Source organism: Colossoma macropomum, unplaced genomic scaffold, assembly GCF_904425465.1.
Source record: "Colossoma macropomum unplaced genomic scaffold, Colossoma_macropomum, whole genome shotgun sequence".
Lineage (NCBI taxonomy): Eukaryota > Metazoa > Chordata > Actinopteri > Characiformes > Serrasalmidae > Colossoma > Colossoma macropomum.
Genome location: NW_023494789.1, coordinates 45774242 through 45825084, shown reverse-complemented (window position 1 = coordinate 45825084; position 50843 = coordinate 45774242). Strand labels below are relative to the sequence as shown.

At 37.4% G+C, this 50843-nt stretch overlaps 3 protein-coding genes across 4 annotated transcripts in view; all 3 read right to left on the bottom strand.

Annotated features, from left to right (window-relative positions):
- Positions 1–961: 961 nt before the first annotated feature.
- On the bottom strand, positions 962–8896 carry gorasp2 (golgi reassembly stacking protein 2). Its single transcript, XM_036571489.1, has 10 exons — positions 8769–8896; positions 7756–7836; positions 7224–7427; positions 6556–6642; positions 6260–6390; positions 6040–6172; positions 4408–4531; positions 4004–4090; positions 3752–3883; positions 962–2049 (listed from the first exon to the last, which is right to left on the bottom strand). Exons 1-10 carry the CDS (start codon positions 8829–8831, stop codon positions 1739–1741), a joined length of 1353 nt encoding a protein of 450 aa, XP_036427382.1. The 5' UTR covers positions 8832–8896; the 3' UTR covers positions 962–1738.
- Positions 8897–14601: 5705 nt separating this feature from the next.
- On the bottom strand, positions 14602–46119 carry gad1b (glutamate decarboxylase 1b). Its single transcript, XM_036571485.1, has 17 exons — positions 45745–46119; positions 44224–44312; positions 42465–42527; positions 37701–37847; positions 36378–36620; positions 34712–34802; positions 23482–23594; positions 23030–23145; positions 22509–22588; positions 22094–22148; positions 20055–20171; positions 19053–19117; positions 18852–18930; positions 18522–18671; positions 17684–17791; positions 16228–16317; positions 14602–15407 (listed from the first exon to the last, which is right to left on the bottom strand). Exons 2-17 carry the CDS (start codon positions 44303–44305, stop codon positions 15234–15236), a joined length of 1773 nt encoding a protein of 590 aa, XP_036427378.1. The 5' UTR covers positions 44306–44312; positions 45745–46119; the 3' UTR covers positions 14602–15233.
- A 1653-nt stretch (positions 46120–47772) lies between these two features.
- Positions 47773–50843, bottom strand: part of erich2 (glutamate-rich 2) — a 6588-nt gene continuing 3517 nt past the window's right edge. The window contains exons 7-10 of one of the 2 annotated variants that reach the window (XM_036569635.1): positions 50417–50613; positions 49692–49749; positions 48419–48490; positions 47773–48034 (exon numbers count right to left, since the gene is read on the bottom strand). In XM_036569635.1, the coding sequence (XP_036425528.1) occupies positions 47814–48034; positions 48419–48490; positions 49692–49749; positions 50417–50613 (548 nt within the window). In that variant the 3' untranslated portion in view covers positions 47773–47813. The remainder of the gene's footprint in view (positions 48035–48418; positions 48491–49691; positions 49750–50416; positions 50614–50843) is intronic. The other variant, XM_036569636.1, reaches the window with a different exon arrangement.

Here is a 50843-nt window from a genome sequence, read left to right as displayed (position 1 = left end):
AGTTACAGGTGCAACTAATGATTACTTTATTAATCAGGTTAATCTTGATTATATTCCTGTTTCAGTGATAAACGTATTTATTTTTTTAACAAGTTAAAAAGAAAGCTTTCAATTGGTTAAAGTCTCCAAATAGTTTAAAAGTTTGTATTACTTAATTTATCATTTAATGACCATTTTATTCTCCAATTTACCACTGTTCTTGTTTTGTCAATTCTAGACTATATTAATTTATTCCAATTTTGTCACTGTTTATATAATTTGGAGTGGGACAAGTTGAACTAAATGACATCAAATGCATCGTTGAGTAAAGGTTTCTACATTAAACATTGCTATTTTCATGGTTTGCATATACTGCCTTTTGTGGGTCTTGCTTTCTTGAGTTCATCTCTCTTCGCTGCAGTCACTGTTTAAAGTTCTGTCTGTGGCACAAATCAGGGCAATATGATAATCATTGATGAATTAAGTCACAATATGCTTTTCTGAGCATATCGGGGATTTTAAGTCAGTACTTAAAAGAATACTGACTACACTAACTAGGCTCTCTTTGTAATCAAACATGCAGTTAATCCTGTTTAACTGGATTTAATGCAGTGCAGTGTGTCAAAATGTTAAATATGAATCATTTGTTCTTCTAGTTTTTAAACAGTATTTTTAATGCGACACTACTGGTTCTTTTCGGTCTGTTCCAACTTAGCAGATGTCAGAAAAAATGAATATTGTGAGACATGGTGTATCATGAAAATTTCCTGAAGCATCACAGTATTACATTTTTGCCATATTGCCCAACTCTAAAATGGATGATTTCTTCTTACGAAGCCATACTACCCTTTTTTGCATGATGCAAATGTGTTGACAGTATAAAAAACCTTTTGTTACACTGTAATTGAATCATTACTGCAGCCCTATTATAGTTCATACACACAACAATTTCACATTTTCAAGCATAACAGGCACATGGCACTACTGTAAAACCTCATGTACTTTATTGCTTGTGTGTGTTCTTTACAACCTTAAATTTGCACAAGCTCACGACTTTCCCCACAGTTTCCCTCACAGCTCTACAGCAGGTGCATGTATGTGTGTGCGTATCAGCAAATCTGATCAGCAGAGAGGTCTCACTGAGAGGGAGAGGATGCACACATACACACAACATACTCTCAAAGCCCACTCAATCTTCATGGAGAGGTGTGCAGTGAAAGTCAAAGAAAAAAACATGCAGCAAAAACAATCAAGAGGAGAAAAAAATAAAAGCATCAGATACAATCATTACATCTATTAGAAATAACAGAATTTAATTATATTTTTCTAACAAGTCCAAACTGATTACGTGAAAAAAAGAGCAGAAAACAAATGAAGGAACGCATAAAGAAAGCAATGAAAGAGGGAAAATGATGCAGGGGAAAGGAAGGAAAAAGTGAGGAAAAAATAGGAAAAAAACAAAAAAAGTAACGGCTCCATCGCTCTATTACAGCATTCATTTGTCTGTCCATCCTCATCCTCCCCATGAGCTGGCTCTCTGGACTCAGAGTGGCCACGCAGCAGTGTTGTGTGATTTATTTATATGTTTCTACCCACTGGATCATTTTTAGACTGAATAAATACATTTGAGAGAGACAGGGGAAAGAGATAGAAATGTACAGAAAGAAAGAGAGAGAGAGAGAGAGATAATATATATATAAAGAGAGAAAGACAGAGTGAAAGAGATCCATTTCTAGGATGCAGCCGAAATGCCTGGTTGTTATGATGACTCCGGGGTAGCTTGTGCGCTGACCTCTGTTGTGTCCTGCGAGGTCATCTCTGTGGCAATGAGCGTCTCCGTGGGTGGGCCAGTGACCGCGGGGGTAGGTGTGGCATCCAGAATGAGTGCTGGGGTCTGGTTGGCCGTCAGGGAGACGGTTGCTGGGGTGACGGGTGGGACGAGATCAGAGGGCAGAGACACTCCAGGCATTGTGGACAGAGTGGAAGGCAAAACACTGGGCATGGGTAGAGGAGCCATTCCAGGCAGGTTTAGAGGGGGGAGGGAAGCGAGAGGAGCCAGGGATGGCAGACCTGCACAGACAAACATATATGGATTAATGCATGGACAATATTCAGGAATTCAAACATGCCTGGAATGATGAACAGAGCTGTAAAAGTTTCTATAATGACTGAGAACGCTGTACAACATTTAAAATAAAATCATTTATAATAAGAATAATATCCAGAATTAACATGTAATAAAGTACAATTAAATTAATTTTAAGTGTATTTTTTGTGTATTATTTTCATTTAATAAATTCTTAAAATACTTCAAATATTGAATAAAACACCTAAAAATGCATTCATTATTAATTTTTAATATTTAAATCCACACTGGTTAATGCTGTTCAGACATTAACCCAGAGACACATTACCATAACACATTAACAGCACTATTTTATTTAAATTTTTATGAGACCATTCAAACCATCCAGAGTCCCACTATAAGGATCAGCTGCTTGCATGCTGCTATGACTGCATGACAGACTTTTCATTCAAATACAGCTTTTAAAAATTCCACTGGGTCCACTGAGGGCTCTTTAGAAAACAAAAGCTATTTTCTGCTACTGCAATTCTGTGACTTAGTTAATCTCCAAAGTACATCAAGTGTGAAGTACCGATTACTAGCAGAGCACCCCGCTGATGCCAGCAGTATCATTAATTCTGCATACTATGCTGGACAAGACCAACAATAAAAGTGGAAATCTACAGTTTTCCTTTGAACAAGATGTAATGTAGTGGTATGAGTTTGAGAGGCTGCTCGGGGTTGAAGCTATTCACTGAATATGATATATACAGTCTGGTTGGAACATGCAGCCACTGAACAGGCAGATCATGTTGAGGGTAATGTGCATTCCAACATGATGAAAATAATGTTACTGAATTGTTGAAAATAATAACACACATTTTGACGATTATGTCCATTCACACAGCTATAACACAATGTGCTGCTTGTCAAATAAAAAAAAATAAAAAAAATTGTGTCAAATTTGTGCAAAAAAGTCAAATAAGATTAACCATGATTTACTACATAAATATAATAATCACGATTCATTATTTTGACAGCTCTTAAAATAAAAATTAAAATGACAAAAAAAACCAAACTTTTGAATGGCAGTTTATCTACAGCAAGTACTGTAAGTGTGATAAGGTCTAAACCACCATGCAGCAAGCGGTACTCTATTCTATGAGCTAACCACACCTAATTCAGCTAATCAATTCCTTATGGAGCGTGTGCAGATGTGTTGGTTCAGGGTTGGCATTAAACTCTTCAGGGCTGAGCATACAGTCATGTGCAGATGTTTGAATAACCCCGGCCAAATAACACGTTCTGTTATTCGCTCTGGGAAAATAAGTTAACACATCCCCTACAGGAAACAAACTTACATATGCAAATTTTAGTGCATATTTTTTATTTCTTTGCTAAGATTAGCATATTCGGGAAAAAAAAACAAAAAAAAACGTACACTTCAAAATATGCCATAACTTTTACACAGCCCCCACTCATATGTTACATTAAGCACATAAACAGTAACTGTGCATTAAAATGTGCAGAAGTGTGTTCTCTATAGAAGATGCTGATTTTTACAGTAAAAATTAGTTAACAAGATATGTATTTTGACTAGAGGCACCAACATTTTGCATACAACTGTATATGAAAACCAATACAATAGAACTCAATGTCAAAACCACCAAGCTAACAGAAAAAAATAGACCGGAGTATGAGTAGTACCTGTAGTAGAGGGAGGCAGGCCTGCTAATGATACAGCACTGAGGTCTGGTAAGGGGATGTTGAGGTTGGGGAGGTTAGGAAGGTTAGGAAGGTTGGGCAGTGGAGGAAGGCCAGCAGGCAACGGCATTAGCCCTGAAACAAAAAACAAGGTTTACCTGAAGATTCCAAATGAGAATCCACTGTATCCACTGTGTGTGACCGCTTATTACAGTAAGTAGGGGATCTCAGAATGATGGGATGTGCGTTTGTTACCTGGTAGCGTAGTGCTGGGGTTGACCGAAGGTAGAGTGCCCAGGGCAGGAGTGACCTGAGTGGGCAGCAAGGGGACTGTGGGCACACCTGAAACAACACAGAAGCCATGCTCATATCAAAATGTGTGGTTATGATGAATCATGAGCAAAGTGAGCTTAGGCAAAAGGCCTTTGAAATATATCATAGTGGGTGTCATGCAATGTACATTTCAAAATGTAACTTAACGCTGCAACTAACAATTATTTCTATAATGAATTCTAATAACTAACTGTTATTCAATTTGAGAATTTCATCAGATTTTTTTTTTCTTTTATAATGCAATAAAGCAAAAGCAATCAGAATGACCACAATGTGTACATACAGTAACCATGTATGTGTGATTAAAAGCCCAGACGAGGCAGTACCTGTGTGTAGCTCAGCAGGTATGGATGGAGCAGCTGAGCTGAGTGATAGGCTGGAGAGGCTATCCTCAAGTCCAGTGGGTGCAGGCTGCGAGACTGGAGACGGGGTTACTGCAGAAAGCTGAACCTGAACCAAAAATCAATTTACAGTGAGTGTGGATCTGTAAAAACAAAGTTTTAGTCCCAAAGACAACTTTTTTGGTCTCAAAGAATGACCTACAGAATAAAGCTGGCTAAACATTTCCATTATTTAAATTCATAACAATGTCAGTACTGAGTTACGTATAGTCCACCAACCAAAAACTTCCAGCAAACAGCATCCTATGGCCAGAAAATTACCCGATGAAGGACCAGAGGATGACAAACACAAACTCCACAGCAACAGATGACCTATTGTCTGTAACTTTACATCTAACAAGATGATAATGCAACTGACACGTAATCCAATACGTAAAAAGTGACAAGACGATGATGGGAAACTGACGCACAACTAGACAAGACTAATTTACTGTTAAACACCTTGCTAAATATGCTGTGAAACTGTGGTTCACATTCTTTTAAGAAATGTGTCATTTACAAAAGTGAGAACGAGAGAAAAAGAGAGAGCGAGAGAGAGATAGAGAGAAGCTTGTTAAGAAGCTGCCTGTTAGTTTAGCTACCCCATGGCTCTTCTTCTCTTCTTTTTACCTTACGTTAAGTTTAGCTTGAGTGCATGTAACAGAAAATAAATACCAACATCACTCACTGCAGTAAACCAAGTAAGCTAAAGTCACCAGGTATTACCCTGAAGCAGCTAGCTCTACCCTGGAACTTTTAAAAGTACAAAGCTACTATGATCCTCGTCTACAGCCAGAAAACAGTATCACAAAACGGTAACAAATAACATTACACAATATGTACACAATGTTTTATTTACTTTCATTGTCAAAACATGGGGTTATTATGGGGCCTTAAAAAGCCATTAGGCTTAAGTAGAGTAAATTTTCCACTGTCTCTGCTGTGCATTTTCCAGAGTCTGATTTACTGTCTAAGAAAGTACTCGCATAATCAATAGCTGAATAAAATGACTCTGCTCTTTTTTATGTAGAGCATGTTTGCACGGCTTTAGAAATCAGAAATGCAGCCTGAGGTTTCTCCAGCAGGGGGCACAATACTAGCACAACAGTCGTCATGAATCTACACCAGAAGAAGTTAATGAATGCATGTTTGCAGTAACATCTATTAAATTGACAGGTGACAGTTTTCTAATGATGTTGATTAAAAAATTAATATATGGTTTTATTAAAGACTTTCATTAAACCTTCAAAAAAAAGCATATAAACTAAAAACCACAATTGAAAGTAGGTCAAAGCTGCAGTAGACAGCGTGTACTGGTTTGTTCGGAGGGGGAAATATAATTGATACCAATTCTTTAAATAGAAAATATCATGCTAATTATTTTTAGATTTTCTTAATGTCCAGTTCTAAGTGGACATTAAGCATACACAGTTTTTAGATAATCCAGCAGCACTGCTGTGTCCAATACACTTCTACCAGTGCAACACAGACAAACAAATTCTGCAGAGAAACAGATGGACTACAATCTGTAATCATCTGTTTACCTGATGAGATTATATATAAAAAATTATATAATACCTCAGTGAAGCCATCCTTCAGTGGGCTGGCTGGTTCACTGGGAGCGCGTCCAGGGAAGCTGATCTTCTTTCCCTCCTCAAAAGGCCGCGTAGGGATCCTGTGCAGGTAACCATAACCAATACCACAGCCCAAACTGGAAAGACACACAAAAAACACTGCAATGTACACACAACCAAACATGAACACAAGAACACCTAGAGTGTCGAAGTCAGACACCCACCTGCCCTCTCCTCCCCAGGCGCTGTTGGGAGTTATAACAACTTCTCTGCAGCTGTCAGTGTCTGTGTTGTAAACGTAGAGTTTCAGTCCTTTGCCCTCATGGGTTTCTATCAACGAGAACAAGTCCTCTGACTATAGGGAGAAAAGAGACACACTTCAGTTAGGCACAGTTAATACCTGTTACTTGTTTATTTGTAATGAGAAAATAAAATCTATATGCAACTTTCAAAGATAGCTTTTGGTTTTTCTCTATGCAACAGAGAAATACAATTTAAGAGGGAGAAAAAACTGAATTACCTCATTCATAACAGTGTCTGCCCCGATGATGTAGTCTGTGTACGGCCTCAGTCCTGCGAGGGCGGCTGGAGAATTCGGCTCAACTTCCTACAAGACAGAGAAAGACAGATAAAGAGAATGTAAACGTGGTCTAAGACAACAGAGCTGGTTTCAAGAATAGACAGGTTTTTTTTAAACCCTGTCTTTGTTGATTTGATGGCCTGACAAACTGGTTTTTAGTCCAATTAACTCATGCACCACTCTCTGAAATGCTCAACCCAAGATTACCATGCTTGCTTTAAACAATTTAAACCAAAAAATTGACACAATTTTCCTTCTTCATTATGTAGGTTATCAGACAAGACATGTTTGGTGTCTCTACTGTGCTATGAGCCTAACGTAGCTAACAAGTAATGGAAACGTATACCACCAATTAGCATCATCTTAACTGCGTGCCAAAATCATATTGGATAAAAAATATGTTGAGTGGTTGAGTAATCCCTAACAGACTTGCTTGTGTGGTTTTGAGACTTCAAATGGCAGCTACTGCTCTCCATTATTACCAAACATGTTCTGGCTGTTCGACTACATTTGGGGTAAGGGGGAAAATTGTGCAAAGTAGACTTTCTTCTGAAATATCCCTTCAAGGTGCTTCAAAGAAACAGAAAGATAATCTATCACATACTCACCAGTACATGCCAAACATTCTCATTGGCCCCCTCAAAGCTGCAGAAACGGATGCTGACTCCAAGAAGGCCTTGGCCGCCCCACATATTGCTCGGAGTAACTGTGGATTCCCGCAGCTCCAGGGTCTTACTGCTGTACACCAGCATCTTCACCGGCTTCTCCACGTTAGCCTTCAGCAAGTCTTTTAGGGTGTCATTGTCCTTGTTCTAAGATATAAATTCAAAAGTTAGTCAGTCAATTTCTCAGACCCAGATTAAGACTAATCCAAGACTAAAAAGATTCCAGTGGTGATTTATCATTAGTATTGAGATTTAACCCAAGACTATTTTTAATCCATATTCAGGAAACTGGCCCTTAAGCCCTTTTACATGTCCATTAAAAGGTGTAGCTCAACCAAATATGTAGATTCAGACTTTAACTCCTTCAAGCAGTATGTCTACCTCTTACTGCAAGAGCCAAAGAAAAGCTGAGGTTTTACTAAAGATTAGTGACTGATAGGGGCTTGACAGTTGGGTGTGAGTGCAGTCAACATACCAGTCTGGTATTATTGATGGACACAATGAAGTCAAAGAAAGGCTCCAGTCCCGCCCGGTGTCCAGGGGAGTTCTCCTGTACCTGCACCACAGACACACAACTCCAGTTAGACTAAAGACACATTCTGATTTAATTTACTCTGCAATTATGGAGCTGTAAGGAATATACAGCAGCTTCAAAATACATTTAATTCAAACAAAACAAATCATTTAAAATATCTCTACCACTTCTGATTAAACACATCCAATACCCAGACTGAAGATTTGCAGCTATGAGGTTACACACCCTTTACCAGAAGTATTTAAACAACTGCCCTGCAGGTCCGGGTTACTACTGATGTAACACCCTCCCCTACCTGGGAGTCAGGTGTGTAGCCAAACAGGTACATTAACGATTCAATTGACTACACATAATTACAAATACTAGAGATATATTTGGAATTGAGGATTAGATTTAAATACTTTAGCCCTCAGGACAAAAACTGGCTTGACCAAATTTAACCAATACCTCCAGCAAAGCCTAATCACGCTCTCTAAACTAAAGACTCGTTAATACATGGAAGCTAAATCTCGCCAAAACGAACATTTAACACACTTTTTAGTTCATGCCTAGCTTTACACGATTCCGAAGCAACAGCACTCTGAGTAATGCATCACATCAATCAGTGTCCGAGAGCACGGAGCTAAACTGTAGCGTTAGCAGCACATGACTCCAGACTCCATGTTCTGCTTTATTAAACCGAGACTACTTATTCCATTTATACAGTTTGTGAAGCGTCTAATTACACCATAACTCCGTTTTAAACCAAAACGCACAGATTTGTTTGGAAAAAGACTGCTTTTAGCCGCGTTAGCATCCAGGCCGCGGTGCTAAAGCTTCGGACTCGATTTCGTCGTTTAGCCGCCGCTGGTAAGCTCAAACGCGGCCGCAGGTTGCTCTGGCGCGGCCCGGTCGGCCAGCTACAGCTCCGGATTTACACACGTTAAAAAGCCCGTCAAGTGTTAAAATCCTACCCGGAGTACGTGGTAGCCCTCCGAGCCCCCACCGGGGATCTCCACGCTCTGAGAGCCCCCCATACCGAGAACCGTGAACTGTCCGACCCGAACCGGAGCGACACGTCGGTAGTAGCAATGCCTGAATCATTAACGAATCGGTTCATTAGCGCCGCTTCATTTCAATGGTTCGGTCGAACCGAATCACAAGTCCAGAGAATGTGCTACGAAGACGACTCGTAAGAAGAAGAATAGTGTTTATGATGGTTAATCTTTATGTTTTATATTATACAGTGTCTTTCTCAAACCTAAGTTGTGTTTACCACCGAATAAAGAGAAACAAAGCATATGTACACAAAGGTAGAGGAAAGAGAGCAATTTAGCAACGCTGAAAATATTTAGTTGAATTAAAAAAAAATAGTTGTTCAAAGTTTTATGTGTATATACATTTTAACAACAGATAATGTCCCAATGTAGCTTCATAAAATGTATAGCAATACCATATATTACATTAAATTATCTGAGATCAGCTTTGTCTTTATTCTGTGTTTAGCTTTATCTCATTGCTGGTTGCTGGAATAAAAAAATATGTTGGTGAAGCATTCTTCAATTCAATAATACAAAATCTATTGAGCATTTATCTATTCTATTTAATTTGTGAATCATTTATTCACCGAATCACATGTTCGATTCGTTGAATCAGACAGTTCGAAAGAACCGGTGCGTTACACTGAATCGACACTCAGCGTTAACACGTCGGTTGAGCTGCAAGTTGGCGCATGCGCAGTTCGCTCCGTGTGACGTGGCAGCATGGAGAAAATTAACCGGTTAATTTATTTATTTGTTCATTTATTTTTTAATCCCGATAATTTATTCCTGGCACAATATTATTATGGGGCTCTCGTTCGACTGGAGGAGATGGATGTATAACTGTGATTTCTAAAAACGTCATCGCTACTGTGGTTTATAGACACAAATGAAGTGCTGCCCCCTTCTGGTGGTAACGTTTTTGGAGAACAGCGGAAAGCTAATGATAACGGCATTCATACACCATTGAGACCATCGTGGCATCAACAGAAGAAGTATTCAGTATTTAGAAAAAAAATAAACCACAACTTACATACATAGACATTTCTGTACATGTAATTAATGTGTACATTTATAAATTGTACCATATAATTTTAGGACATTCTTACTGCATATTTATTTTTAAGTTTAAAAGAATCTGTATTTATGTATTTTTTTTTAATCGGAAAAAAATATATATTTTTTATAGGATATAAAGCTAATGCTTCTTTTACAAACCTTTTTCCAAAAAGTTTGGGTCTCTGTGCAAAATGTAAATAAAAACAGAATTAATGTGCAATGATGTGCAAATCACTTCAACTCTATATTTAATTGAAAATAGTACAAAGAGAACAAATTAAATGTTAAAACTGAGAGATTTTATTGCTTTTTGAAAAATATATTCCCATTTTGAAAAAGGTTGGAACAGGAGCAACAAAAGACTGGTAAAGTTGTGTAATGCTAAAACACCTGGTGGAACATCTTACAACTAATTAGGATAATTGGCAACAGATCAGTAAGATGATTAAGTATAAAAAGAGCATCCTAGAATGTCTGGGTCTTTCAGAAGTAAAGATGATTAGGGGTTCACCACTCGGTGAAAGACTGCGCAGACAAATAGTGCAACAATTCTAGAATAATGTTTCTCAACTTAAAAGAACTTGGGCATTCATCATCTGTAGAGCATAACATCACTAAAAGATTTGAAGAATCTGAAGAAATCTCTATATGCAAGGGACAAGGCCAAAAATCAATATTGGCTGGCCATGATCTTTGGGTCTTCAAGTGGCACTGCATTAAAAACAAACACAATTCTGCAGTGGAAATCACTGCATGGGCTCAGAAACACTTCTGAAAACCACTGTCTATGAAAACAGTTCAGTGCTGCATCCATAAATGTGAGTTAAAACTCTATTATGCAAAGAGGAAAGCATATATAAACAGGATCCAGAAACCCACTGCCTTCTCTGGGCCCGAGCTCATTTAAGGTGGACTGAGGTGAAGTGGAAAAGTGTCCTGTGGTCTGATGAATCAACATTTCTAATTCTTTTTGGAAATCATGGACACTGCATCTTCTGGGCTAAAGACCACCTGACTTGTTATCAGTGCACAGTTCAAAAGCTAGTATCTGTGATGGTATAGGGGTGCATAAGTGCACATTGCATGGGTGACTGGCACATCTGTGAAGGCACCATTGACCCTTAAAAAAAAGAAAGAAAGAAAGAAAGAAAGAAAGAAAGAAAGATAGAAAGACAATAATAATAAACAAACAACAATAAATAAATAAACTTAAAGACAAACTGCACTCTATTACTTTTCAAAATTCATTTAATAATAAAAGATCGCTTCATATCTTTGTACTGTGATAAAAGGAAACTGTTTTATCTGGTCTGCAAAGGAATTTTTCATGTGTTTACTTATGCATTTCTCTGACATTATGAATGTTTTACCAAAAAAAACAAGTAATTGTCCCTTGGTTGTCTGGTAAGACCTGGATTACTATTAGTAACAGAACCATATGCTGCTAGAGTTCTAGAAGTTGTTCAGTATTATGTACAGAATTTGATCTAATTTGGTCATGTTACGTTAAGCCAGATTTGTATTTGTCTGACAAGAAAAATGTGATAAAACTGGCATGTAGAGGCCTGCTTTCATCTGATTCCTACTAATCATGCAGGACAGATAGATCCTCAACAATAAGTATGTAATTCCATGTACATCTGTTTGCTGGAGGCATTCAGTCAATAAAATGATTGTTCTATTCTGGTCACAGAACAATGGATCTGTTTTGTCTCTTGGTCTCTTGGCATCACCTTGAGTTGACCTTTTGCAGTCTACCTAGGTCAGTTTTTTTCCCAGCTCCAGTTTTGTGGTCCACCTGCACTGCACAGCATCATGCTTTATTTATTTTTTGTTTTTTCATAATATTTGTTCCCATACAGAAGAAGCACAGATTTATTTATTTATTTATTTAAATGATAATCAGTTTTGTTCAGCTTCATGTTTACTGCTAAATTACATCATAAGTTGATTATCAAGTCCTTCTGTGGCTAAATCAGGTGTATGTATTGTATCATTTACCACAACGGAAGAAGACAAAGCTTATTCACAAATTACTGTGTATTATTAACAGGCTGAAGTTGGCCCCAGCTACACCGCACATGAAGTGAACTTACTCCAACAGTTCGCTCTAACTCAGACTTACTCAACCTTGTCTGTCACCATCACAACATCATTGAAAAGAAAATAAAAGAATGAGAAAAAATAATTTCTTGCTGGTTTGATCTTCAGGAAGTTCAGATGATGCGATTTCCTGTTAAATATGTGACCTCCAGAATATTCTAGATGCATCATTGGAGTGAATGTGGTCAGGTAACAGGGCTGAGTGAATGTTGAGAGACACAACTCAAATGTTCATTTGGCATGACTGTACACACTTTTAGTTGGTTCTTCAAGCATTCTTTAGTAAGGTATAGAACCATGCGTTCTATATAAAAACATTTACTTGTAGAAATGGTTCTTTGCATGGTGAAATGGTTCTTCAGATTGATGGAGAATGTGTTGTATACAGTTCTATGTAGCACCAAAAATGGTTCTTCTGTTGTTACAATGTCAAGCGTATAACAATGGAAGGATAATTTTTAGTGTTATATAGAACCCTTTTCAAAATGGTCCTATACAGAATCACATACAACACATTATCCAGCAATCTGAAGAGCCATTTCATCATGTTTATAAAAGAACATTCTATTATGTGTTGCCTCAACAACATCCCCAAAACATCCCCAGAATGTTTAGGGAAAATCATTTTACCTTTGTTAACATATCACATCACAGGAACATTTTATAAAAAATATTCTGCCTTCTCAGGCCTCGATAACATCCAGAAAACATTTTTGGAATGTTGTGGTGAGAATATTCTTTGATTGTTTTCATGTAACGCTGAGCAAATGTTTTATAAAAGAACATTCTTTAATGTGTTACCTCAACAACATGCCCAAAACATCCCCAGAAAGTTTAGGGCAAAACGTTTTACCTTTGTTAAAATATGACATTACAGGAACGTTTTATAAAAAACATTCTGCCATCTCAGGCCACCATTTCCAAATGTTGCACTGAGAATGTTCTTCCTTTGTTATCATGTAACATAATCTGTGGTCCTGACAACATCCTCAAAACGTCCTCTGAATGTTGCAGTTAAAAACGTTATGTCTTAGTCAACATTTAAGGAATATTATTTGAAATGAGAAACATCCTTAAAGTGTTCTTTGAACATTAGATCAAAAGGTTTTCCTTAAAACTTTATTAGCACTTGTAGGTAACGTTAGCCAAAGTAGTGGGAATGTTCCCTGCTAGCTGGGAAAGCATAAAACGTGTGTTTTTAAGTGTGTAGGTAAAATGCAGTACCTAGCTTGCTAGAAAACATTCAATAGGTGGGCTTTTAATAAAACCCAATCTTCACAAAGACTGTGTAATTCATAATATAATATAAAATAATAATATTCTAGTAAGAAAATAAAGTGAAAATAAGGTACAAACAGAGTTATGATGGGTTTGTTTTAATACTTTATTTGCACTGTACAGTTGACAGTAACAGTGTTGACATGGCATGTTTTGCATGTTAAAGTGCCGACCTTCGCCAGGAGCGTTTCTCTCCCCACATTCATTCACCATTTACAGTCTGTCCATTCAAAAAGTCGCAACGACACAAAATTAAGCTCTGTGCTCCACTGAGCACTACGGAAGCCGTTTCATCCTGATAACAGTATTAAACAGTAAAGAGAAAGACACTGTGCAAACCAACAGTAAGGATTCAAATGGTGCAGAATTTCACAGTTGCTGTGTAGAAGTTTTATATACAATAATAAAACATTACTACGTTTAATTTAGTCACTTTAACACAACCTTTCCTAAAGATCATATTTCCCTGCCTTTCTTCTAATTTGTGCTTTTTTTCTACATGGAGAAGTGGCAGAGATTTAAATAGCTTGCATTGATAACCAGTTATCATTTACAGAAAAATTATTCATTTCACACTGTTAATTGATGCAATTGCTTTAAAACATTCAGTCAAAGTTACACACAACATCACAGATTCACAACACACTGATTGCACTGAGGTCAAGGGCCTGAACAATACACACACATACTCACAGTAAATATATGTCATATATATTTATATAGAAGTGTTTTTATATACTTTATGTACCAGCTTATCTCAAAGAATACTATAATAGAAAGTGTTCAGTGTAACATGTGCGACAATAGTTCTCTGTCTTTGGCTCACAAATTCACTATTAGACCACAAATGTGTTTGATTACATAAAATGTGTTTTGAATACCAATAAGATGCATTACAAATAAAATAAATACTGCATTCTTAAACACTCTGTGTGTCACAACATAAATAAAGGTTTTCGTTTATATACTTATGCCATTGTCATAGAGCATTTCGACTGGAAATTAAAGACGTTTTCACCTCACAAAGGTGCTGATTTAAACACTGTTTTTTTACAGGACCTACAACAAGGTAAGTTCTAAAAACACAACGCTGGAATGTGGATCTTAGCACAACCACAAACCCCACATATACACAGGGAGGAATTCGGACTTTATTAAAAGGGTGGCGCGCCTTGCTTGTCTTAGTGGTGTATTTACAACTAAAGCACCATAAATGTCTTACGTATATCATAATATATAGCTTTGTATATATGCTTTAGTGTATATATATATATATATATATATATATATATATATATATATATATATATATATATATATATATATATCTGAATGGCATGGCATTAAAACACAGCACTGTAATTGACCTATCCATGTTTGGGATTCTTTTATAGCTACAGTTGCTAGGCTAAACAGGTTTGCATAATGTTGGCAAAAATACCATTTAATCTAATGAGAACCTTCAGCACACAATTTGTTTTTGTCAAAATATGTAAGTTTGTTCAGCATTATTACTTTTAATGTTCATTTTGCATGTGTATGAAAGGTCATGCTCTTACGACAGACTGTGTGTAGTTTTTTGTAGTGTAACTAAGACTTTTAGGGATAAACATCTGTTGAAAATGCTAAACAGAAGGTTCACTGGCTTTCTCATTAGGTTGAAGAGGAAATCTGTTAGTGTTCTCTAAATCTTGACCAACCTGGCAACACTCACTAGTAAAAACGCATTAGTGGGCAGAGCATGGAGAAGTCAATTACTGGTGGGCTTTGTGTGAAGAGAATTTTCTGTACACGCTAAAAATCCAACAGCACAATGAAGGAAATTACTACTGATGGGACAGAAAATAACGGATAAACACACTACAGCTAAACACAATATCATCAGACGTTACACACGTTTTGACTCATTAGGTGGAAAATGGTGCTGCAGTATCTTCCTCTTTCCAGGTGAGGGCACAATCACAGGTCATGTCCCAGCCTCTCAATTTCATCGATTAGGAAATCAATGTCGGACCTGGTGGCGGCGTGGTTGGAGATCACCATTCGGAAGAAGTTGACTTTGTCTCCCTGTGGCTGGTAGCCCACCATGGTGGTGCCAGACTCCATCATCATTGCTTTTATCTTTGGTGCCACCTGGAGGGGGAAAAGTTCAATTCAATGGAATTCAGTTCAGCTATATTTGTATAGAACTGTAGTCCTGGAGCAACCTTGTTCTCCACTAGATTTGTTCATTAGCTGATTAATTTATTTGAGCATGTATTAGAGCATGGTTCTATTTAGAACCATGAACACTCAAAGAATGCTTTACATGATTAAATGGTTCTTTGCATTGTGAAAGAGTTCTTCAGATTTATGAAGAATGTGTAAATGGTTCTATACAGAACCTTTCTGAAAAGGGATCTATATAGCACCAAAAAGGGTTCTTCTATTGTAACAAGCCTGACATTGTAACAATAGAAGAACCCTTTTCAAAAAAGATTCTATACAGAATCATATACAGCACATGCACCATCAATCTGAAAAACGATTTCACCAGAAGAACCTGTGCCTTAAAATTAAACAGGCTGTTTTTGGTGCTATGCCTTTAAGATCAATATATGTAAATGAGCTCCCTTCTCATTGCAACCCCTGTACTGTATCTCATTCAAAAAATCAGCTTGGGCTGAAACACTATGTATAACTTCAGTGTGAATGGGTGGGGCTAAACTGCTTTAGGTTGAATAGGTAGATATATATTAATATGCTGATTTTCACGACATCACAAAAACAGTGATTTCAAAACAGGCTGTTTTTGCAGCTTAGTTTATACATATGGACTGTATAGACTGGGAAGTGAATGGTACATTTTTGAAGCTTTAACAATGTTACTACATTACAGGAGAGAAAGTTTTCCATATGAGCCCTTTAAACTCTAATATGGTTTGTTATTGTTTATTATGGGCTGGTACATTACCTTGTGCAGTCTCTCTCTTCGCTCCTCTCCATCTGGCATGTTCCTCATACTCGGTGGAATGTACCAAAAGCAGACATTAGTGTGCTGAGGCTAGAGACAGAGAAAGAGAGAAGAAAGGAGGGGAGAGTTCAAAGAGAGTGGTAAACACAGAGAAATGGAGTAGAAAGAGAACAAGAACAATAGAGAATGAGGGAGATTAACAGAGTGGTAAAGAAAAAGAGATGTGGCCAAAAGAAGTAAAAAGAAAAGGACGGAGATTGTAATAGCATAAAAGAAACAGAGAGTAAGAGAGAGGCCGGTAGAAAAAAATAATGTGTTATAGTAAAAAGAGAAAGACAAGAGTACAACACAGAGAGTGTAAAGGAATGGAAAAGAAACAGAAAGAGAGAGCAAGAGAGGTGCAGTGAAGAGAAGGAGAAAACAAATGGAAAGAGGCCACAGAGTTTGAAACAGCATAATCCCCAGCAGGGGGCACCAGTGTTATTCGCAAAATGCCAGTGGGGCCGCAGGTTTTCATTCAAACCAAGCAGGAGTACACTCATTTACAGCGTGTGAAACACTGTATTCAGCAGAGGCAGACTGAGTGATTCTGGGGCTCAAAGATGGGAATGGGGCCCCCTGGATGTACATTTTTAAATTAGTTGGGACTCTGAACTCCCAAGTTGCCCAGCCATCTACACTGCAAAAATGTTGTGTTGGCAAGTGAAATCATCTTAAATAAAGTTGATACATCCAATATTTCTCATTTTGCATTTGCTGTAAAAATATTCTGAGATGATTTAACTATTTCTAGACATTCTTTGCTTAAGCAATTATATTAAGTGAAATTATTTCACAACATTGGGAGAAAATTTGGCTTATTTATGGCTTATTAATGTCTTGTTCATACCAGTCTGTCTTTAGAGAGTTGTGTCACCACGCAACAACATGGAACAATCTATTATAACTATGGGTGTGTCTGCATTGCAATTACTAATAAATAATCGCTGCAATTGCAAATAACATCTACTTTTAAAATGTTGTAGGTTATTTAACATTAAAGCATATAGTATATGTAATTTGTATGTTCATGGGGCCCATGGCTCATGGGGGCCCTAGGCAGCTGTCTACTTTTGCCTAGTGCAAAGTCAGCCCTTGCTATTTGGGGGTCCCTGCTAGCTGGCTACTCCAGCATTGGCTGGCTGCTAACTTAAATCCCAGATCTCTTATGACCCCCTATATTTTGCACCTTGCTCATATAACTAATCAGTTGTTGGAAAACTGAGAGCACCTGATTAAACAGGTGGAATCAGGTGTGCTGCTGCTCGGCTAGAATGAAAACCTGAAGCCACACCAGCCCTTTCTGGATGAGATTTGTGACCCCAGGCCTATAGTACATTACACCCCATTTAGAATAATAGAAATAGGTTTAAAGATGGAAAGATAAAAACAGGATGTGCATGTTTATATACATTACCTCTCCTTGGAAGACCATTTCATAACCTGGGCGATTTTTGATTTTGTTGTACAGATATTCGGAAAGCTCCAGGCATCTGTCTATGTGCTGCTCAAACCCCACTGTACCCTGTGTGTGAATTATCAACAAGTATTAGTATCACTTACACACACTAGCGATACAAAAAAGCAAGACACACAGTGCACATGTGCATTTAGACTGGCTCTGAGAATAAATAATAAATAAATAAATACTGGCTTTGAGTTAAATAATGCAGAAATTGTGAAAAATTGGTGGAGCCTATCAGCCATTTCCCTTTGTTTTCACCAAAACATTCTGTATGTTATTGCTTCACAAAACAGTATTTGTGAAACAATAACATGGACTGTGAGCGCATATTTGACGCTGCATCTTCTAACTCATGTACATCTGATTCTGAGAGCTGAAATAATGTTATTCTATTGATAAATATGAGCTCATGCCTCTGTTAGGCCACTGTGTCTGCTGTTAATCTTAAAGAAAGTTTCTTAACAACATGCCTTTGAGACATTACCACAAATTTACATTTAGTTTTAAAAGGCAGAAAATTAAACTCAAATCTGACTGCCAGTTGCCTAAACTTTCACAAATTAAGCAGAATATGTTATCAGCTGCACTTGTCTCTGCTTATTTATATATAAGGATTAAGGGTAGAAAACAATAGAATTTTATTAAGTACAATGGCACAACAAAGATCTTCAATTTGGTTCAAATTTTAAAAGTGAGTCTATTTAAGAGCAGGAATGGCTAGAACTGCAGCACCATAACAGGTTAGAAACTGTAAATGTAAAGCAGGTTAGAAACAATCACTGTATCCCACCTTGGCTTTCCACATGAGCCAGAATTTGAAGATGTCCACATGTCGGCCACACTGGATGGCTTTATCTCCAGTGTCGTACGTAACATCGTACTGTTTATCTGGCTGGAACAGGTATCCGGCACACATGGAGTTACAGCCCTGCAGAATGCCCTGAGAAAACACAGATCACCAGCTGAGCTGACTTTTAGGACAAGGCAATACAAAGATCTAAAAAAGGATATATATATATATATATATATATATATATATATAGGATTTGCCTTACTGAAGCAGTAACTGAATAGAAAACCACCATCAAGATAAATTCAAATGAAATCATGTAACTCTTACCTTCTCTCTGACCAGAATGGCCGAACACTGGAGCGGGACGCCCATCATCTTGTGTGGGTTCCATGTGACTGAGTTTGCTCTGTAAGAGTCGATAAGAATCACTGTATCTTTAAACGGTGTCATTACCTCAGCTCCTCAGCTCATATATGCACATGTAGTCAATCACTGGTGATTACAGTTAAAGTCTACAGCACACTCTACCTCTCAACGCCACTCAGCTTGTGACGATGTTTCCTTGACATCAACAGGCCACCGCCCCATGCACCCTAAAGATACACACCATGCACAGTCAGACAGATACGCACAAAGACACAAGCGATAACGCTAGTTATACTTTCTGATTTTTGTGTATTAAAATCAAAAATTGTTTCAAAATGGTAAAATAAATAAATAAAAAAAAAATTCAACAAATGCTGTCCCACTTTTTCATGTAACTACTTAAACACAAAGAGTTTTAGTCCATAGGCAAAGTCTTAATTTAGCCACACCCCTGCATTTTAGAGCAGTAAGTGAGACTGCATTCCTGTCCATCATGGTCACATGGTAAAAAGTTAGATCCCATTGTTTTGAAACAGATGTCTAAAAATCAGTGTGTCACATTAAGAATTGTCAGTACTGAAACACACATTTTCTGCAATTAAGTATAACATTTTCTGTGTTTTTATGAGAAATATTATGAATTTATGTGTGTACAACTGTTCAAATACTTTTAAAGCTGTGTTTTCTAGTCATGTATGATCTAGCATTTTTGAGTTAATGGTCAAAATTAACTACGACTGTCACTAAAACAGTCTCTACCAAAACATTTGGTAAAATTCTGGTAGTTACATTTTTGTTTTCATACAGACCAAGTGGAATGTTCAATCATTTGCTTTAATAAAATAAACATAATTAAGGTATAGGGTCACTCAAAGTAAAAGGATTTTAGTCTAAAATGTAAGTTAGAAAAAAGTCTAGAATGTGTTTTCACCGCTGACATTGAACCAGTCTGATAGAATAAATCATATCAAAGCTTCCATTACTTATTAGCCTAATAGCTCCCGTACAACGCTAAAGATGCAAACCTCAAACATGTCTTTATCTTGGTTGATCAACTACATTTAGAGTAAGGACAGAATTGTATAACTCTGATTTCTTAATAAGCTATCACTTTAATACATTATGCTGCATTTTTCATTAATGAGTATCTAAAAAAACACTTACATCCACGTGCAGCCAGAGGTTGTACTTCTCGCAGATATCGGCAATGTCATTGATAGGGTCAAACGCTCCATATACTGTGGTACCGGCTGTTGCGTTCACAAAGAGCGGCACATAACCCTATAGAGCACACACACAAAAAAAATCAGAACATATAAACTGATGTGGGTGCCAATAAATTGGCTTGGCTAAGTGAATCCTAGTGAAACTATAAGGGTGCATAACTACAGAACTTCATAAGCTTCATTAGCTTTATAATAACTATTAAATATTGTGTAGTATGATATGTAGTACTGAATTAGCGATTGGGATGGAAATGGCTAATTTTTTCTTGAAACACAAAATCTGCAATTGGCCAATTTATTGTTTTTATTTTGGCAGATCTGTGTTGCAATTTCATGACATAAGTAACATGAGTCATGTCAGTGCACTCCTGCTGTATTTGGATTAGGCCTGGGCAACAGGGCCATGTAATTGAATATCATCAGTAACTGACATGTAATTCATTGATGATGCTTATAAGACGATAATCATTGTGTTGGGAAACTGACAGAGAAATAGAGAGCACTAATTCGCCATTAAATAGCTTGCTAAATATGTTGGGAAATATGTTCCTTTATATAAATGTTCCTTTAAGAAGTGTGCAGTCACATGCCCCACAAAAAGTCAGATTTTTTCTGTTTACAAGAGAAAGAGAGGCTTGTTAAGAAGCTGCCTGTTAATTCTCTCTGCTACCTCTACTTGCATTGTAATGCTAGTTTTACCTACCTCATGGCTCCCCCCTTTTACTTATTTTTCTTTACGTTAAGTTTAGCTTGAGTACATGGAACTGAAAATAAATGCTGAAGTGCATTAGAACTTCAACTTGCTTCAGTGTGATTCTCTGCAATAAAATAATTAAGTGGCTGGGTGTTACTCTAGAGCAGCTAGCTACCTTGGAAATTTTAGAAGTAGAAAGTTCCTCTCATCCCCTCTACAGCCAGGAATCAGGATCAGAAAAAGGTAACAAATAATATTAAGTAATATGTACACATAATGTTTTATACACTTTTACTGTTAAAACATGGGGCTATTATGGGGTCTTTAAGAGCTGCTAGGCTACAGTAAAGTGTTCCAGTGGTTTAGATTAGTTAAATTATGAAAACTGTGAAAATATAATACTACATGGTTTTCCAACAGCATCTATAGCTGAACTCCAGAGTCTGCTATCACAAATCCACAATAACAATGGGAATCACCTAATTTTTAATATGTAAATATTAATCGTAGTATGTAACCGAGTAGCCTGCTTTGTAAGTGGGTAAAGGGAAGGGTCTGCATAATCCTAGTCCAGCAGGCCTAACCTCAACCTAGTTATCATTAACTGATATTCTAATACTCTTTAATAGCCTATTATCTGTTTATTTTATCTAAGACTGGATTTTAAACATGCCGACTATTATGAGTATTTGCCAGGTGTTTTCAGACATAATTGTTGAAAACAGCACTTTTATGAGCCTCTTTTGCTGCTTTTAGCACATAGTGCTATCAACTATTGGTTAAGACTACTAGAACCAACTTAGCTAACTCACAAAGTGACTGATGTCTAGCTAATGCTAAAGCTTTAGCTTTGAGGACACTGTATGGTAAGGTGCAAACTCGTCATGTTCAATATGATTACTTTTTGAATTCCATTATTTATAGTATTTAAAATATGAACTGAATATTTTTTCTTTTCCTAAAAAATGTGGGCATAATAAGCACATGTTGGGCATAATATGCACTTGTGGACCACTGGGTTAAGGGCTCATTTATTAGACTAGTATGGCACTTTATTGATGTAGTGAATGAAGCTAGGTTACTGAGTGCTAATCCATCCCTCAGTTTAAGACGGGCCCATTATGCTGCTTTATTGATCCCCTGAGCTCCATTAGAGTGAGCCATAACCTCGCTCACTCACAACAAACTGCTCTCAGGACTGATTTCTTTACAATGGACAGATTCTGGGCCTTCAGTTGCTTTACAGTCAGACAGGAATCTGAGAGTTTGTGTCTGAAGCTCACCTTCTGTTTAGCATCGATGATCTTGGCCTCCAGGTCAGCAGGTATGACCCGTCCTCTAAAACACAATAGATCAAATCAGCCATACCAGCAAAGACACATGTCTTATTATTAAGTATTAAGTATTATTTTTACAAGTTGGAATTTAGGGGTTAGGGTTTGGGACAGATACATTCCAGTGGACAGAACCCTATAAATTATGATTTTGTATATATTTAGCCTATCACTATCTATCTCAGTTAATGCCTTCCTTGGGTTTAACTAGATCATAACATAATCCTTGTAAATATCTTGTAACCTTGTAAATATTACAATACTTATATAATTCAGTACAGTAGAATGGTCCATATATGGTGGAGCACAAGCTCATAAAGTGGCCAGTGAGTTAAAGAACAAGGTACTGTACTTATTCTGTTACCTCTCATCTGTGCTGAGCAGGATGACGTTTTCTTTACCAAAGCCCAGAGCAGCTCCAGCTTTGGTGATCGAATAGTGGCTCTAAAAAAAAGTGGACAAAAATTGCAAAACGACATGGAAAATGGAAAACGATTTACCTCTTAAACTTAGAATTCCATTATTAACCTCAAATGATTACCCTGGAATTTCTCAACCTAATCTCAATCGCATACTGATGATTACCATGGACAATATCTGTAATTCATGAAAGAACAGAAAATCTGCTGATCACTGACTGTACACTACAAATGTGCCAGATAGAGATTACACTGTTAACCACTGGAATATTTTATTATTCACTAAATATTACCTGACTGATGACGGTTATGTAGATGTGCATGAATAATTAAAGTGTGGACTGTCTACAGTGTGAAATATAGAGCAAATTTAGACAGAATTCAGCAGTGCTAGCTCTTAACATCAGCTTCTCAATAGTTTGCAAGTGGAAAAACAAGCAGGGGCTGATTGAGGAGGTTTACTTACATGTTCTGATGTAAAAAGAATGAGACGTGGTGCAGCTGACATGCCTTTGGTTTTGACCTCAGGGAAATACTTATACCGAGCAATCATCACACTGTACATGTTTGATATGGCGCCACCTGTGTGGAAGAATTTATATTAGAAATTACATTGCTGGAGTTACTCCCATAGCACCTTTGCCCATGTATAGCAACACCAAGCTATAGGGTTATTGTACATTTGTACGGCCATTTAAATTTCACATTTTTTGGATGTACAGTTGTGTGCAAAATTTATATATATTTTATGCTTATATTGAAATGCATAAACAATTACTGTCTTTCAGTCTTCTGCCGTAACTTATTTGATGTAATATATGTTATTCATGAGAAACTAGCGCATGTATCCAGAGCACTATTTTTCCTTCAGGTTTGGGGTTCTGTGTGAGGTGCAGCGTTTCAGACAGGTGACTTTACCTGGTGAGAAAAGTCCATCTCCCTCTCCGTTAGGCCAGCCAATAATCTCTCTCATTTTCTTCAGTGTCAGCTGCTCCATCAGCACAAACACAGGAGCAATCTCATAGGTGAACCTGAGAGAGAACGATAGAATTGAGAAGAAGAGTAAGAGAGAATTCAGGGAAAACTGTGAAAAGTGAATGGATTTTGGCAGCAGCAAATCTGTCTTGTCACGGCTGTATGACTCATTAGCCCAGCAGTCCACATGATATTTTGCCAGCGAGCACCATTGTAACCTCGTCCTCTAGGCAAAGAGGTTTTTATCATTAATTAATATTGTCTTTAACAGCCTCTCTGTGGAGACCAGTCCAGTCCAGACAATAAATACACATACTAATGTCTCAGTTAAGATTTAGTTACAACTTTGGACTAATGCAAAATAGAAAGCAATGGATTGACACTGACTGTCGATTAAAGTTAAAATATTGATTAGCCAGGCATAGTGGGATGGATGCACATCTCCCAGTAAATAATAACTATCAAGTATTCAGCCAAGCCATAGTATAAATAATATTTTATATAAAGAAATCAGTTCGAAGGGGCCTGATGCAGCTGATAAAATTGATAATAGTATTATCTTTGTTGTTTAGGTGCTTTGCTTACGTTTGTCAATATTTATGTTAATCTTAATAGTATTTTTTTGTCAAGATTCTATAGAAACTCTTCTTCTCAATAAATATTGTTTGTTTATATCTCATTCTGTTCTGTATAGGTCTTAGACTGACAGGTGGAGCAAACTGTTTTAAAGGAGGGAGGATTGTAGGTGGAGCACTCCGGTATCAGGTGTGACTGTGTGGCAATTGCAATTGGTTTACATGGCTCATAGGTTAAGTAGGGGATCCCCTGTGTAGAATTTTGCTTAGGGCCCCAGGGAGGTCAGGACATGCTCTGGTTGTGAAACTTTCCTCAGGTAAACAGGTGAACAGGTAAGAGGTATTAATTTAATTGATTACCATATAATTAACGGGGTATAAAAGGTACATATGTAAAATGCTGAGTCTCCACCTTTTTTTGCAAAAAACTGTGTGAGAAAGTAGTCCAACTGTTTAAGAACAATGTTTCTCAACGCATGATTGCAAGGAAAAAAGGGATGTCACCACAGTCCGTAACATTATTAAAAGATTCCCCCAAGATTAAAAGAGACCCTGGACATGTTGAGCAGCTGAAGTGGTATATCAAGAAAGAATTGGAAAAAATCCCACTTTCACAACTGCAACAACTGGTGTCCGCAGTTCCCAAACGATTACTGAGTGGTAGTGAACATGATATGAAGTGGTGAACATGCCCCTGTCTCAACCTTTTTGGAACATGATTTAGGTATCAAATTTAGAATAAGTGTAGATGTACAAAAAAAGTTGATCCAGTAGATATATTGTCTTTGTAGTGTTTTCAGTTGAGTACAGGTCAAAAAGCATTTGCAAATCATTGCTGTCTGTTTTTATTGATATTTTTCCTGCTGTCTCAACGTTTTTGGAATTAGGTTTTTTGGAACTGCTGAACGTAGCGTTTTGTGAGGCTGTGTTGCTAATGTTTAGAAGCCAAAAGCATACCATTAACTGTTTTTATCTGATATCGTGTTGAGCCCTATTGCTGGTCTGATGCCATTTGTGTTCAATAAATTGTTTTTATTTAAAATATTGACTGAACAATATTGCTGTAAATGCAGCTCTTCTGCTGATTCTCACTTGAATAATATATGGCTCCCTAAAATAAAGAAAGTGAAATGATGATTTGAAGACAATTACTACAGTTGCATGGCTGCAATATGCAATATTTGGCTTCCTAGCAGTAGTGTTAGCTATCTGGTTTGTCTCTGCATTCACCGGCTAACTTTCAAAAATCCTCCCAAGCAATTGTAGTTTTTCAATACTCATTTTCATCTTCATTATACACTATCAAAAAAGGGTTTTCTTAGTCTTTAAACCAGAAAATCTCACTCTAGAGACTACTGTGGCACTACTGTAAAGATGCAAGTAAATATGTTTACAACAGATGTAGCCACAGTGAACCCCTTTTATTTTGGCCAGAGCATCCCTTTAACTATTCAATGTGAAACAGTTACATTCCCACCTGCCTCTTTTCCATCTAACATTATCCCATGATCCCACTTTTATTGGTGGCGCATTTGTATGTGTTTGTGAAGTGGTACATTCTTCTCTTGTTCTACCGATTTTCACAATCATCCATGTACATTTTCAGTCCTTCCTGCAGCTCCTGCTAATCTTGAATTCAGCTAGAGTTTGAGATAAAATTGACACGGATGCTAGTGTAAAAGCTCTTCTGTGACTTGCATTTTAGCAGAAACAAATCAAAAGAAATTTTGATGCAAAAATTGACAATATAACGAAAAAGGGAATTACGTTTTACAAAATGTCTGTATTCTTAAATCTTAAAGAGGTAAACTAAGTGATTCCGAGTGGTTGGATGAAAAGTGTGTCACTCTAGAGAAAATAATTCACAGGCAGATTCTGTTCACAGTGGTGGTGATAGGACCCAAACGGCCAAAGCATTTAATGCCTCCCACACATAAAGTTATAATGTGAAATGATTACAAACGCATTTCCTAATGCCCAAATAGTTGTTTACGACTGATTTGAGGTGAGCTTTTGGCCTGAATCATATTTTCTAAAGATATATGGTGGAGGAAACATGCAGAGCATTGCAAGGCAAAATAGTCCCTAGAAAACGTATTTTTTTCTGATTTACCACTATTTTACCATTGTCAACATTACTTTTAAAAATTAAAATGATGTGTAGGTTTACTGGTCATTTTGGATAGTAAATAAAATGGCTATATCTACATTGTAAACATTGCTGACCCCTGAATGATAGGATCCCTAGTTCCCCATTGCCATTGTAAAGAAAATCTTTAGGTTTCTCCACTACCCATCTACCATCTACTATTTCACAACAAAACACTGAATGACCTTGTTTACTTCTTGATGAAAAATCAAATAGATTTCGTCATTAAGGTCTGATCACCCAACTGCAGTTAATTAAAGCCATTAAACTGAAACAAATATTGAAAATTTGTTGTCACTTTACCATGACACAGATGCTGTCCAAAGAATAGCATAAATTGAATGATATTTTCCTCACATATGTGGCACTCATGAAAGAAACAATTTAACCCCTGGGTATAGCATCATTCCAGTGGGATCTGTGTAAAGTGAATCTGGTGCCAGTCACCATTAGCATCAGCAAAAGATTTGACTGGCAGCAGAAAAGCTGTGGTGATTTGACTCACTACAATGAAATGGCAAGAAATGGACTGGTTTGCACTGGAAAGCAATGCACACACTATTATAATGGACTTCATCAACAAACCTAATAACAGACTTTCAGAGATATCATTATTACCTGCAGGCGATTCTGTTCAGCTAATTTCAAATCCTCATAAAAGCGATAAAAGCAGCCTTTCTGGTCATTCATGGCCTCAGCTAGCATGATGTACTGTTCCATATGAGATCAATTCTGCTCCACTGCATTGCTTTGAATGCTGCTAATTAAAATAGGGCTACGATGATCGAGATAAGAGCTCATTTTGGGGGGGGGTTTAATGAAGGGAGCCGATGGAGTGATGAATATCTGTCAGTCTAAATGGAGGAGGTTGAATCTGACAGGAAACAGGTAGGGCACGGCTGCTCTGAGGAGATAAGGCCATGTTTCAGCTCAAATCCATTTCATTCTCACATAGAGAAACTGCCAGTGTGTGTGTTAGAGTCAGTATGTGTGTAATGTAACAAAAAGAACAAAGAACCATCTCACATCATGGCAGACTCATTGTTAAATCCCGGCTGCGAAGGTTAACACATGTGGGACAGAATAATGAAAGAAAATCATCAATAAAATTCAGTCAAGTCATAACTTTTACCTGAAAGTTATTTATTTATTTACATGGACTTTTATAACAAATTTGTTCAAACTACAGCCCCACAGTAAAAAAAAAAAAAAGTTAGTTAAAAGAATTAAGTATTCAGACTTTAGATGTTTACAAGGATTATGTTATGATCTATTAAGAACCTTAGGCATTAACTCATATAGTAATAAGCTATATACATATATATATATATATATATATATATATATATATATATATATATATATATATATATAAGCATCATTTACACTGTACTTGCTATCGGGAGGTGGCTGCCCCAAACTCTAATCCCTATGTTTCAACTTGTGAAAATAAATTAACATGATAAGATTTATTATGGGTTTAATTTTTAAATTAAAAAAAAAAAATTCTAAAATGCCATCCCATGTTTTCATATCATGAAACCTGGAGGTTTATTTTAACCACACCCCTGCATTTTAGAGCAGGAAGTGAGACTGCATCCCTTTCCCTCATTATCACTTAGTGAGCAATTTAATAAACCTCTTTTATGTTTTTTGTGTATACAACCATTCGAATCTGTGTTTGCTAGTCATGTATTGCTAGCATTTAAGTTACACTCAAAATGTGCTAAAATTGTCACTACAGAAACATTTACTACCAAAACATTTGGTAAAGTTTTGATTTAGTAATTCTTGGTGGTGTTATGATTGATCTGTCCGTGACACTGTTGCAAATATGTTGCCTGATGCCCAGATATTGCTTTGTGATGAGATTTTGGCCTAAAACACATTTTCTTTAATATCCATTCATGGTGAAGAGGTACATGTTGGGTGTTATAAGGCAAAATTGGTTGAATTCCCCTTTAAACCCTTGCTTTTGTCATTTTCAAATTTCTTACATAACTATTGTGTTTAGGAAATACTTTTTAAAAAGGTGTGCCTCATGTTTGTGTGCCTGTCGTGTAGGGTGCTCAATTTCCTTTTCTATCTCATTTTTGTGGGAGACAAAACGGTCTTCTGAATCTGAATATGCTGAGAGTGACTAATAGCAGGACTTTCTGAAGCTCAGAGAGGTTTCATAACTGTTATGAAAGCTGTGAGTTATGAAATATAACTAGAACCCATGTAGCTGTATAGTACCTGAAATAAAAAATACATATAATACATATATGCAGTACTATGAAAAAGTCAGAGACCACCCTTCTTTTATTTGATTTTTGGTCAAAATGAAGTAGCATTAAATTATTCATATTCCAGGTGTTATTTTTGAGGAGATTACATACAAGATTCACGTGCTTAAATAAGGGGAAAGTCAAAGTAAAATAAGTGTAAAAACAGGAGTTTCCAAAACTAAAGTTTAAAAAATTCTTAAAAGATTTAGAGAAAATGGGACCCTTAACAACTGTGCACAATCTGCTGAGACTGAAAGGATGTGTAGCTGTCAAGAAGACATAAAAGCAAACAGATAAAAAGAAGAAAATTTGCAAATCAGTCAAAGTGAGCTGCTGGCATTCTCAGAACAATGTCCTGGCCACCCCAAAGTCCAGACCTCAACACCAGTGACTGTGTTTGGGACTACTTGGATTGTGAGAAACAGAAAATACAACCAACTTCTAAGACTGAACTTTGGAGATGTGGAAAAATATCCCTGCAGATTTCTTTGAAAAACTGAAAGCAAGTCTCCTGAAAATAATGGAGGTTGTAAAAAAGGCACAAAAGAGTGAACAAACTACAAGCTGAAACATATAATATTATATTTAGTTGTTGTGTCATTTTCTGTTCTTTGTCTTGATGCTGAAAAATGAATAACTTGTACTTAAAGGCCGTTTCGACTGGAAATTACATAAATGAAGGGTGGTCTTTGACTTTTGCACAGTACTGTATATAATAAGGTAAAAATACATGTGTTTGTGAGTGAGTATGTTTTAGCACATTTGCTGCCAGTCAGTATGTGTCAGTACTGATTACTTCAAATTAATCAGAGTGAGTGATGATAACACAACCAGGGCTTTCGCCTCTTTCATGCACTGACAGAACGGAAAGACAAAGGAGGATTCCACTCGCCTCTTACAAAGAGCTTTGTGTGTGTGTATGTGTGTGTGTGAGTGTGTGTGTGTATGTTTGGGGGGGTGGCTTTGAATGAATGTCTCGCTCTCAGCAGGGAACAAATGATGCTCAAACATTGAGGGGAAAAATCAGACACAACGGGGCAGCAGCATCATTCCAAAAGATCCAGCACAGCCCTGCAGGGGGGCGACTGAGGCAGATTTATCCCCCCCAGCAAAAAACAGCAACACACATATAGACACAGTATGAAGCCTGGGGGAGTCTAAACACTCCTCTGTCTTTCCTGGTTGTGACTTTGCAATGTTGAGGGCATATTTCCTTGGTTTTAATAAACAGTTTGATGTGCTATGTAAATATTGTTAGTTTTATAATGTATTTCATACAGTCCATATATGGACACTAGGCTGCAAAAACAGTTAATTTTCAGTTCATTACTGTTTTGATGTCACAACCATAAACACATTTGCATTTATATACCATTCACCCTACAGCAATTTAACTCCACCCATTCAGCCTACAGCAGTTTAGCATCACTCATTCACCCTACAGCAATTTAACTCCACCCATTCAGCCTACAGCAGTTTAGCATCACTCATTCACCCTACAGCAATTCAACTCCACCCATTCAGCCTACAGCGGTTTAGCTCCACCCATTCAGCCTACAGCAGTTTAGCTCCACCCATTCAGCCTACAGCGGGTTAGGCCCGCCCATTCAGCCTACAGCAGTTTAGCATCATTCATTCACCCTACAGCAATTCAACTCCACCCATTCACCCTACAGCAATTTAACTCCACCCATTCAGCCTACAGCAGTTTAGCCCCACCCATTCAGCAAACAGCAGTATAGCTCCACCCATTCAGCCTACAGCGGTTTAGCACCGCCCATTCAGCCTGCAGCAGTTTAGCTCCACCCATTCAGCCTACAGCAGTTTAGCACCGCCCATTCTGCCTACAGCAGTTTAGCCCCACTCATTCAGCCTACAGCAGTTTAGCCCCACCCATTCAGCTTACAGCAGTTTAGCATCACTCATTCAGCCTACAGCAGTTTAGCATCACTCATTCACCCTACAGCAATTTAACTCCGCCCATTCAGCCTACAGCAGTTTAGCATCACTCATTCACCCTACAGCAATTTAACTCCACCCATTCAGCCTACAGCAGTTTAGCCCCGCCCATTCAGCTTACAGCAGTTTAGCCCCACTCATTCAGCCTACAGCAGTTTAGCTCCACCCATTCAGCCTACAGCGGTTTAGCACCGCCCATTCTGCCTACAGCAGTTTAACTCCACCCATTCAGCCTACAGCAGTTTAACCCCGCCCATTCAGTCTACAGCAGTTTAGCCCTGCCCATTCAGCCTACAGCAGTTAAGCTCCACCCATTCAGCTTACAGCAGGTTTTAGGATAGCCCAATTAGGATACAGCCGTTTATCTCTGCTCATTCAGCATGGAAAACTGATTTTTTCTTATTTGAAATAGGACTTTGATTATAGTCCAAAAATGTGGTGAAAGTTTATAAACATACCATTCACTACCCAGTACATTTAGTCTACATTTGGAAACAAAGCTGCAAAATGCCTCTTTTGAAATTGTTGTTTCATGATGTCTTGAAAATCAGTGCATTTACAAATATCAGCCTCTTCAACCTACAGCAGTTTAGAGCGCCTCCCATTCATGTTGTAGTTATAAGGACTGTTTCAGCCTCTTCTTTGAATGAGCCACAAGGGAGCCAGTCAGAACAGAGGAAATTTACATTTATCAGTCTTAAAGTCACAGTAACAAAAACAGCCTGTTTAGTTCTAAGTGATGAAGAGTGAAAATGTTCATGTAAAAATGAATTCTGACTTTACTGGCAGCCATACAGATGCTAGAAGTGACCTAAAATGTAGAGTATGGGCCCTTCAATCCACTTTTCTTGGACAGCCTTGCTCCCTTCATGTCACCCTTCCTTTAGAACATCTTTCATCTTACCCAGTCTAGATGGGTAAAAGCAGCATGATGGCTCTATTTTCTCTCTTACACGTCTTTTCATTTTCCTCTCGCAGTTTCTCTTGGTTCAGAAAATGTAACATTTCAGGGATTGAGACAGCAATGCAGTCACTACTGAACCACATTATTCACTTTAAAATGCCAGCAGTGGCCGCAGAGCATCTTTATTTAGTTTAGCTTTAAATTAAAAGGTCACAGTGACCTAAAAACATGTCTTTGCAAAATGCTCTACAGAGCCTCATATTTCACATCAGACGTGCTCAGAAAGAATAACACTCAAAGCACTCCACGTACTTCACCGCATCTTGAGCTTTGCTTATAGTTGTATGCAAAAGTTTGGGCACCCCTGGCTTTTTTACCTGATTTTCTAAGATAAAATAAGCTAACACATTACTCTTCAGAAAACACACGTCTGCACACTTTATTAAACAATTACTGTTTATTTGCTAATTTTAACATATTGAGTAAAAAATAAAACATAAATGTGGTCTGTGTAAAAGTTATGGCACATTTAATGTTTTTTTCCCAAAGTTCACTCACTGTAGAGAATATGTTAACTTATGTTCTCTTAAAGAATCAACAAAACATGTAATTTGACCAGGGCTGTTCAAACATGCACCTGTATGTGTTTCTGACACTGTATGACACACTGGTGTCTATAATAATAAATACAAGTACATCACATAGCTAAAAACAGTTGTAACATCCATCTCCAAGGCTGAATTTTGTCTGTACTTGCGTCCATATTTATAAATAACACTGTGTCATACAGGGTCAGAAACCACATAAGCAAGTCTGCTTGAGATTACTCAACAAATCCACTCAGTTTGAGGCGAGTGTGTGGTGATTTAGGCATGCAGTTTTACACAGTGCTAGTTGGTGGAGTATAAGCTTCCATTACTGGTTAGTTATACACAACTAGCCTTGTAATTCCAGTGCAAAACTAAAAATATAAAACACTAAATGTGTTGGCTGGTCCATTTCAATTAAATGTCCAGTTCATTTTGGCCAAAACATCACTTTAAGCAATACAGAAGAACTCAGTGCCATTATTCTAAGGTGCACTGTCAGAAAAATATATTGTAAGGGTACATTTATATTACAATGTAAAAGCACCCTTAAAGGTACAACAATGCTCTTAAGGTCCAACTGTGTACCTTAAATATTTTTTCCTAGAAAAGGGTACCATATTTGTACCTTTTTATAATCTAATGTTTTAAAACAAAGCAATAAGATAAAAAGCCTGGAGTCACGACAAGGTGTATAGAAGTTAATGCAACTTAAAAAATATATAGTTGCAGTGGAATTTGGTACAATTATGGTCCCTCACTAAAGGTACTGAAGATGTACTCAGTCACAGTCTAGTACCTTTTTTCTTAGTTTGTATGTTAGTTTTAAATGTGTTGTTAGGGATGTGGTAAAAGGGGGCAAAGCTTTTGAGTTTTGGCTTTAAGAGTCCAGTTGCCATTGAAATTTTATACTGTATGTGTGTGTGTGTGTGTCACAGACAGGCATGTGAGTATATTAAGTGAGGTAATTCTCCAGTGCCACCAGCCATTGTTCCCATAATGATGCTTTAACAAGCATTTCCTCGTCATAAGTGACTTCTATTATAGAGCCCTGCGTTTATATTAAGAAGGGCGGCGGTAATGAAGTGCCCTGTCCTGTGGGACCAGAACAGCCACCCAGACTGACACACACACACACACACACATAGGGAGAAGTTTCCACGGCCCGGGGGTTTGCGCTGGCCTCAGCTGGCAGCCGAATCCTACCAGCCCTCAGTCAAGCTCAATCAATGAGCCGTTAACTAGATATGCACAAGAGTCTATTCTGAGCCAAAGTGATTTATGGGTAAAACAGGTCTCAGTGCAAAATTTTGGTTTACTTTTTTTTTGTCTGAAACAAAATATAAGTTTAAAAATATAACAAAATATATTTATATCTCACGCAACACTGCAGATAAGAATATCTTGTGCAAAAGAATCTAGACAATATATAGGTAATATTTCTCATTATGAGATTGTTGTAAGTATATAAAATTGTCCAACCTGTTTTCAGAGTATTTTATGTCTAGAATATATTTCTTATAAATAAGATATTTCAATAGGTAATAAAGACAATAATGTTTTGCTTCAAGAAATGATGCAATTGAAGTTAAATTATCAGCCAGTGCATTAAGACCAGTGTACATAAGAACACATTTAGAAATTAATGGACAAATTTATCATATTATCTGCATTTTAGATGCTTTTACTTGCTAAGATATCAATTTGCCATGAAGTTCCACATAAATATATTAAAACAACAGAATTACTGTCATGGAGAATAACTAGGCTGACATATTTTATTTTTGTGGACATTTGTATCAAGTAAATTCAATAAACTATCTTTCAGTAGTGCTAGAATACAGTGTCAATGTCTATGTAAAAATGTGAATGTATTATTTTTTTTAAAAGAGAAGCACAGCAAGTTAGCAAGTTAAACCAAGCCAAAAAGATTTGTTACCTTTTTAACGTAGGTTGAGCACTTCCTTTATTTTAGTGTGCACTGTTATTTATGTTTTGCTATTTTATATGTCTAATTTAATTTAAATAATTGACTTGATTTGAATAAAACCAGTATCACTTTTTTTTTGCTTAAATAGTTTCATATGGGTATGTGTGTATGTGAACGAGGAAATGCTGGACAGATGAGCAGAACCACTGTAAATAACAGAAATCATTTACAGTGTGCATTAAATGTCCTTAATTGCCAGTCTTTGTAAGTTGCAGCCATGTTCTTCACCCTGCCCATTCAGACTGATGCAGATAAGTGGCTCTGCAGTATGGACAGACTGCTGTAGCAATTGTTTGTACTATCATTCAGCGCTGTTATGAAATGTGTAGCACTCTGTACTGATCAATATGCAATCTAATCTGCCTGTGGGCCATGAACACTGCCTGTGTTTCAGGACATTCAGAGACATCACTCGATACGGCAACAAAACCAGCACCGCCGGCCACCCAGCTCAAACAGGCACTTTACATAACCTCCCAACATCGGAAAATACTTGTGTATGAGCACGCACACACGCACACGCACACACACACACACTCACACACACACAGAGAGCCAGATTCATCCTCCTCATCACCCAGGCTGTGGACAAAGGGGAAAGGAAAGGAAAGGAAAGGAAAGGATAGGAAATAATGGTAGGAAATTACAGGACAGGACACAAACAGAAAGGAAAAAAAAAGAAAAGTAAAGGAGAAAAAAAGAAAGAGAAAAGAAAAAATGATTAAACTAAATGACTCACATGTTGGTGTTAGCTGTAGAGGTTAGCCACTCTCCAGCCAGGCCAATGATGTCCAGACCTGTGGACAGCTGGTTAAAAAACCTGGGATGTCCTGAATGGATAAACAGACAGAATATTTTAAAAGCATGTTATTAAAAATGTCTCATTTGTTAAAATAACTAATATTAGTCATTAAGAATGTAGCCTAGACCTACTTTAATGGTTCAAGCAATGGAAAATTCTGTAATTTAATGCAAAACTAGGTCGAGTTTCAGGATATTCCTATAATGCCTGAGAGATTTCTTTACTGAGAAATGATCAGACATACCCCTTTATCCTTAGCCTAGTTCTAAAAATACATTTTATTTGAAGGATACATATTATTATTATTCCATGAGAGTGGGATAAAGGACAGGAATTAGTGATGTTTAACAAACAAACCAATTTTAAACTGTAGTTTGGTCTTGAACATTTTCTGATCATTTCTAACACAATTTACACTTTAATGCATCATTAATTTTACGTTGCACCTGAAAGCAGACAAACTCACTTCAGTCTGTATATTTTGGTCTGTTTAACTCCTCTGTTTTATTTGAAAAGCCCTTTAATAGGCTATTACAGTGTTGTTTGGGCCCATTACTGAGGGCTATAATGTGTACCTTAATAGTACTAATGAAGTTTTATTTCCTTCAGAGATAAGATAAAGGCAGTTCTGTAACATTTCTCTCACCCCTAAAAAAGTGAGTAAATATTCAAAATTAAGATATCAAACACTTGATTGGATGTAAATTAGCCAGAACAGAGACAAGAGTCCGCCAAGCCTGCAATATTTCCTCCATATCCTGACATTAATTTTTATCTTTAATTGTTTTATACTCTCTCTGAATGCATGGCATGAGTTTAGTCGCTAATATCAAAATCAGAATCATTTTATTTTGCCAAGTATGTTATACATACAAGGCATTTCTTGAGTGAGGGCACACATATATGACATGTAACATACTAAACAGACTAGACAAGTACACAGACTATAACAAACTTGGACAAATAAAATGACAGTAGAATAAACAGAACAAAGAAGAAGAGAGTAAATAATAATGAGACAATGTTAAAGGAGCTGAGGAGATGAATATGGGAATATGTACATATGTGCAGGGCCTGAGGGGACGTACAAATCTAATAAATATTATATACATTATAGAATATGAACCTTTGTGAAAATTTACATTTATACAGTTGTACACTGTGTCACAGAGGAGTTACACAGTTATACAGTTAAGAGAGATTTGGTGGTTCCAAGTTTAAACTGATGTATCAATTTTTATTCTCCAGAATTACTATTGAGTTAATCTTAAGGCTTATTATTCAGAAACTACAGAAAATTATTCAGCAACTATTATATAACTCCATAGTCCAGCATCTACATGACAAACCATGCAAAATGGAGTTGTTATTAAGTTCTGAAGTGAAATGGAAGTGTAGACTAGTCTTGGAAAGTATGTTTAACATATTAACAGAGAGGGAAAATCTGTTACTACTTGTTGTCTTGATAAATAAATGTTAAAATGCTGTTAATGATTTGGTTTAATAAGTAAAAGACTTGCTCCTAAAGTGTGAATACCAGCATCTAGAACACTAGAGGACCTGATCAAAAAGACCATATTTACAACATTTGATCACCATCTACCTGTTCTGACTCCGTACTTCAGTGTGTCTCTGCAGTCCACTAGTATTTGCTCCAGAGACTCGGGCTGGTCAGAAAGCTCCAGATTAAAGCCCTCCATGCCCTCCAGCAGCTGGTGGGGGTGATGGAAGTCCAGCACTTTGGTGGATCTGTCGAAAGTCTTGCGGACGTAGTTGGTGAGGATGTCCACCACCTCCAGGAGAAACTGCATGGTTGGCTCTTCGCCATTTTTAGCAGGAAGTAAATCTGAAAGCAAGTAAAAGGTAATCATGGATGTGCTATGAAGAATGCAGATGTGTGATGTAGATGGATAGAGAATATTGTGATTGTTCATATGAACCGTTGCTTTTTTTTCCTTCAGGCTTTTATCAAATTTTTATTGCTGTCAAAATCTCCTCTTAACCCAAGTAGTTGAACTACAAAATAAAAACAATCACTTGCTGTGTCAGTCACTTGCACATGAATAAAATATGGTACTAATCTCAAGTCCTTTAATTTACTTATTCTTTTATAAAGAATATTTGCCAAATGTGTGCGTAAGAAATATAAATTAAACACAGGAATGTTGAAAATATACACAAGACTAGACACAGAGATACTTTATATTTTCTTTTCTTTTCTTAAAAAATTGTGCTTATATATCTTTGGTTTGATATGTCATATCATTCATGAAACAGAAATGACTGATGACCAACAAAATGACTACCAAAAATGCAAAATGTATGCAAATATAAAAAATATCAAGCAAAATCTCATCCAAATACACAAAGGACCTAAAGAATCATATATTGAGAGAATAATTTACATGTGTCTTACAGTTTAACTGGTCAAACAGCAGAGGAGCCACACGTTTAGAATATTAAGTCCTCGAACTATTTCGCTACTATAAAAAATAAATGAATAAATAAGATAATCCCAAACACCTTCTGTTTTATCTATAAGATAGAATATTAGGTCTACATTATTCATTTTTTTTTAAAAAGTACATTGTACTATTGAGCTTTAAAACTGCATAAACAAGCAAACAAACAAGAATTGACCTCCACACTGGAAAAAGTGCTGCACTGAATTTATTTGAATCAAATGTGTACAGAATAAACTACATTACATCAACACTATTTTGCCTTTAAGTTTGCACAATAACTGTGTTGAAGTAATACATTGCAATGATATAAAAATTATGTGTACATTAGAATCAAGCAAATTGTATGTATTACTTTTTCTGTGTAGTTTGCTACTACATTTCAGCACCATGGACAGTTCCAGTCAGGAGAATTTGAGCATTAAACAACTGTGGAAAAAAAAACAGCACAATAATCTCCTTACCTCGAGCAAACAGGTTGGAGAAGTCAGTCTCAGTGCGTCTAAAGCGTTGCTCTCTCTCACCCAGCTCACTCACCAACTGCTGCTTCTGGCTGAAAGTGCCCACTATGCGTCCTTTCTCATCCAAACTATTGTTCTTCTGCAGGAAGCCTGTTTTATTACATGGGGCAGAGGAGGAGGATGAATGAAATGCACAGTTGTCATTAGAAAACATCTCTATGCAGCTTTAACTTGTTTTCAGAAAAAAAAAAAAACAACAGGTCCCAGCTGGCTAATTTGTAAGGTAAGTTGTATGACACATGCTTTGCTCTAAGGGACTAACAGTGAGTTGGGCTGATATATATATGTAGCCCGGGTCAGTGCTACTTATGGTGTGTATCAGGACAGTGCTATTTATGGATGTTTCGCCTGAGGGGGGCACAGTGACATCAGCAGATATTGAGTCTGTCCAAAGAAGCACAAAATGAGAAATAAATAATCTCCATATTCAATATGCCCCAATACACCTTATTATACATACACAATGTGCCTGAAATACATGCCCCTTTGCACCTTCATATATAGCACCATATACTTCATATGCTTCATACACCGATCAGGCATAACATTATGACCACCTCATTTCTACGCTCATTGTCCATTTTATCAGCTCCACTTACTATACAGGTGCACTTTGCAGTTCTACAATTACAGACTGTAGTCCGTCTGTGTCTCTGCATACATTGTTAGCCCCCTTTTACCCTGTTCTTCAGTGGTCAGGACCCCATGGACCCTCACAGAGCAGGTACTATTTGGGTGGTGGATCATTCTCAGCACTGCAGTAACACTGACATTGTGGTGGTGTGTTAGTGTGTGTTGTGCTGGTCTGAGTGGATCAGACACAGCAGTGCTGCTGGAGTTTTTAAACACCTCAGTGTCACTGCTGGACTGAGAATGATCCACCAACCAAAAATATCCAGCCAACAGCGTCCAGTGGGCAGCGTCCTGTGACCACTGATGAAGGCCTAGAGAATGACCAATACAAACTGTGCAGCAGCAGATGAGCTATCGTCTCTGACTTTACATCTACAAGGTGGACTGACAAGGAGGGAGTGTCTAATAGAGTGGATAGTGAGTGGACACAGTGTTTAAAAACTCCAGCAACACTGTCTGATCCACTCAGACCAGCGCAACACACACTAACACATCACCACCACATCAGTGTTATTGCAGTGCTGAGAATGATCCACCATCCAAATAGTACCTGCTCTGTGAGGGTCCGTGGGGTCCTGACCACTGAAGAACAGGGTAAAAGGGGGCTAACAATGTATGCAGAGAAACAGACGGACTACAGTCTGTAATTGTAGAACTACAAAGTGCACCTATATAGTAAGTGGAGCTGATAAAATGGACAATGAGCGTAGAAACAAGGATGATCATAATGTTATGCCTGATTGGTGTATATACATACATATATAAAACACACTCTGTATACATGGCCCATATACACCCATCACATATACCCATAGACCCCTCTCGTATATTCTCAATTTGCACTCTACAATATACACCCCACCTTTTAGACTGACATATGCACTCCAAACACACATCCACAATACATAGTCCCCATTAGACATCATCATTCACATACAGCCCGCACTCACCCCATGACTCTACTACCATGTCCACTGGCATCTATGTTGGCATATTACGTTACAGTATCACCACAACTTTATGTCATATGAGCCTATAAATCAATATACACTCACACACACTCATACAGACATACACACACAAAAACTGGCACTTAATTGTACAGCATCTTAACCATGTAGTGTTTTAGACTAGCTGTATTACAAGATTTATTACAAGATTTACACGGGTTGTTAGTGGTTGTGTATTAGTGATGTGTCAACTCAGATTCCCCCAAACTGTGCTGTTCTTATAGCATAATAGAAATAATACTTCTCAGTGTGCTTGGACAATCCAAACAAGCAGGGACATACTGCATCTTCCACAATGAAACAGAAAGTGAATAGATACAACAGTGTTTTTCTCTTGATTTTCTGTAGACAAATGCACGACCCCCATATAAACCCCTACAAACCCCAGCCAAACACCCCCCACCCACCCACTCAAGCCTCAGTGACTCTGCCTAATCTAAATGGGTCCATGTCATTAGCCACAGGCAGAAAGAGCTGATAGACTGATGGAGTGATGCTTCATGACACTGATCCATCAGAGATATTTTACTGTAACGAACTGGATGAACAGCGGAGAAAGCAGAGTCATACTTTACACGGCAAATACTGGGTTAGCACTAACTGAATTTTCCTATCATGGAAAACTGAATTTTCCTCCTTTTTTGATGAAAGAGTTCAATGTACTGTTCACTCCTCAGTTCATACAGTCCATTTACGGAAACCAAGTTATAAGGACTGTGATATAATCAGAGCTCATTTACATACTGTCTTAAAGATACAGTAACAAAAACAGCATGTTTAAGCAGGCCTCAGGGGAAAACTGTAATACAAGAAATATGTAGAATATGGAGCTTTAAGGTAAAGGAAGTTGTTATAAACGACAAACAATTTTTGAGTAATAGATTTTGTTTTCGATTACAGCCCTTAAGCCGCACCATTTTGAGTGAATAACACCACGAAAAAAGGCCAATTTTCCCAAATCAAATGGGAGGGACCCCTAAAGCCGCACATCAGTCCCAGTGGACGCTGATTATCATCTGCATTATCGCGCAAAACAGAAGCCAGAGAAGCGGATCTGTTCCATTGAGGCTAAAGCTGATAAGAGTGATGTTCAGAGCTGTAAATCTGAACATCAGTGCGTTTATTACAGCGTGCGATCCCAAAGGTTCACAAACAAATAACAAACCGCTCATACTGTATATTTACACACTGTATGATACACTGTTATTTTCATTAGACAAGGGGCAGTAAATTATAGCTGTTTTTCAGGACAAAGAGGAGTTTTACTGTAATTTTTTTATCGTAAGACTGTAATTGTGCCGTTTCGCTCGTCTCACAACTACAAATTATATATTTATAAATTATAGAAATTATTATCAAATACTAAAGATTATTGGAATATACTAAGAACCTAAACCTAAAACGTTCTTAATAACGAATGAAATCGTTGACAGTGCCTTTTCTTTTTTCCTCTCTTTTTTTCTTAAATAACTGCCTGTCGTCAGCAGGGGGCGCAGAGAGGATTCACCCTGCTGATCTTCACGCATGAGGAGAAAAATCCTGAATGAAAATGTTGCCTCTATTATTAGGTTCGTGTTGGTCTATAATGAGAACATTATGAGTTTTATTGGGTTCAAATTCTGCATTAATGTGAGTATCGATCCCACACCAGCCCATGAACACCGAGCTGATTGTTTGATATCATTGGGATGATAAAAATACTGGATGGTAAAAGTGAAAAAGCTCCCTATAATTTATTTGTGTAATGGGGAATTGAAGAGAGAAACGATGTGGAGCTAAAGAATAATAATCCAGTTGTGAAGGGTACTCTGTCCTCTAGCTGGATAAATAAAGACACATCCTTCCATGTTCTTTATCATCAGTCCTGAGCAGAGCTCAGTCTACTGGCCTGTGCAAACGTTATGGCTTTTATACTTTGGCATTTTTATGGCATTTTTACATTTAATGTTTTATTTTTTCCAATATGTTAAATTCAGCAAATAAATATAAAGTATACTCTAAAAATTGCAGGAAAATGTCATGGTTAAGTGTGTTCCCTGTAGATGATGTGCTAACCTAATTTTCACGGAGAAAATAAACGAAACATAAGCTGATCTATCTATCTATCTATCTATCTATCTATCTATCTATCTATCTATCTATCTATCACATCATCATAAAAGTACAGTTTTAAAACTCTTTTAGACTGTAGGTTCAGTTACGATAACTTTAGTAAGATCAGCTTAAAATAATTATTTTCAGTTAGTTGCTGAAATTAACTGCCCAAATCCACTGTAAGTCCAAAAGTATCCGGAAGCTCCTCCAGATTAGTGAATTCAGCTTCTTTAAGATGCACCCATTTCTGATACCTGCGTTCAGTTGTGCACACTGGGCTTGTATAATCTACTGCACTGACAATAGAATGGGACGCTCTAGAGCAGCTGCACATAAGCCTAAGGTCACCACGTCCAATGCCAAGCGTCAGCTTTAGGCGTGTAAAGCCACCAGCAGTGTTCTCTAGAGTGATGGAGCTCCATCTAGTTCTTTGAGATGAGCTGGAGTGATCTTCGTAGTGGTTGGTATAGCGTAGTGGGTAGCACCTCTGCCTTCTACACTGTAGACTGGGGTTCAGTGCCCACCTCGGTAAACACCCTACACTATACCAATAAGAGTCCTTGGGCAAGGCTCCTAACACTACCTTCACTTACCTGTGTAAAATGATGGGATTGTAAGTCGCTCTGGATAAGAGCGTCTGCTAAATGTAAGCAAAACAAAATCTTTATGATCCTTATCATCCAACATCAGTACCTGACCTCACTAATGCTCTTGTGGCTGAATCAAATCCTCACAGCAATGTTCTAACATCTAATGTAAAGCCTTCCCAGAAGAGTAGAGGCTGTTACTGTAGAAAAGGAGGACAAACTCCCTGTTAGATGAGCAGGTGTCTTTAAACTTGTGGACATTACTAGTGTAATACCAGCAGATCCTGACTGTGTCAGAGTGACTGCACAGCGTGTCTGAACCTGCGTAACGCGGACACTACACCTCCCGTCTGAAGCACTTTAGAGCAATTTGGGCAACTTACCGCAGATCTTCATCCCCAGCTTCCTCGTGCAGCCGTGCGCGACCCCGTACCACCCGTCACACGCTACAACACACACACACACACACACACTGAGCGACTGATCGATTGATTGATCGATATTGGTTGATTGAGGTGGAAGCGCATGAAATGAGAGCACGGACGCGCACGAGAGAAACACGAAATGTAGCGCAGCATTAACACACACACACACACACACACACACACATACACACACACGCACGCACGCGCGTTTTACACAGATAAAGCCAAAATGAAACATACCAGCATGAGCAAGAAAAGGAGAGCGAAAGAGTGAGAGTGAGCGAGTGAGTGAATGAGAATGAGAATGAATGAGTGATTGAATGAGAGTGAAAGACTAAATGAGTGAGTGAATGAGAGGAGAGTGAAAGACTGAATGAATGAAGGGGTGTGAAAGAGTGAATAAGTGAGTGAATGAGAGTGAAAGACTGAAGGAGTGAAGGAGTGTGAAAGACTAAATGAGTGAATAAGAATAAAAGACTGAATAAGCGAGTGAATGAGAGTTAAAGACTGAATGAGCGAGTGAATGAGTGTGAAAGACTGAATAAGTGAGTGAGTAAGAGTGAATGAGTGAGTGAGTGAGTGAGTGTGAAAGATTCAATGAGTGAGCGAATGAGAGTTAAAGACTGAATGAGTGAGTGTATGAGAGTTAAAGACTGGGTGTATAAGAGTGAATGAGCAAGTGAGTGAGTAAGTGAGTGAGTGAGTGAGTGAGTAAGACTGAATGAGTGAATGAGTGGGTAATAGTTGCAATCGCGAGAAGCAGAAAGCGAAATTCAGCAGCAAAGCGTTTATCGATATCACAAAAACAGAAATATATTAATTTTTTGTAACAATGTTTATACATTTATTTGCATTTACTTGAATTTCTAAATGAATATTATTTGTGTATGGGTTTACTGCTCTCTCTCTCTCTCTCTCTCTCTCTCTCTCTCTCTCTCTCTCTCTCTCTCTCTCTCTCTAGATGTCTGTCATTGGAAATTACCCTCAAATTATTGTATCCAATCACATTTAGGTGGAGAGGCGGAGCTTTACCGTTTCTTAGCAACGCCAACACCAAGCATCTCTCACCAATACACGTTTATTTGAGTAGAAATATAAAAAAATGTGCAGAAATGTTACTTTAAGTCATATTTAAATAATTTTAATATTTACATCCTGGATCTGAGTCACAATAACACCAGCAGCTCACCGCGCTTTGAGCTCATTGTAAAGCACAATAAACACGCAGCAGCGGTGCGAATTATTCAGACCACAATGGAGAGTAATTTGCAGTAATTTCAGTCATTTTCAGCAATTTTCAGTCATTTTCTTTCAGCGCCATCAGCACTAAAATACAGGAGCCATTATTATGAATGACTCAGAGAGCCACAGCAAACGGAATAAGGAATCAAAAACAACCCAGATGCTTCGTAATTTAGATAAAATATAAATTAAATCTAAATTAAAAAATACGGTATCAATACACGATAAAAAATATTATTAGTATTATTAGTAGTATTATTATTAGTATTATTATTGTTGTTGTTGTCATTATTATATATTTTAAAAAGTAGACTGTCTCTAAATCGAATCTTTTTATTACTATTATTACTATTAATTACTATTATTATTAGCATCTAATTATATTATTATTATTATTATTATTATTATTATTATTATTATCTGCTTGTATTATTATTACTGTTGTTTTTGTCTTTTTTAGTGTGTGTATGTGTACCTGATGGAGGTGGTCGTACATTCGCTGTGTTTGGGTCCAGCTGAGGATCGCAGGCTGGTGAGGAGGATGAAGAGGCTGCCATCACTAACCTGCAGAACACACACACATACGATTAGAACACACATACAAGCTCACAAGTCTTTTAACACGAGGCATACAGACACACACACTGACATGGGTAGCAGCACGCTCATCACGCTCAATTAGGATATACGCCATAGACACTCACATAGACAGACAGACCGACACACACATACACAAAAGTGTATCTCCTCAAAACCATCCGTGTGTGACGCCTCACTCTGTAGTCATTAATCAATTACCGAGTAATCGATATTCTTTTCATTAATATCCTATAATCGATCAGAGCAGTGTACAGCGCGCTTTGTACCTGCCACAGAGCAGAGAAACACTGCACAATCATAGAAATTCATTTACAGCAGATGAACTGAGTAAACAGAGCCAGATTCAACCTAAAAACTCACACACAATAAAAACTCAGACACAATAAACACCTCATTTATAGAACCCCATTGATTGTATGAGACTTCAGTCCAGTCGTCATCAAACACACATTTATAAATCAGACTCATAAACAGTTTCAACCTTTAAATAACATTAAATAAAGACGGAATAAAATCCACTTTTCATTTCTTCTCGTTTTCTCTTTTAGCTTCAGCACGTTTGACGGACGTTCAGTAAACCTTTTATAAACGAAAGCTGCGTAAATAAATGAGTGTATTGATGGGTGTGTTGAGCTGCATGGCTGAATAAACACACACACACACACACACACACACACACACACACACACACACACACACACACACACACACGCAGCCCTGTCAGACGGAACATGAACGCTGCCACTCATGTGGGAAATGAGCTGTGGGCTTTAAATGAGGCTTTATAGAGCAATTTCAGCTACACACACACACACACACACACACTGATAAGATACCCACCCAGTCAGTGCTGTCAATAATATACGCCAACATGAAGAGTCATAAATCAAACACAAATGATAACATATAAAATAGGCTACTAAACACCATAAATCATACGAAGCATTAATGAAACAGCAATCATAAATCAAACAGAAAGAAGAAAAAATAATAACAAACCAACAGAAAGAAAATAAATATAACAAACCAATCACCAAAAAACACAAACACGAATTATATAAATAATCAAATCTTATAAATCATAAATCAAATAATAAGTCAATAAATAATACACACTATAAATCATATAAATTAATTATAAATAAACGACGAAAAAACATAAACGCAGAGAAATATGTTAAAATCGTAAATCAATCACTAGAATAATAGATCCATGACTGAATATTATATTATATTATAAATCAAACGCTTAAATGATAAGCATTACAAGTGACGAATAAGCATAAATCATCGCTTAAACATCGTAAATCAGTGACTAAGAATCGCAAATCGTTACATTAACGGTAAAAACATGACGGTCTTTCTGTTTGTTTGTTTGTTTGTTTGTTTGTTTTACCGTGTTTGCAGGTACAGGTGCACAGACTTTTCACTCCAGCTCGAACTGCGTGTCTCTAGTGTCCTTATTCAGTCCTCGTTCAGCCTTAATTTAGACTTATTCTGTGTGAGAAGCTCCCCGCGCGGCTGTGATCCGCTCCGTTTAAACTCCAGTCCAGTTTGTCTCGCGCTTCTGGATTCTTTTCCTCCTTCAGCGCGCCAATCCGCTATTTATTCTTCCAGCGCGCGCCAGTGAGTCACCAGCAGCTCCTGAGGCTTCTGCTGCAGCCTGGGGCTCTAACACAGGGGCCACACACACTCACTGTCAGAGTGGCAATTAATACATACCGCCCACCCTGACACACTCAAGAAGTTTCACCTTCCAGAGAGAGAGAGAGAGGGAGAGAGAGGGAGAGAGAGAGAGAGAGAGAAGAAGAAGGTGGGTCCTCACAGGAACATCTTGCCTTTTTATCACTGTTCGCTCATATATTGTTATTTTCCTCAATTTTCCCAGCCTGAGGAGTTTGATAGTATTTTTAGGATTAATTTTAGTATTTTATAGGAGATTTATAGTATTAATCCTTTTAACCCTGTCACGCACACCAAATCTTTCATTTCATACATCTTTGCCCATTTATGTTCTGAAGCCCCTTTTAAACCACCTATCACCACCAGGGAGCGACAGAGAACTAGACTATATTTGCATGACTCTCATCTACAGCCCTGGCCCCAGAGCACGAGTCTGAAAAGAGTCACACTCTGTTTTCAGCTTGTTTACATTACTTTCAGGTTTGCTGAATCATCAGCATTAATGCATAACGTCTAAAGGTGAATTAGATATATAAATAAAAAACTCTTCTTCTAGTACACATGTAAAAAACATTAGGTTTTTTGCTGACAAAGAAATGTTGAGCAACTGTTTACAATAAAAAAAACCTTGTCTGACTCATCACCAAAAAAAAAGTTAAGCTATATTAGCTGATAAATATGTTTTATATAAATGTCTGTGCTTTTTCATCAGAAAGACGTGCAGCACAGGACACAGGATGAATGCAAAGATAGATGGGTGGATGGGTAGATGGAAAGAAAGATGGATTAGTAGAAATATGGGAATGTGTATTGGTAGACTGAAGGATGCATGGATGTATACTTTGATGGATGGCTGGCTAAGTAAGAGAATGTGTTGGATGAAAGGATGTATGGACGGATGGATGGACTAGTGCCTGAGTGAATGGATGGATAGATGAATGAGTGAAGGGTATGGACAGATGGAAGGATGACTGAGTGAATGGATGGATGGATGGATGAGTGAAAGATGGATGGATAATAAGGGTAAATGGATGGATGGATGAATGATGAGGGCACATGGATGAATGGATAGTTGGGTGGATGAGTGAAACAATAGATGGTTGGATGGATGAATGGATGGATGGATCAGTTGATTGTTGCATGGATAGATAAACAGATGGATGGGCTGGTGGATGTACAGACAGGTGGACGTGTGGATTGTGGTGATTTTCCTACTCAACACACACATACTAAATCTGGTAAATGACTGACGACATGGTAAACACATTATGATATTGTGTAAATATGCTGCAAAAACAACCAGCGTGTTTCCAATCCTTGCATGCATACATCGCAATAATTTCACTATGAATAGTTTTGCTGTGAGCTTCCTGTTTGATAGAGGTAACAGCTTATTAACTGTATTGTGGCTCCAGAGGGCCTGAGTTTGGCGATTTACCTGCGCTTGCACACTTAGTACATCTGATCCCCAACTGTTAAGATGCATCAGGTGTGTTTGAGAAGGTAGACCAACAGGACCACTGGGCTCCCCTGGATTAAGTATAATTAAGCATTAAATGAGCTTCAGAAATCATTGCTATCTTGAAAGAAAACATGTTTATTTGCATAGAAAGTGTATACATTTTGTAGCTGTTTGTTGCGTGTTTATATATCTAGAATGTGCAATAGGAGTGAGCAGTTTTCTAAGATGCTGAAAAGGAAATATGAAGCCAAAGGCTCTCCAGCACCCATAATAAAATAACCCAAAAAGCTGATTACAAAATACTCATAACTGCACAGTCTTCACAGCTGTGGAGGAAGAGGTGCTCTGCTGCACTCGCTGATGTGTTCTTCCTTTTCATCAGATGATGATGAATTACTGCCAGTGAGCTCTTCATCAGAATCACAGCTGCTTGAGTCTTCATCATCATCATCGTCGTCATCATCATCACCGTCATCATCGGTGCTCTCTTCATCAGTTTCATCAGATTTGTCTTCACTGCTAGATCCTTCCTGTGCTTCTTCTAACAGTAACAATGAGACAGACACACAGACATGTAATGTATATATAAAACCACACTATTTAAACACATATATCAAATGACATAGGCTGTCATAAATTCATATTTCAGATCTGGGGCTTAGATTAAGTAATTTTCTTCTTTGGAAATATATACAACCCATAACTAAAAACACATCATGTTTATCTGAAATCTATTAGCATGCAAAATGAAAAAATGTAATAACTTTTACGTGAAATGCATTAGGACAGAACTTATGTATTCCAAAAATGAATGAAAATCAAAATTAACAAAAATGGTCACAACATGAAACTGTTAAATGCAATTGCTTATAAAAAAAAGAATGCTAATAACAGATAGAGAAGGAGAAAGCGAATATTATCTCACCTATCAGTATCCTCTCTTCAATCAGGGGGAGAAAGTGCTTAGCCTCTAGGTTTTCTGGTTCATAAATAAGAACTGATTGAAAACAAGATGAAAAGAATAAAGAATTCAGATTACTATGGGCAAGAGAAGCAAGTAGCTAGAGTGCCAGATATGTACAGTTTTGTGCAAAAGACAGACAGAGGCCACCCCTCATTTATTTGATTTCCAATAAAAACAGCAATTAGGTACAAGTTATTCATTTTTAGCATCAGCAAAAAAAAACAGAAAACATTTATTTCACAGAAAAGTAAAAAAAAGCCTCAACAACTACATATATTGTTTTTTTATGTAGAGCAGGGGTGCACAACTCCAGTCCTGGAAGGCCAGTGTCCAGCACAGTTTGCCTGTGTTGGAGCAGGTAAACCACCAAACTGTTTTAGATTTACTGATTTAGAGTGTCCACTCTTTGCCTTTATTACAGCTTCCATTCTTTACAGAAGGCTTGCTTTCAGTTTTGCACAGAAATCTGCAGGATATTTTTCCACACCTCTGAAGTTCAGTCTTACTGGAATTTGAAGTTGGAAGCGGTTTTTGTTTCTTATAACCAAACACACTGAGTGGTGTTGAAGTCTGGACTCTGGGACGGTCAGTTCATTGTTCTGACAACACCATCAGCTTCTTCATTTGTAAATTTTATTCTTTTTGTTTATTTCCTTTTCTCAGTAACATCTTCTTGACAGCTACACATCCTTCTGACTTATAGTGTTGAGTTGTCTTCTTGCAGTGGAAAGATGGACAGAAACACCTGTTTTTTTCACATCTGAAGCAAGAGTGGAGCTGTTTATCTGTATAATGACAGCTATGGTGGTCTACCCGGTCTTGCTTGGCTGTTAGGAGTCGCATTTTCTCTATATCTTTTAATAAAAACTTCTGTTTTCTAAATTATTTTCCTTATTAGGGAATTATATGATATCAAACATAAGATATTTAAAACCACTCTAAAATATCTCCTAAAAAATAAGTAACTTGTACTTAGTGCCATTCGGACTAAAAATCAACTAAATGAAGGGTGGTCTCTGAATTTTCAGAATACTGCCCATGTACTTGCACAGACAGATATCTACAAATAAACATACAGTTTAGTTTTAAATGTGTTTGTTATATTTGCTGTACATGCTGTCTTATTTATTTATCTGTATTATATTGTCAAATAATAAGTAATAATAAAAATCAGTGAAATAGTCTTGATATATGCTCTTGTCATAAATAAATGCATCTATAAAGTAACACTTACTCATTTGACAGAGTTTCTTTGCAAGAGGGTAATCCTTTCCCATCACAGCCTTTAGGAACTAAAGCCAGCAGCAGACAAAATACACAGTGTAGCTTTAGCACTCCCACAACAGGGGTACTTAAAATGAGCAGTTGTTTTGCTTTAAGTACTTCCTATGCAAACTGATATTAAAGGAATAATCCAATGTTTTTCCATTATATCTCCCTCTGCTGCCTACTGCCTTGCCTAGCAAGCAGTCATTTGCCACAGTTTTTAACAAGTTTCCCTGTACGTAGAAATAAAAGCTGGCAATAGAAGTCAATGGGCAGTTGCTAAATTTCATCAGTAAAAGTTTTTATGTAGCATGTACAATTTCATGAATTCTTCAGGCCAATGCATTTGTAAATGAAGCTGTAAATCTATGAGATGGGACTAGTTTTCCCAGATATTTGGATATTTTAAGTTCTCTCAACAGTTTTTTTTACAGTGTTCTCTCAATCTGTCTCTTTCTAACCTGTATTTTGAGAATGTAATGGATGTACCTTAAAATTAATGTCATACAGTCATATATTTCAAACATTTAGGTGCAAAATCCAGCAACTGCCCACTCGCTTCTATAATAAGCGAGTTTCATGTCAATTGGGCTTTCTGTTTTCTTCCAAGTACAGTGTCAGAATGACTTCCATGGTAATTAATGTTACAATCTAGACGTAGCTGATAGAAATTACGTTGAAAAACATCTTCACCTCCGCAAGCAGCTCAATGGGAGCACGATGTTCAGCTGTTTCTTCATCTTCTCTGCACTCTTCATCATCTCCACTCTCTTCCTCACTTGTGCCCTGACTATTTTGACATTCTAGCACGCCTAGGTATTGGGGCACCTTCAGTATAGGTCCATCCTGGTGCATCTTCTCCACAAACTCTGCACTAACAATCTGTACTTCTGCAAACAGGACGCACAAACACTGTTGAAAACAAAGGTGCCATAGAAGGAGCTTTTGTTCCCTGAAGAATCTTTCAATTAAATGGTCTTAAATAAGTTTTTATTAACAACACTATTCACTGTGTTTTAGGTAACTAAAGAATTCTACGGCACTGCTCCACAAAACCCACCTTGGCATCTTTATTTTTAAGAGTGAACAATGCCTAAGCATTGGATCACGTTACATGTTG

Bases quoted from the DNA above. Each gene is read 5' to 3' on its own strand.
- gad1b (XM_036571485.1), bottom strand. From the start codon at position 44,305: ATGGCAGCCTCTTCATCCTCCTCACCAGCCTGCGATCCTCAGCTGGAC. The intron at 37,848-42,464 runs GTAAGTTGCCCA...GTAATAAAACAG, and splicing joins GCTGGGGATGAAGATCTGCG to GCTTCCTGCAGAAGAACAAT. The intron at 16,318-17,683 runs GTAATGTATATA...CTCTGTCTCTAG, and splicing joins AAATGGTCTTCCAAGGAGAG to CCTCAGCACACTAATGTCTG.
- gorasp2 (XM_036571489.1), bottom strand. From the start codon at position 8,831: ATGGGGGGCTCTCAGAGCGTGGAGATCCCCGGTGGGGGCTCGGAGGGC. The intron at 7,837-8,768 runs GTAGGATTTTAA...TCTGTGGTGCAG, and splicing joins AGGGCTACCACGTACTCCGG to GTACAGGAGAACTCCCCTGG. The intron at 2,050-3,751 runs GTACTACTCATA...TTGTCTGTGCAG, and splicing joins CCTGCCTCCCTCTACTACAG to GTCTGCCATCCCTGGCTCCT.